General features: G+C 52.0%; 1 protein-coding gene and 10 non-coding genes across 11 annotated transcripts in view; 1 reads left to right on the plus strand and 10 right to left on the minus strand.

The window, feature by feature from the left end:
• The first annotated feature begins 17288 nt into the window (after window positions 1–17288).
• Window positions 17289–18673, plus strand: LOC119104261 (uncharacterized). Its single transcript, XM_037227956.1, has 2 exons — window positions 17289–18006; window positions 18333–18673. Exons 1-2 carry the CDS (start codon window positions 17614–17616, stop codon window positions 18627–18629), a joined length of 690 nt encoding a protein of 229 aa, XP_037083851.1. The 5' UTR covers window positions 17289–17613; the 3' UTR covers window positions 18630–18673.
• Window positions 18674–34742: 16069 nt separating this feature from the next.
• Window positions 34743–34824, minus strand: TRNAS-AGA (transfer RNA serine (anticodon AGA)). The gene has a single exon. It is a non-coding gene; the product is annotated as a tRNA-Ser (tRNA).
• A 2382-nt stretch (window positions 34825–37206) lies between these two features.
• On the minus strand, window positions 37207–37288 carry TRNAS-UGA (transfer RNA serine (anticodon UGA)). The gene has a single exon. It is a non-coding gene; the product is annotated as a tRNA-Ser (tRNA).
• Window positions 37289–38146: 858 nt separating this feature from the next.
• TRNAS-UGA (transfer RNA serine (anticodon UGA)) lies at window positions 38147–38228 on the minus strand. Its single transcript has one exon. It is a non-coding gene; the product is annotated as a tRNA-Ser (tRNA).
• Window positions 38229–39395: 1167 nt separating this feature from the next.
• TRNAS-AGA (transfer RNA serine (anticodon AGA)) lies at window positions 39396–39477 on the minus strand. Its single transcript has one exon. It is a non-coding gene; the product is annotated as a tRNA-Ser (tRNA).
• A 1671-nt stretch (window positions 39478–41148) lies between these two features.
• TRNAS-AGA (transfer RNA serine (anticodon AGA)) lies at window positions 41149–41231 on the minus strand. Its single transcript has one exon. It is a non-coding gene; the product is annotated as a tRNA-Ser (tRNA).
• Window positions 41232–42180: 949 nt separating this feature from the next.
• On the minus strand, window positions 42181–42262 carry TRNAS-AGA (transfer RNA serine (anticodon AGA)). Its single transcript has one exon. It is a non-coding gene; the product is annotated as a tRNA-Ser (tRNA).
• Window positions 42263–64316: 22054 nt separating this feature from the next.
• Window positions 64317–64387, minus strand: TRNAG-GCC (transfer RNA glycine (anticodon GCC)). The gene has a single exon. It is a non-coding gene; the product is annotated as a tRNA-Gly (tRNA).
• Window positions 64388–66357: 1970 nt separating this feature from the next.
• On the minus strand, window positions 66358–66428 carry TRNAG-GCC (transfer RNA glycine (anticodon GCC)). The gene has a single exon. It is a non-coding gene; the product is annotated as a tRNA-Gly (tRNA).
• Window positions 66429–67043: 615 nt separating this feature from the next.
• On the minus strand, window positions 67044–67114 carry TRNAG-GCC (transfer RNA glycine (anticodon GCC)). Its single transcript has one exon. It is a non-coding gene; the product is annotated as a tRNA-Gly (tRNA).
• A 4507-nt stretch (window positions 67115–71621) lies between these two features.
• TRNAG-GCC (transfer RNA glycine (anticodon GCC)) overlaps window positions 71622–71677 on the minus strand; it is a 71-nt gene continuing 15 nt past the window's right edge. The window contains exon 1 of the tRNA in view: window positions 71622–71677. This exon is cut by the window's right edge and continues 15 nt beyond it. This is a non-coding gene — a tRNA (tRNA-Gly).

The following is a 71677-nucleotide window of genomic DNA, read 5'->3' on the forward strand; positions in this document are numbered from 1 at the left end:
GACAGATCGTTCGCCGTAGGCCTTCAGGACGCGTCGTAAGCCTCACGTGCAGCGTGCACGGCGCTCACCTGACCAGGTGGTCATACTCTCTCGCGTAACTGTCCTTTTCCAGCGCCGCAGCGCACAGTGGCGCCATCTCTTGTTCCCGACAGAAGCTCAGCATGCGCTCAAACTCCGCAGCCTGCCGCCGGTCTGTCACGGAAGCGGAAATTGGTCATTGACATACGGTCGCGCTGCCATACGCACGAGCTTACGCACGCATTACTTCCTGACAAAAAGTACCGCGGTAATCAGACATCGCAGTGGGGCGTTCTGAATTGTTTCGATGGTACAAAAACGGAAAAAGCAACGGCGTATAAATACAAGAACACCAGTCAACATGAAATACTGGATTATTTTGATAACTTCGCGTTCGCGATATAACACACGCGCATTCAACGGCAAGTTTGTCTATATTTCGTAACGTCACTGGCCGGCAGGTTTGCTGCCACCAGTGAGGCAGTCGGCGGCGTACAGGCACTAAACATAAGCGGGTCAATGGAACACCAACATCGGCTTAATAAGCTCCCACACAAAGGATGCAGCACGATTGCGTGACTAATCATTAGAGTACTGGCTTCTTTTTCCACGCGAGTCCACTACCCACGCTCCCGATGCCCCCACACAACCCACCGCAGGTAGAGCAACACCAGCGTACGTGACCAAAGGCTGCCGGCTACGGCTGGGGTTCGCCCTATTATTCTGGCGATCCGATCCCAAGTCCCAGTCGCGCCAGCGATAACAACCTGCGTGGGATTGTGTGAGAAGGCAGCCCCAATGATCAGCCAGTGCAAAAGGGCTGCGGCAGCACCACGCCCACGCCATGAGCAGCTTCTGCTAACAGCAGGCCGCTTGTTTGGCGCAGGGTTCTGCGCCCTCCTGAGGCTGCACAGAGGCGTGCATTCTTCGCTCCAGGAGGGGTCGTACCCGCGTGCAGGAGCGTGCAGCCGACTCCAGCACCCCAGGAGTCGAGTGGCGCCGACTCCAGGGCCGACTCCAGATCCTCCCAGCGGCCCAACCTCCACGTGGCCTCCACACTGCCGATGGATAATGACAGCAGCTGAGCAGAGCGGCCCAATCAGCTGAGCAAAGCAGACAAATCAGCTGAGCAGAAAGCCAAATCAGCTGACACAGAATCTACGTCAGGGAACACAAGAGACGCGTCAAAAACCCAGGAGACATGTGACGAAACGCAGGAGACGCGTGACGAACACAGGGGGGACGTCACGTAACACACGATAGGCGGCACGTAACACAGAAGCGTGACGCAGCTCAAGAGAAGCGTCACGCAGTGGAGGAAATGCACAACGTAACACAGGGAAGCGTCACGTAACGTAGGAGATACATCCGTAACACGGGACACGCCAGGTAATTCGAGGGTTACGTAAGTAGCCACTGTCACCCACCTGTGTACCGCCCTAAACGGCAGAGGCTTTGCTCCCGGCACTTGGCAGAGTACCCGTACCAGTACTGGTGTCATGTACGTCATGTACATGACATACATGTACCAGTACTCTACCATCTACCACGCATATGTGCTATGTACACACACTAATGTACCAGTACTCTACTGCCATGTGTCATGGTAGCAGCGTACTAGCGTCATGCGAGTGGCATTACCCTAAAACGTCAGATACTTCGCAAGCTATCAGATACAGACGTAGCTACCAGACGAAACAACAGTCATCAGAAACGGCAGCCGACGAGATACCCCGTGGGGCCTTCTTGTCTATTTCGGTGTCTGTGCGGGCTCCGTGCGTTGGCGGTCCACATCAGCCCTTTTCGCGTAAGCGCCATTAGACAGCAACCTGATTGGTGCCAAATCGGATCTCCTCAATGAATTGCATAAACTGGAGCGGAATAGCGGTCTGCCGTCATACCTTTCAAAATACGGTATGTTTTTGTTAGCTCCGAGGCGGTCTTGTTTCATTATCATGTACATTTTCGTCATTTCACGTTTACGATACTTCGCTTTCTTCCAATGGAGCCTGACGCACGACCGTAACATGACGACTTTACATATGATAAAACAAAAACGTTTCCGGAATAATGTGTATCAGCTACTTCGAAAAACCTGATAAAACAGCACGAAACACACCCGCTGTGTGTCCTATTGCACGCACAATCCAATTAGGTGCCTGTGTAATGCGACGGAACCAAATCATGTATGAACAGAGCTACGCCGGTGGCTTCTCGTATCATTTATCAGGGGATAACATGGTGCTTTGAGGTTGTAGTCCTAACATGGTGCTTTGAGGTTGTAGTCCCGAAAGCCCAATACGTGGACAAGACCACTGGCATCTTACATTAAAACGTTATCAGCAACATATCAAGCCGGAAGCTTACTGCCGGCGCAACTGAAGACGAATAAGGGGACACAAACCCTCGGGTTTGCGGCAAGTTAGCAGGGCTCAACGCTACCCTCCCACGTACAATCATCGAGATCAAACACATCAACGCCCCGCCCTTCACTAGTTGAGTCTTAGCCAGGGTACCAGCAGGCGAGGCCATAAACGGCCGATCTCCCTTCACGCGACCCCGACGGGCACGCCCCAGGCGTCCTGCGCTGCCCGGCCGGCGGGTCGCCGCCCGACGCCACTTCGACCCAACGGCAGTCGATACCCGGCTCACTGCGACGCCCGTTTCCGGCAAACGGCGCCCCGCTTTATGTGGGCGCCGTTGACGCTGCGCAGCGGTCGGACCGTGTCCGACGGTGGCAGCGGCGCCGGACCGTGTCCGCCGGCCGCAGTAACGGACACGGGAGACCGTGTCTGCCGGCCCCAACGACGGACACGAGACCGTATCCGCCGGAGGCAAGGACGGACATGTCGGACTGTGTCGGGCGGCGGCAGCGGCGGACACGTCGGTCCGTGTCCGGCGGCAGCAGCGGCGGATACGTCGGACCGTGTCAGCCAGCCACAGCGGCGGACACGTCAGACCGTGTCCACCGGCCGCAGCGGCGGACATGTCAGACCGCGTCCGCCGGCCGCAGCGGCGGACACGTCGGTCCGTGTCCGGCGGCAGCAGCGGCGAGCACGTCGGACCGTGTCCGCCAGCCACAGCGGCGGGCACGCCGGACCGCGGAATTCTTGCAGGGCTGTGCAATCGAAGGTCTTGGCCAGCGCTCTACTCGACGACGGAGGTCTTCAGTTGACAGGTTGAATCGATCATGGCGATGGCCTGGCTGGCCCTGAGCAGTCGGTCCAAGCGAACGCAAACCTGAATACGCCAGCAAAAACGTTCTTAAGGACTGCTGCGTGACACGATTTCAAGAATGATGCAATATTATGGATTTCGCACAATCCTGACGAACTATGTTTGGGAATTGTGCGGAGTTCTAAGCAACTGTTTCAACCGATGGATATGTCAAGACGTTAAAAATACGTGTCCGGAAACGCTGCGCTGGAAAAGCCTGAAACGCTAAAAACACTCACGATCAATTAAATTGCTGTTTCAAAACGTCATACCACATTTAAAGAAAAACTCCACGCAAGACATGTGAAGACGACTTTAGCCGACGACCCAGTTAGCTCCAAACTAGAACGGCGGGCTTCTGCACCGATAGTCGGCCGCTGTCCGAGCTCTCCGGGACCCAGGGCAGGCACCGGCCGCCACTAGTCCACACACATCGGGACGCGGCGACTGCCTGCGGCGACCATTCCCGCTTCCGGCGGACGTGCTGTCGCGTGGGTATCGCGACAAACGTGACGCAACACGGCAAACAGGACTTATGGCCCTCCAGGTCATTACCGGGCCAGGTCAGTTGGCAAACGCGCCCATACATTCAACGATAATAGGGCGGGATGTTTACCCACTGTATTGATTAGCGCTAATAGTTCTATTTGCACGCCGAAGTCTCATTACGGGGAAGCGTATTATGCATGTACGCCACGGTCCAGACTAAATGACGTAAGACAGCAAGACAGACACGTGAGACAGTCGCATGCAGACTTCCCTATCGATTCCCACAATGACCACTGGCGATCAAGGGGGCGATGAAATGCTCAGAAAATTGCAGCCGTCGTGCTAGGAAAGAATACGATCAAAAAAAGAAAGAAAAAAGATCGCAAAGACACATACGATAAAAAAGACCCATCAGAAACTTGTTAATACCGGAACATGAAGATACTTTCTTAAGCACAAACAACTGTTTTAATACAAAGCGTCGTATGAAAAACTGCCACGTGACGCGACACTATTTTCATCTTTTCGACGACTCAGCTCCGCATGACTGGAGCAAATACCCAAGATGGCGCAACGTGACCGAAACATCAAAAGAGTAACGCCGGTCTGAGTGACGTCATAGGTAGCTTTCCACCTGCGGTGCAGGAACCACCGGCGAGCATCCGTATCGAACAAGATGGCCGACACGAAAAGGTTTTCAGGCCAATCCGGCGCCAGTGACACGTCATGAGTGGACGGATGACGGACATACTGCGGCCAGGCGCCAGCGACACGCTACGGGTGGACGGATGATGGGCATACTGCGGGCCAGGCGCCAGCGACACGCCGCGGGTGGACGGATGACGGGCATACTGCGGCCAGACGCCAGCGACATGCCGCGGGTGGACCGATGACGGGCATACTGCGGCCAGACGCCAGCGACAGGCCACGGGTGGACGGATGGCGGGCATACTGCGGCCAGGCGCCAGCGACACGCCACGGGTGGACGGATGAAGGACATACTGCGGCCAGGCGCCAGCGACACGCCACGGGTGGACGGATGACAGGCATACTGCGGGCCAGGCGCCAGCGACACGGACGCGGCTGGGTCATTCGCCAGCGATCCCTGCATGGAGTCACATCAGATCATATCAGATCCCTGCATCCCAGTCACACAACGAAAGCCTGCGTTCAGGAGGTGCCCGAGAGCGCCGCGACACGAGCCCTGAACCACCGCCCGAGGCCTCGCACCGTCAAAACACTCACACCGTCGCCTGGAGGCGGGTCGTCCCCAGCCGCAGCGCCGTCACAATATTTCCGGCGTCGCCTCGCGGCCGCGTCAGCAGCGACAACCGCTAATGGCTGAGACGTCGACCGTAAAAAACGTTCGCCGGCAAACATCGCCGCGGCGGCGGCAAAACACGGCCTTTGTGACGTCACTGCTGACCACCGCACCGGGAATATCACCACCGGTGAAACAACTGGGGAGGGGGGGGGGGACAGGAACAGGAGCTAGGAGAGTGTCCTCCAATTTTTACAAAATCGTGTTCAGTCCCTTCTAACTTTGCCCGTAGAGTACAAGTTTTTCATGTTTTTTCCCACTCAATGTGTCATTTCAAAGCCAGAGTGTTACGCAAAATCTCAATCTGACCCCCAATCATGAGTTGTCCTCCCAATCACATAGAAGTAATTGCACCCCTGCACCACAACGCAAACGACCCCATCCAAAGGCGATGCTCACTCACTGACGTCACCACAGAGTCACGGCAAAAACACATCAGCCACGGCCACCGCCGGTCCCTAGTGGTCCGTGGGGCCCACAAAAACGGCGGGGGGGGGGGGGGAAGGAGGGAGGGTCGACCGGAGCGGGAGTGGCTGACATGGAATAGTGCCTTGAAAGCTTTTCCTCCGCCAGTACTTGACCTTGAACTTGACCGTGAGACCGGAACTAATGGCGCACGGTCGTAACTGTCGGAAGTTGACGTTACGCGATGGAAACAGCGAACGCCGCAGCCTCAACCGAAGACAATTGGACGTCAAACTCCTATGGCTCTGGATGAGGCCAAAAATTTGATCGGCCAAAAATTGACGGAAGCCGAAGTGTTTTTTGGTCGGTCGCGAAAGTAATTTTGAAAATTTCTGAGACCAGAAATAAAACAGATATATAAGGTTCTTCACAAAGGACCGCGTGGCGCTGATATGAATACAGCAGTGGCTAGCGCTGCACAAAGGACTGCGTGACGCTGATAGGACTACAGCAGTGGCTAGCGCTTCACAAAAGACTGCGTGGCGCTGATAAGACTACAGCACGGGCTAGCGCTTCACAAAGGACTGCGTGACGCTGATAAGACTACAGCAGTGGCTAGCGCTTCACAAAGGACTGCGTGGCGCTGATGAGACTACAGCAGTGGATAGCGCTTCACAAAGGACTGTGTTTTTTGGAGTTTTAGGGCGCGCCGAGTACTGTGGTCATTTTGCGTCCATTTCACAAAGGGCTGCGTGGCGCTGATAAGACTACCGCAATGGCTAGCGCCTCACAAAGGACTGCGTGACGCTGATAGGACTATTGTAGTGCCTAGCGTTTCACAAATGGTTGCGTGGTGCTGATAGGACTACTGCGGTAGCTAGCGCTTCACAAACGGCTGCTTGGCGGTCCTCGCTGCGCAACATTTATGAGAAGGGCAAAGCCGGCAAAAACGAAAACATGTTACAAATACCAACAAAATACCTAAAGCGCACCACTTGTTCATCAACCCACATCACTGAGCATGAGAGGGTGTAGCTCATTCGGATGGGCAACATGGCTACAGGACCGTAAGACCAGAGCCATCCTGCCTTGGAGCACGATCGTCACACGTCTCAGCCACCATCTCCTGGTTCACCCTATTCATCTATCAAATATCATACATCGACGCACGCGACTCCTCTGTAAGGCCTGAACCGAAGCACATCGCATCGCCTCGCCCCCTCCCGCTCTTTGTTAAGTCCCATTGCCCATGTGCCAAAATATCCTTTTCCTCCGCAAGGCGACGGGGCGTTGCTTCCGTAAACCAGCTGCCACCGCATACATCCTCCTGGTGGTTTCTGACAACAAACCCGAGGCGCGTGTACCGGACGAGAGATGTCGGCCCGTGCTCTGCCCTGATCCCTGGTTTATCGACACGCAAACCGAGACAGGAGGAACTGATAACGTCTGATCTTTCCTTACGTTGACGTCCAGTCCTAGTGACAGCAGCCCTTACTTTCCTTCTGACGCATGCATTACGTGCCAGTCGAAGTATGATATTTCACCGTAATCTTTCATGTATCATTCACCTTAAAGGGAGTGTTCCCCATTTATGTGGGGTTTTGGACTGAAAAAGTCACCCTGAAGACATTTCCGTGCTATTCACAATCCTGCCGTTCTTAAGACCCAAGCTCCTCTAGTTGTTGAGCACCATGTCCGCAAAATGGGGAAGCATTTCGGGAGAGCATTTAAATCATCTTGACATTCATGACGTCATGATAACGCCATTCAAATCCAGCCGTTCTATAAGCATATGGCGATCAGCGCCAAGAAAAATACAATTGTCGTGGCGTTCGTACCTGCCGTTTGTGAGCGCAATTTCCAGATATAACAGCGGTCAATTGGCCCTCAGTCAGTGTTATGCAGGATACGATGACGTAATCAAACCATGACGCATTGAGGAACATCTTTACAATACAAAACATTGTGCTGTCTACAGTAGTCTTTTCCACTTAACAAGTATACCAATGCTGTGAGTGAGCTTATTAGTATTAGTCAAGTGAGCCTATTTCTTCATACCTGGTGCTTCTTTCAAAAGTGAAACATCCTCTTTCAGTGTCGGTCAAAACGCAAGCTTCTCACACCAAATCGTTCGTGTTCACTGGTTGCGTGGGTACGAAGCCATACGGTCTTTAATCAACGGAACTAACCGAACGCCATGAACGTCATATGTTTAGCCGGTTTGAACCGGTTTCTATTCGCCGTTCGCTGATTGCCGTTGGTTGCTAACAACGCAAGAACAAGCGCTGTTGATGACATCGCCTACGTTTACGTAAGACTCCCTACCATTTCCAGGGAAGCATACTAGCTCAACGTCTCTAAGTAAATCATGACATGCAATATGCATCAGAGCATCACTGCTCCGAAGTGGCGCCATAGTGACGCACCAGCCCTCTAATCAACTGTAAGCCCACGTGACACAGCGGCGACACTCACCTGGTTTTCGAGCAAAAGCAAGCCACCTGTGCGCAAATAATGACATTTGCCGACTGTAATCTCGGCGTCGATATAGGTCGAAGGCGACACAAGCCACCCCCCGATCAAACGAGATTACATCGATCAAAGTAGGACGAAACCGATTACAAAATTACGTGATTAAATTATTGTAAAAAAGGTTACAAAAGTTGAAGGCTGTAGATTGCGTGGTAGATATGTGGATACTAGTGAAGCACACCAGTTCAGATCACAAACTCGGTCGCCTAATCCATATGGTCGGTCAGATGTGTTTATGATCAGATTGATGGGGATTGCACGCTCACTGCGAAATGACAAATTCAAATAATGAATGTGAAGATGTTCTGCACTTGATGCTTGCCGTCACGCGTAAACTGACATTAGTGTCGGAGGGATCCGGGACCCACAAACTTCTGGGCAGATTGGACTATTTCTGCGTTTTGACGATAAAAATGGCATCAAAACAGAGATGGATCGCAATAGCGTTTTAGTCGTGGCTACCTCCATGCTTACACGTGATTCACCGCCAAATGTTCTGTCGCTCATCTGTTCTTTATTTCATGCTTAGCGTAACAATGTGGACATCTTTCACAAAAGCTTATCGCGTCAGTGGCTTTGATCATCGCAAAAATATTTCCAAATATACTGCAAAGGAGTCAACGTCAAAGGTGTTCATCCGTGTCTACGATGCGTACTTCAAAACAGGGGTGGAGTCTCCTATTCAATTGGACGGGGGGGGGGGGGAGTTTAAGCTCTCCGTCAAACTCGGGCTCCAGCATGCCCCCACTTTGAAAAGAAGGTGGACCAAATCCCGCGAAAAACCCAGTTGTTGACACATTTTGGGGGAAGGTTTTTCTCACTGCTTTGTCCGTCACCGATTTTGCAATACTACGCCTCTGATTCAAAGCATATACCAACAAAAGACAAAACAGCGATGGCAAAAACTAGTCGGCAGGCTTCCAGCAGGCCCCGCCAGTGGCTTTGAATTAGTACAAAACATTCCCACAAATACTACTCTAATACTCATACCGCAATCATCACGGACTATTAACCTAGTTACAAGCAGGGAGCCAAAATGTGCCGGCATATTCTAAAAGCGATGCCGGCGGATATATACTGACGTCGTATGACGACGTCTGATTTCATGAGGTCAACAGACGCCGCGTGAACGTCCACCGATACCGATCAGCTGTCAAACTCCACTCCTGATTCCACCAAACTCCAAACTCCAGCATTAGCAACTGGGGCTTTCGGACGCCTCGACGGCGCAGTCGCATAGCGCCCATAACGCACGTCCTTATCTAAGTTGTTGACAATTTCAAAATGGGTTATTACGTGTCGCGAAGAATCTGAATCGGTGTATATATATATATATATATATATATATATATATATATATATATATATATATATATATATATATATATATATATATATATGTGTGTGATATGAATGAAAGTTAGCATGCGAGAGGCATTTCGAGAGTTGTTCGATTTTAGGTGCATTGGGGTGTATTGGGTAATTGCCGAGTGAATCGAAGAGCGTGAGAGACGGTGCAGTCGGGTCGAAGTACCGCAGCCGTTCAGCACGTGATGCGGGACAAGAGCGGAGCACGTGACGCACAGTAGGCGTTGTGTTACATTGGCGGCAACGAGGTGGTTCATCGCGACATAAAAGGTATCTATGGATAGCGTAAGTATGGCTGATCCGCAAGCAACTTATGACTTCCTCCCGCCTCAAATTCCGATAGGATGATTGCAATTTCTTGACAACCAGATTAGTCGATTTTAGTTTGCTGGTGCCCACTGCATCCCGTATACTCTGCCACTGGCCTCGTAAAAAGGTCGATATGGCTGGGTTTAAGCACGTGCCGGGTAGTGGACACGATCCGTGCATGGACGAAGCTTGGCACGCTTTACGGCGGCGTCAGCAAGCCCTACCACCGGTTACTACAGCCACAGCCGCAGACGTAGCCGAAGCTGCAGCCGCTAATGCATTCGCAGAAGCCGACGAGGCACGCCGCAGGCTATTCTGAGGAGCCCGCGCGGCGGTGGCTTTCAGCATTGACAACACCATCCGGGTTGAATTTCACTCCGAAGAACGAATGATAGCAGCGAGGCAAAAAGCCACGGCGCTGCAGTGATTTTGTACCGCAGATGCCAGGGCACAATCCGGAAGGAGTGCCACCATACCAGAGATGCAGCGGCTTGCAACGATTACGCATTTGCCAACCTGCAAAATTAGGTCCAAACCATGGTATACACGCCACCAACCACGGCAGTCGCGTGGGAGGAAAATAACCCCACAAGTCTCGTATCGAGGTCTCCACCAGCGAACTGCAAATGAATTCAGTAGTATCTCCAGAAACATACCTTCAAGATTTACCCAAATGACCTTGGCCCCAAGCCGATGCGGCCATGCAATAGAAAAGGTCGCAAGTCTGTCCCTCAAACAAAAAGACGCACAATGTTTCAAAGCATCTTAAAGTGAGTTGGAAAACATCTATGCATGTTTATATCATAAACAAATCAAACAGCAATTTTCCCAAGAACAATCTTGTTGAAGATATCATACCTACCTTCACAAGGCGCGGACACTGGCCCCGAAGCCCTAAACATCGGGGTCTAACGAAAAGCAGCACGAATCTTTCCTAACACGCGCGATGAAGCGTCTCTCGAAACTCTTCATCCTAGACAATCTAGGGGTGAAAAGTTGAAGGTGGACAAAAACCGATTGGAAAAGGGGACACGTGCCACTTACACATTCCTACTACGCACTGACACATTTTTCTTGACAGCCGCATATCAGCACTGACGGCTTTATGTTGTGACCGCACTGGACATCTGCTACCGACAGGTAATACCACCAAACAGCAGACCTCGCCGGCTCTGGCGGGCGCCGGTAAGGGCCATCTGCTCGACCGGCCGCCAGACCAGGCTGGAAACTCTGTGGAAATTTGCCGGAAATTTGGAAATGCTGCCCAACTTTGGGAAATGCTGCCGAACATTTGTGTATGGTCTGCCCCTGCCTCTATGCACAAGGAACTTCGTGTACGTGTAATGCATGACGTCTGAACGTGTACGCCTATTGCACGATGCCAGTATGCTTTGTTCCTTCATAAGTAACTCGGGAATCAGCAGGCCTGCAACATTGCATTAAGGCACATCGTGCAGACGTATGAGCAGACATACCAGCTGACATCCCACAGCGTTGCCAAGGCAACGCAACCAATCATTCCGTTTGCGTTTCCGATCACCCACCGCGCCTTACTCAATCAGAGCCGGCTGGCCGGAGCCCCTGCCAGCAAACGCAGCGTTTCGGGGCCGGCAGGACGACAGGGTTGGCGCCCGAGCAGTCAGAACTGGTAAGTCCCGGCCGGCGGGGGCGGGCAAACTCGGTCCATCGAGGCACCGAGCTGCCAGAACTGGTAAGTCCCGGCCGGCGGAGGCCGCGCAAACCAGGTTCATCGAGGCACCCGAGCTGCCAGAACTAGTAAGCCCCGGCCGGCGGGGGCCAGGCCAACTCGGTCCATCAAGGCACCGAGCTGCCAGAACTGGTAAGCCGCGGCCGGACAGACTGAGGCACGTACGCGAGGCCCGCGTGCGTGCTCCCAATGCAAGACGCCATGACTCCGCCATGGCCGGGATCAGGCCGACGGACAACACGGCGCAGACAATGTGCCACGAGCCGCGATGCCTCAGCAACGAAGGCTCGTGAGTGCAGACTTGGACGTGTTTTCGCGACTGGAGGCCTACATAACGGGGGCCCCTGGGACACCAGAGCCCAGAACAGGGCACGTACGGTACCGCACGTGATCCTATCACACCAGAGCAGCGCGCAAGGAAAGGAACTTGTCAATAATGCACAGCTGTGCAAAGACCAATTGCATAACGGTACTAGCGGACCTCATTATCAAACAGTTACTTAATATTTCAAACCTGGGACGACCACTACGGGGCTCCTGATTATTTCCGAATGAATATTACGGCAGGGATCATTTGACGCAATATTTTACGCCAAGTAACCGGGTGCAAAGTTGGACGTAGAACGTCCCGACGACCATTGTGAGCAAATCATTCAAGCCGGCGCCAAGTGCGAATGACCACGGGGCGTTTACCGTCGCACTTCACATCCGCCTGCATCGGTATGCTGTGCCGCAAACCCTCGACGGCGTCCGCCTGCAGCTAGCATGCTGCACCGCAATGCTACACCACCGACGCCTTGACGCGGCCGTGCGGCCCGGCGGCCAAACGCCGAAGAATCGCCATAACGATCAGCAGAACACCTAGCCGTGACGCGGGCCGGCCGTGAACCGGCACACCAATAAAACATAACGTGGGCAATGGCCAGCGTGCACCAAGCATGTTTTATGTCGATGCGCATGCGCGTATCAGTTACCTGAAAGGCCTGATGAAGATGGAATATTTCGGCAAACAACTCGTGGACACGACCGGCTACAACCTGAGCGTTGTGCTGGACACAGGTTTCGAGTTCGCACAGGAAACGGTAGAATCAACCGTATATGTTGGCTGTATTCTAACAGCGAGACTTAAGGTCTCGGCTACATCTGGCCTTACGACAAAGGTTTACCACAAGCGGCCCACTCGCACAATTGTCCAAATGTTGATGTCCCTTTCCGCAAAGTAGCCCTCGTTCTATCCAACGACGTACAACATCTGGATACAACTTGCGGCAGAACACTGTCCAAACACATTTCAGGAAGCTCGGTCACGAATATGCGGAAGCGCGCGTGTCTTGCCTTTCTGCTGAAGCAGAATGTCGGCTATGCCTTACAGAATGTCCGCGCGATACCTTACTAGGCTGTGAGCCCACGCGTGATTGCGCACCAGTGCATCATACTGCGTCTTCTGCGTCCATCATGCATCATGCATCATCCTGCGTCTTCCATATGTCACCAGATTTCATCCATATTCACCACTTGACTTCCAGCATAACAACCGCTAAAGCGATGTGAACAATCCCACGATGGGAAATATCGAATATGGAATATATTATGTCGATTGGCAGGAATGCCATTGGCGAACAGTACTCACAGCTGCTCGCCCAGCTCCTCCTCCCAGGCGCCGTTCCGACCAATCACGTCCCGGGCCAGGCTGAGCGCCGTGTTTGGTTGGTCGAGGTTCAGGTAGCACGTGACCAGGCCCTTGTATCCGGTCAACTCACTTCCTGCCGGCAGCACAGAGGGTCGCAAAGTCACGCAGGGCCGAGCACACACAAATCCAATGCTCCAGCCTGAGGTCACGACCTTGACCTACGTGCGGGACGCCAGCCAGGCAGGTACTCTAGTGCGGACATAAAATTGCAAAAAGTGTCCGTTTTCAGAGGCTTTGTGGCGAGAATTAATTATTATAGAATGTTTCCATACCTTTGTCTCCGGAATATGCGAAGTTAAGGCTACAACGACGCCATAAAACATCATTGTCCCATGTCATTATGCACTGATCACGGCAGGCTAGATCAGACTTCACCACAATCCACTCCAATAACTATGCCATACTGCGTCTTCCAATGTCACACCACGCTTCAAGGCATGCTGCATTTGACATGATATATCACGCCAAGCTGAGACGTGACAGATTGATACAGACTACGCTTGGAAATACTCGTGTGGTTACGGGCTGGAACGGAACGGTTTTGAGCTTGTAAAATAGCGGATTCGTAGTGACTGGTTGCAAATTGGTGGAATAGACACCACTCGACACTGAAAATTTAATCCACAAAAAGCCCCACTCATGGTCATTCCAACACCAAATTCACGAGTACTTAAAGCCGCGTTACATTTGACGAGGAGCCACGAAAGACTAACGACGACTCTACACAGCCGTTCTCACGCATGCGGCGCTGTTTCGACGGGAGTTGGACGCTGTGCGTACTACAACTGCGTCGTCTCGCCCTCTGACCTCACGCGTGCACTCAAATGCTGCTGTAGTCCGCCGCGCCCTCACAGACTCTTATCTAGATGTTAATCGCAGCACCCGTCATAGCCCATGCACAGAGGCTGGCTAAAACCCTTCTCGCCAGTTTTCCTAAAAAAAAATAATTTGAAAATTAATAAAAAAAGCTTTAAAAGCACCACTTACCCAGGACATATGGCACGTTCACTTTCGTTTGAGGGGTTAGAACGACAGCTACTGGCCGCCATCTTTGGCTGACGGCCAGGATATCGGTTAGGATAACGTGCCATTCAGTCACATCAGCCACTAACCCAGCCAAAGTCGTCAAATGCGCTCAGCAAGCTCGCCACCTTGGCCTAAGCACTCTCTGCGGTGCTATCTGACCCGGCGTAAAATATCAGATACAAGATCCAAGATAAGGCACGAACCGCCCAGATGACACCAAAACACTGCAGAGCAGTCAAGTAGGCTGACGGTTTTCCTGGAGCGCCGGCCGCTTGGATGCCGACAATGATTACTTTCCGCACGACACTACACCGCATTAGGGTCAATGAGGAAGCTTTGGCGGTGAATGGGCATCACAGCACGAAGTTTGTCCATTTCTCGAGCCTCTCCCTAACTGCTGCCGAGCAGTGTGGACCTTCAGGACACGCGACTCAACTTGACACAAAGTGACAGCTGAAACGGTTGCCAAGCTATTCGCCAATGCCTGGCGAACAGTTGGAAAAATCAATACAAACTCGAGCCCAGGTTGACACCAAGTCACCGTACTACAGATCTCACAAGCAAACCAACTTTCGGTGACGCACGCAAAGCCAGTGAGTATCGGAGGACGTGCAGGAACACGAACCCCTAATCAGCTCTTGGCAGGGATAGCACTATTGGTCAATCATAACAATTCTTCAGCAACAGAAATGACGGAGAACAGCTTTCTGGCACATATAGTGACGTCAACAGGACCAGCCAGGTGCCATGACCAAAAGCGGGTATGGATTGTCGCCTTAGGCTCACGTTACGACTGATTCTGCTCTTAATCTAATCGCGTTCTTCCGAAACAAGCACGTAAACGAAGCTCACACAACAACGCACGGTTGCACCGCCAGTGGCATTCAATAGAAGTCCAATTGCCTCCTGCCAACCAGTCAACAACTGCCAACCAGTCAACAACCTAAGTAACTTCACGCTTCGCCAGTCGACATAAGACACACACGTTTTTGACGAAGTCGACGACACTCCACGCTCGCCCCGCATAACGCCACGTTCCGTGGAATACGTCGTTCCGTGGAATAGGTCGTTTCGTGGAATAGGTCGTTCCGTGGAATTGGTGACGAACCGGACGTACTCCGCCCGCCTGGCGGGCAGCGGTAAATCCTCTGCTGGCTGACCATTCTCGCGTAAACGCACGCGACAGCAGGGCAACAGAGAACACCGCAGTCAATCAGCCGTGGTCGCCGCGGGCTTGCTAGTCAGCGACGCAGAACAATGTTAGCAGCGCATTGCCATCTCGGCTACAAACGACGGTGAGCTAAATTGCAATGCCACCTCGGCTACAAACGACGGTGAGCTAAATTGGCGGAAACCTTCTGAAAGCTGGGGAAACCTTCTCACCCGGCCCCCGCAGTTGTCAAGACCGGCGTTCCAGGGCTGTTGGTAACATTACATGTATTGATCTCCGGTACTTTAAGGGCTCCGACAAGTCATGATCAAAACCCTTGGAACTATCTTGGAAAAGTGAATTTCAGCAAAGCTTTAAATGCTTCGATGACAGAAAACCTGCAGCCATTAGAGACGCGTTAGTCTGAATAATACATGTCCACCTTGAAGAAGATGCTCCTCTTGTTACAGCACCTGTACAGCTCAAACCTTTTACAGCAAGCTTTGGTGGGTGTTAAGCATCAACAAGCATAGCATCAACAGCACGCGTCGTGAAGAAAATGACACCATATCGGTAACGATACTTTCACTGTGTTTTTAACCGAAGCCTGACAGTCGGCGGCACACGCCTGAGTGACGCTTGAGTGAAATTGCAGAGACAAAGTATGGCTGATAATTGTCTTCCATTGGCGAAGGACCCAGCCGCTGTCTCTAAACCTCAAAGGTCGTCCTCTAGCGTCCCACCGCTTCTGTTTTGTCGAGCTTTTTATGGCGACAAAACGAAGCACCACAACCTCCTGCAACATAACGCAGCCTCCAGCGCCTGAAGCCCCGTCTGCCGTTGCCGGGGGAAGGGAGGAGGGGGTTAAAGGTGAGCCAGCACAGTTGCCCCGGGGCGCGGCGCCCACCATGTCCGGTCGCCAACACCAGGGTCGATACAAGCACGCCTTGCCCTACTGTGTAATCGCCGGGGGAGATCGATGCCATCGTCTGTGTCGCTGGACGATGCGCAGTGGCGCGCACAGGAGCGGCGAGCGGGGGGAGGCGGGGGAGGATGATGCTTCTAAGGCGCAAAAGTGTGATTCATGATGTCAATGGTCCACGCGGAGCCGGTACCAGGCTTTCCGCCACACGCCAATGAAATTATTGGTTGTGAGTTCGATGATCCATCTTATTGTCCATACCATGATGGAGAACCACCGCGCGGTCTCATTAAGTGTTCAGTCCAAGCGGGGGAAGCCTGCTGAGTCGGCCTTTGCCGACTTCTTCGGCCAACTACACCAAACGCATTAGGACAGAGTGATCTAGTCCAAACCAGTCTGATACGAAATCCGCCTGATGCAACGAGATGCGAGTCAAGCATCGACTCCATCGGCGGCACCTCGTGACCTTAATGAGCCGGTGTACACACAGCAAACCGGAGACAGAACCACAGCATTAGGGACGGGAACCCCGGCAATTATTGTGCACTTGGCAAAAGACAGAACGCCACAAAACGCGTGGATCTTTCTGAGTGAAAAAAAGGGATACCACATCACAAGATCCATAAAACCGTCAGGATATTTTTGGCAATATTTTCCCAATGCCTTCCCTCCGGAAATAAAGCACTTCCGAAGGAAGAGAGCCCACCCACTTATCCCTGCAATTTCCCACAGCTCACTACGAGCTTGACTTCCTTTTTCAAGTGAGGCCACCTTCGATCCACTCCCCCCCCCCTCTTGCCACAGCTCTTACCTATTTCTACCGAATTTCTGGCGCCTTTATCCCTGAATACCAGTCGCAGCAGCTAAGGCATGTCCACTACCTTTGCCACAGCCCCGTCAACGGTACCCACGTCGCTGCCGTCTACGAACTCGTGACTCATTCCCATCACTTGTCCCATCTAAGTCCATCCCTAGTCACTCGTCCGAGTCCCATCACTAACCGAACCCAGGTCATCCCGTCAGCCCAGAGGACGTCATCCCCCCAGGTGAGACGACCTGGCGCCGCCCCTGCCGCGGCGCCGCCGACCCTCGCATTGGGCCGCCGCCGCGGTCAGTCGCGTCCCACAGCCGGCGGCGGCAGCGCGCAGCCGGTCCTGGTCCAAGGAGGCTCACTTGGTGCAGGCTTGACAGTGAGCTCCGCGAGGGAACACGTCTGCATCAGGAGCGAGCACTGTCGGCTGCTTGGCCAAGGTTAACAGGTGACAAGCTCCTCGATTGTTTGACTTTGACGAACAAGGAAATCGCGTCAAAGACCGTAGCACCATCCAAGTTCCTTCGAAAAGCCTTCACGAGACTGGGAATTCGGACCGACAATCGTACCCGTGCCACGACGGAGCTGATCACGCACGCTCCCAGCGACGTCATTATCGCCAGCACGTGTGACGTCATCACCACGACGATGGCCGTGGACACGTCGCCGCCCGCAGGCGGCTCACGGACCGAGCCACTACCGCTCGACCCCGCCAAGCTGACGCAGGCCTACCGGCACTCGGCCGCAGTCACAGTTCCCGAGGTGGCCACTGGGCGGCGCTCGCCTCTGGCCGGCCACAACATGCCGCCGATCGAGCGGCTGCCGTCAAAGTTCGCCATGCGTCGCGACGTGCAGCGACTGGTGCGAGACGAGGCGGAGTGCGGCCGGCAGCGCCCGCCCACCCCCGCTCGGCCGAGTCTGCCGCAACTGGACGCCTCGATGGGCGCGTCCGTGTGGTCGACCGGGGCATGTCAGCGAGGCTGCAGGTCAAGGTCGGAGCCGCGCACAACCGGCCGCGAGAACCAGGACGAGATTGACCAGGTGAGCCCCGCATACACAGCGCATGTTAATGGGGGCAAAAATGCCAGATGATTTTCCAAAATGCCGGGATGTACGAAACTTATGTACTGTTGAATTCCTTTGTTTTTTCGGGCATTATTTCATCCAAATGAAAAACAAAAAACAACGTAACTTTGCAATATTTACATCACAGGCCACTCAACGACGGGCACGCCCACCAATAAAAATTACGTGGTCCAAGTGATCAAAGTGCCCAACAAAATCTCTCAACCATTCGACCATTTTTCGGTGAACCAGCGACAGTACAGCAACACGGCTTCCTCTAACCGCGCTCTCCGCTGGCACAGACCGCAGACCTGCTGGACGTGAGCGTGCGCAGCGACGGCGGCGGCTGGCGGTCAGTGCGGGCTCGGGTGTCGCGAGACGACAGCCACGCCGTGGCGTCTGCGGGAACGACACGGCCGGCCGCCGGCGTCACACTGCCACCTATCGGCGTCTCCGGGAAGCACACGCCGGTACAGCGTATGACCCGGCAGGAGACGCAGCGGCTGCTGGCGCAGGCCAAGATCAACCTGCAGGCCATGGAGGCGGCCAAGGCGCTGCCGACGGCCGCCACCTCGGCAGTGACGTCATCGGGACCGTAAAGTGACGTCACGCTACGGGAAACAAGGACAACGGGCGTGGAACGGTGCCGGGGGGGGGGGGGGGGGTTGTGATCCGTCGAGGTCGGGTGTTTCGACAGGGGCGGTATGTCGTGCTGTATGCGGCGTCCTGGAGTACTACGGAGTGCGATCCGCGCTAGCTGGTGAAGGCCAGGAAGGAACAACACACCCGCGGCAAAACAGAGTGGCGACCAAACCGCCCCGATCCGTCCACGCACGCCACGTCCACTTACACCGGTCAAGCCGAAGCCGGCAATCGTTCCTGAAGCTGGTGATCGTTCCTGCTTCACAGATAGCTGTCCTGTGCGCCAAAAGGACAAGCTTGGGTTCACAGCGTTTTACGGCGGCGAGCGACGCCTCCCTGGGCTATCCCTGCCAGTTGGAACACACTTGCAGACTTCGAGCAGGAAGTTTAGCTTCACTGTCGGGTGCCGGAGACATTTTCCGCGTGCATCGGGACATTTGCTGCGTGCTTGTCAGCCGCGCGTGTGCTACCGCAGGAGGACCTGAGAGGGTGGGGGCATGGTGACGTGGGAGGGTGAGAGCACGGGGACGTGGGCGGGTGAGAGCATGGCGACGTGGGAGGGTGAGAGCAGGGCGACGTGGGAGGGTAAGAGCATGTGAACGTGGGAGGGTGAGAGTGTCTATGTCGGCGGGCGCACCAAAAGCGACAGACGGACGAACGCGGCCCGAGATGCGTGCTGGGAAGTGGCAGACGGCACCTCCTCGAGGGCTGAAGTCAAGCGGAATTATATCGAGACAGATGCTATGTGATAGTGAAGCAGCCTGGTGCTAGGACAATCGTTCGCTGCTACGTCAGCGATTCCCAGGCATATCTCTGAGTCGTTCGGTCACTGCAGTTCAGTGACGTTTTCCTTGGCCGAACAGCCACCGCGAGAACTGTCAGACGTCGCCGTGTGTCCTTCTTCAATGGGTATGTCTTGAGTACTTTCGCCTACGTCAGCCCTTAACAACACGGGGCAGCACTACAATATTCTCCCCCGTCGTGTTCTTCGGTGGTAATCATGCTCAGATTGCTCGGTAAGACAATCCTACAGTGCCGGCGGCGGCGCAGCGAGACCGGAAGCGTACTGTTCACGTTGTCTGTTCAAATGTGTATATATATATACGCCTGAGACGGGTCGTCCTAAGGCAATTGTGCTGCATTCAGAAATATAAATTATTCCGAAGTTGCGCTGCGTTCAGGCTAACAGCGGTAGCGGATGGGGTGGAAAGAACTGTCCAACGCCACACTGCCGTAACATCTGCACTTCATGACGTAACAGTGTTGAAAGCCCCTTGCAGGGGTGCTTCTTTTCAGGAGTGCTGGACATGTTGAAGTTCGGCGTTGAAATGCGGCACTTATTCTACGGAGATGTCAGCAAGCACTTTAATTGGAATCTTCCTTCCATTTCACAATCTTATACACGCCAGTCAGCCAGGTGCTCAGCAGAAGTTGTGAGAAAACAAATTTGACGCTATTTGATGTCCTACCGAGTTGCCAATGTCAGTTTTCGAGGGCTTTGGCAAAGACTGACGAAAATGTCATAACAGAATAAGAACAAGATCTAAAATTACCAGCCAATTTCGCTCAAGAAGCAGCAGGCCATAAAGGGGACATGATATACTGGGACATGCTGACATGAAAGTGTGCACCACGTGATTTGTGACCCAACCCAAGCTATGTAGAGCTCTGTGATAGAGCTTCCAAACCGCTGCGCTGCAGAAACAGCTTCAAATTACACCGAGCAGTAAGAAGTACTCGTAATTAGCAGAACTGACAATCGCGAAGAGCCAGATCTGTGATCATATTTAATATAAATCAATTAATGCTTTATGAATCACATAATTTTTGGATAAGTTGCAAGCGAATCGACTTTTTCGTATAAAATCAAATTTGAATCATAAATCCCCTCATGACTCTCCCAAATAGTTTATCTGAATCGAGCAAAGGCAACGTGGAGCCCAAATGAATCGATTCAATAATTTCTTCAAAAATCATTCAACAACAAGCGTCATCAATACAGCACAAAATCACTATACATTAACTGTGAATACATGATTTGCCATTTAAAACACACAACAGTCAGCATAAACACGTTGAATATAGGACCAGTCCATGCTGAATCGATTCACGCGCTAAGATCATTATTTGAATCGGACCTGAAACATTGAGCTGGAATGTGAATCGACGAAGAACCGATTCAGGACAAAAAACCATGGTCTAAATCAAATCTGTATCGTAGATCAAGGGTAATAAATCCCTGGTCAATCAACCTTAAATTCGACCTAAATTTTAATCGAAAACAGGCCTCCAAACAACAAATTCACCAGCGAACATCAGCCCAGAGCAGGCTGCCGCGGTGCACTGCTGTCGCGGTGCACAGCCGCGGTGCACTGCTGCCGCGGTGCACTGCCCCAGTGCACTTCAATACAATGCAGGCATCCACACTTTTCAGTCCTCCACATTGGACGCGTTTGTGAGTGTCATGCATCTATGGCGGGATTATTTCCTTGGAGAATCCATTGGTTTCGACACATCTACGCCCGGCATGTGTATCCCCGATAAAAAAAAAAAACGGTCGCATTCGCACGAAGGAGGAGGCCGTGACAGCCCGGGCTTAGGGCGTGTTTTCACGGTGCCCGTTTTCCAACTCGTTCACACTGCAGTCGATACGCATAAAAACACGGCCGTTCCTGTGACAAACATCGTAACGACTTCTAAGCAGTAACGGAGCAACAGCGCATCTAGGTCGCAGCCAGTTACTCTGTTACATAAGCACCAGCACGTGTTTATCAACCCCAACCACGCGCCAAAAAGCCTCCCGCCCCCAGACCAGGCACACGAAGCAGCTTTATGCCCCTCCCCCTCAGCGGCGACCCTGGCGGCGCCTCTGCGCACGTGTTTGCCGTACTGCCCGGCGTGCGGCCGGCGGTGCCGCCATCACTTATGCACGTGATGGTAAATAACGGAGCACAGGCACACACGCAACCAGATCGGCTTTCAATAAGGCTACACGTTTACACGGGCCCGGCTGGGCACCGACGGTCAGACCCTACCACGCGGGGTACGGGTACCGTACACGGTACATGGGGCAGCATGTGGTGACCAGGACGGTACCGGCAGTGAAGACAAACCAGCACGCCGCGCTAAGCCGTCCACTGACACCTTCAAACGAATGGTCATGAAGATCTCACGGCGAAACTAACTACTGGCGAGGGCCGGCCGGCCGGCTGGCGGAAAGCAAAAAAACAAACAAAACTAAATGCAAGTGGGCAGAAGGATTTATGAGCACGGATGGAACGGAGCGGAAGACGGCTGGTGCTGCAACTAATCTAAACAAATCTAATCAGAATATAATCAATCTGAACACACAATCAATCTAACAAAACATTCTAATCAATCTATCCAACCAAAACATATAATCAAAAGGGCAATCTAAAAACAACATTAACGTTGATCAGTTACAAGGAAACAAACACGTGGCAACTTACGCCGCATAACTATTTTCCGACTCCGAAAAACTGAATGAGGTACAATCAGCGCAAAACGACCCTGCGTGATTCTAAAGTAGGTTAACGGCTTAAATATACCCGGCTGAACAACGAAAAGTAGCGCTCACCCGATGGTGACCGCCGCAATCAGCTGACTTCCAGCCGAGCAGGCCATCGACCTCCTACCGGGTTCGTGACAACACCACGCTGAACCAGAACGTTTGACATACTCAAATATACGGGCTCCTCGGTCCACTTTGTGCCTTCCAAAGCAATCTCAACATCGCCGCACGGCGTCAGACGTTCAGAAACATCTCAGTCCACTTATGTTGAGTGCTATGGCGTGGGTTTAGTAATCCGCGCAAAGTGCGGCAAATGTGGCGCACTGCCACAGCGTGAATGGTGTGGCGGTGACACGGAAAATGTGGCGCAGTGCCGAATGTCGTCAGCATTAAGACCGCATCAATACTGCCGGTCCGCAACATCCGGGTCCCTTGCAGGCCCGAGCGAGGCGGCAACAATGGTTCTGCGAAGTTCAGTTATAGCACGGGAAGCACACGATCGCAAATCTGGCCTGCGGCGAAGACCGCCGCCAGCCTACAGACTGATGTAGGCCGTTTATAAAGTCTCGACCTTCACTATGAAGCCAATTTTTCACTGCAATGACGCACACGGCGGGGGACCACAGGCTTCGCGCACTTAAGCTGCGCCTCCACTGAAGCAATTGCCTGCATACTGACCGACGAAACAGCTGAGCGGCTCCAAGTGAATGTCAGCGATGGCGAATTTACTGGCCTCATTTCTGTAAACGGCTGAGGCGAGCGGCCATTTTAAGAAAGTGGTCGATAATTGGACGGTCCGCAAGCCAAGGACTGAAACTAAGACCAGGGCGAGTGACAACCACCCGAGTCCCGACTGAAGTCTGAAAGACTACTCCAGTTGGCAACTCCATTACCGCACCGTTCAATGGTGGGACAAAAACAACAATTCGAGACCGATTCAAAGCATCGACGTCGAATACCACACGACGTAAAACCACACATTGCCGATCATCTTTCAAGTGGTTTCGGGGAATCGTCCGGATTTCGGGAAATCCCAGCTTTTCCGCCGCGATTTCCCTCCAAATTTTCCGCCTCGTCGGCCAGTGAAGAATAGCTGAAGCTGAACACACCGCGCTCCGTGCCGGTTCCAGTGACGCAACATCGCACGCTTCAAGAAAGAAAGCTAATTACTGATGAAAGTGTGCCTACCTGGCCCCAAAATATAGATCAACACGAACGTTGAAAGGGTCTCATGCAAGTACTTCGACACGGGCCAACATTGAGCGCGACAAAGGTGATGTAGAAACGACGGAACGCGACGTGGAAACGGCGAGCATGCAAGACTCCAACCTGAAACAGTCGGTACACTGCAGGGGAAGGGTAATCCCCCACAACGGCGTGACGTGGCCGCTCCCAACAAACAACACACCGCAAGCCAACTTGGCAACGAGGGTAGCTTTTTGCCATACATGCCTGCTAACAGTGTTTGCAACTCTCTGGGAGGATGCGGCAGCCACATTACCACTCTTTTCCTTGGGCCCCACCACCCTTGCTGAACGAATGCTGGCTGATGCAGCACCCCTTCATTCACCGCCCCTCCATCGACCGGATCATAAACAGTGGACCAATCGCAACACCATACCCACCAACGCACGGGCTCGGCGCAAGCCTCCCCCTGCTTCCGCCCCGACGAGTCAGGGCAGCTCCTGGAGCGTGTAGACGGCCCCCCCCCCCCTCCCCCCGGCCTCGTTCGTGTGCATGGGGTAGGTGGGGGCGGGCGGGGGTCAGCAGGTCCTGAGTATTGACCGCAGGGGCCACCATGGGAGGTCGCTCGGGCCGAGAAGCCAGCAGTCGGGCCGGGCATTCGGCAGTCGGGCCGGGCAGTCGGCAGTCGGACCGGGCCGTCCTGCAGTCGAGCCGTGGCAGTCGGCAGTCGGACCGCACAGTCGGCAGTCGGGCCGGGCAGTCGGCAGTCGGGCCGGAGAGCCAGCAGTCGGGCCGGACAGCCAGCAGTTCGGGCCGGCAGCCATCAGTCGGGCCGGACAGCCAGCAGTCGGGCCGGCAGTCAGTAGTCGGCAGTCGGACCGGACAGTGGGCAGTCGGGCCGGACAGTCGGCAGTGGGGCCGGACAGTCGGCAGTCGAGCCGGACAGTCGGCAGTCGGACCGGACAGGCGGCAGTCGGACCAGACAGCCCGGGGTGTTAGCGGTGTTTCGCGCCCATACTTTCCAAGCCGCACTGTATGCTGTGCGCCTTGATTCCTGCCCATCCCCCATCGTGACCGGGCGAAGCGGCTAGCCTAATGCTGAATTTGAATACTGCAGGGGACACGACCCCGCCTGTGCTCCCCTCTGGTGTCACCCCTGCACACGGGGTCACACGACCCCGCCTGTGCTCCCCTCTGGTGTCGCCCTGCACACGGGGGTCACACACAGCCTCGCCTGTGCTCCCCTCTGGTGTCGCCCTTGCACACGGGGTCACACACGACCCAGCCTGTGCTCTCCACCCCGCAAAGCCAATTAAAATAACCTGCTATCAAAATGTGAAGTTGTGTGCTGAGTTGACAATTATAATGGGCAGCTACCATCTGTCCGCCAACAATAACTGCGATCAACGTCTATGCAGGCGTGCATGACATGGAGTTATGTGATTGGGCAGAGTAGCATTAAAAGCTAGAAATATGTCAAGCTAGTTTTTTGTCACGGTAATAGGTGGTAGTTACAGGGTTAGGGCCCACCATGTGTGATCCTAAATAATTTCCTTGTTATCCATACGATCCCATCACTTTTTTGCACTTACGATGCACCTCTGTTAACAAATGACTCGACACCGCCGAAAGTGAGATTGCTGAGTTTGGGAGAACCGCCAAACCGCTGAAAAACGCAGAAGCCAAGAATGTTTTTGGAGTCATACAATGACAAGGTGTCCCATAGTCGGAGATAACACGGGATCAGGCCCACTAAGGGCGAGCGTTTACACAAACAGTTGCCGCTTATGCCTCAAACTTATTGACAGCCTTTGATAAGACAGTATTGGCCTTATTCCTCGGAAAAGCCAGGAGAATGAAGATATAGTTAGGTAGATATTTCGGCAGCATGGCTTTCTAGAAACAATAGCAGAGGTGAAGTCACTTGAATTCACTCCTTGAATTCGTGAATTCACTTCTGTTACTGTTTCGAGAAACGCATGTTGCCGAAATATCGGCGTAACTATATCTCCATTGTCCTGTTTTTTTTCCGAGGAATAAGGCTAATATGACCATCGTATCTATGTGACTAATGTTCCTCGCTAATATACTGAACAACTTACGTAATTTTTGAACCGAATAGTTATTGACACCTTTCCTGAAGGTAGGGGTGGGCTGGCTACAATAAAATGATCATGCACGGACTTCAATTTAAATATCATATAAAAGGCGCGGAAACAGGGCTTCCAATTACGGCCGAGTTTGAATCCCGACCATTACGACGCTACAGCTGAAGACGACGCGGAAATGACCACATTTCACATACCATGGATTTGTTGGGATTGTCGGGGTTGAACGGCTGCTGCTCGGAGTTCCTAGTGTCTGCCCGTGGCAACAATATGTAATAACATTTCGGAACGGGATAAACCCCATCCATACCAGCCATAGTCAACCCGGTAATGAGGCATGTGCGTGCGTCGTCCAACAAAGACCACGGCGTCACGCCAATACAGGGCACCAACACCGAAAACCCCCAGCAGCCGATGCCGATCACAATAAATTCGCCGTCCTGCCGCCCCAACGGATCATGCCCCTCCCTCCCCCCCTCCCCCCGTCACGCTCCGGCGACTCTGTGAGCGTGACGACGCCCCCTCCCCTCCGCGGCGGAGCCCCCGCGGCTGCCCTGCGGGTCAGAGGCCACGTGACGGCCGGTAATTGGGTATTGACTGCCAGCGGCGCGCCGTGTCGTCAGGGCCCAGCAGAGCGCACGGACCATCACGACAGGCGGCGGTGACCTTGTCAACGCGCGCGGTCCCGCGACCCGTCCTGTCTGTCAGCTGTTTTGTCGTCGCGTCTTTTCTTTGGGAGGGTCGTTACTGAATGAGATGTTTTTTGGATGTCACTGGCTACCGTTTCCGGGCGGATTCAGTTCGCACCATAGTTTTGACGCTTGACAGTTCGGGTCCCAATCTTTTCACCGTCACATTAACCTACGCACAGGCAACGCCCTGCCAATGTTGGTGACACCAAGCCCACAAGACCGTGCCGCGTTGCATGATTTCGTGACATCAAAAGAACATGACGAATTCTCCGCCACGAATTACGGAATATCGGGAATCATAGAGTTCTCCGCCCGCCGGAGGGTCTTGGGGTGACCCCACCAATCAAAAGGGCTGCAGTTCAGGGCGAACTCGAAAGGCACAGTCCTCCTCCTTAGCTATCACGCCCTCAGTACGCTCATGCCTTTCATTGCCTTTTAGTTTCTACGTCCTTGGTTAAAATTGCCGGGCTGGACATACTGCTAACCAGCAACTGTTAGCACCTTCTCCGTAGTTTATGAGTTCCGGAGTTTTGATGGTGAGGCATCGACCTTTTAAGTACCATGGGGGTACTCACTAGACAACGCCACAGAGCAAACATTGGTTAAGCCGCGCGCCCTGGCGCCATCCGTGTGTACGTACGACGACCACACCTTACTTCGCAGGAGTCCTTGCGGATAAGCTGTGGGCAGCGGGCTGAACGTCATTAATCCGTGGTTTCTTGCAATTCAAACCGGTCATTTTTCACAGCTCGGTTTATTTCATTTGCCGGGTTTTCAGCGATGTATAAATCCCAAACAGCTGAGTCAGTGGCAAGGGATTAGGATACCACCGATTACAAATCCTGCATCAGTTCCCATGCAATGCATTCGGGATGCTTTCCTCCTGCTTAAACTCGCCTATCCTCCATCAGTTACCATGCAATGCATTTCAGGATGCTTCCTCCATCTTAAACTCGCCTATCCTCCATCAGTTACCATGCCATGCATTTCGGTATGCTCCCTCCTGCTTAAACACGTCTATCCTCCATCAGTTACCATGCAATGCATTTCGGGATGCTTCCTCCTGCTCGATCTCGACTATCCTGCATCATTACCCATGCGATTATATTTCCGGATGCTTCCTCCTGCTGACCGCTGTCTCTTTACCCATGGCACCAGCGACCGCCTGTCCAAGCTCAGGAACGTCTCAGCTGTAATAGTTTAGCGTCATCTATAGCAATACGCCCCCCACAATCACCAGCCACTTGCTGTGATGTCCTGATGGGAAAGGCGGCGTCATCCACGTTTAATGCTGATGACCGCAGTGACACAATCTTGGGTGTCCCGCTCTCGTGCGGCGTACTCTCCCACTTTTGACGCACTTCTCCACAACAGTCCGGACACCACTGGTAGGCGCTCTCCGGGTTTCCAATCATCCGGATCATCTCAGTTTCAGACTTGCTCCCGCCTGGCTCGTCCAAAGCATGGGTCGCCGTCCCTTTACCTGCTAAGGAGACCAACATCTCGCACCTTAACGACACGTTACTCCGTCACAGCCTCCGCCTTCACATCTACCTCGTCCAATCCTCGCTCAGCGTCGCGCAGCTGGACCCGCCTCCTCTCCGTCAATTGGCGCAGCTGGCGCAGCTGCTCCGGCCACTTCTCGCTGCGTCCGCGCAGCCGGCGCAGCAGCAGCCGCTCCGTAAAGCTAAGCGCCGTCGGGTCCGGTAGCGCCCTGTGCGGTGTGACGTCACTCACGTCGGGAATGACGTCACCGGCGCCGGCCGTCATCGTGGCGCGGTCCTCTGACGTCACCGGGTCCGCTGCCGGCGCAGATGAGCTGCACCGCTCGCCGTCGGCCGCGTCCAATCCGCAGGTCGACTCGGACCAGGCTGTCGTCCCCATCTGTTCCTCCAGTGCCTCTCCCAACGACGTCATCTCATTGCACGGTGACGTCATCACCGCCGAGCTGACCCGGTGACTGGCCGGTGGCGGCGAGCCAGCGTCCCCGCGGTCCCCGGGCGCCGCCGCCGCCGCGCAAAGCGCCTCGATCTCGCGAGGCAGCCGCGCGTACTTTCCGAGCCTCTGCCGCGGCGGCCAGCGCAGCCAACCGGCGGCCCAGCTCCACGGCCGAAGCCCCCGCCGGCCGTTCCGGCTCTGGCCCTGCGGCCGGCGCGGCGGCCACGAGCCGGAGCCGGAGCAGCGGGCGGCGGCTGAGCGTACTTGGCCAGAAGAGCGTCCATGGTTTGACGTCGGGACCGCCGCGCCGCCGCCGGCCGGCCCGCCAGGCTCAGCTGCGACCCGGCGGTCCAGGAGCGCGCTCTCCCGGCGGCGGACGCGCGGGAGCCGGCCAGGGAGCCGCGGAAGCCGCCGGCCGACGCGCAGGAGCCGTCCACGCTGGCGCAAGAGCCGGCGCCCGAGGCCTGAGAGCTGCCGTCGGACGCCCGGGAGGCCGCCGAGCGGCGGGTACCGGCGCCGCAGCCTATCGCGCCGGACACCGAGCTGGGTGGCCGAGGTGGTGGGAGCCCCGCCCGCTCTCGCCCAAGAATCGACCTGGTAGTTAGGCGAGACGCGGACAACGATGGCGGTGGCTGCGGCGGCAGCTGGTCCAGTGAGGCGGTGCGCCTGGCGAGCGCCGTCCGCCGCGGGCCCGCCAGCACCGTCCGGTCCTCGGTCACCCTGCGCACGGGCCGCCGCCCGCCCAGCCACGAGGAGGCGACCTCCGCTGGCGGCGGCGGCGGCGGCGGCGGCGGCGGCGGCGGCGGCTCAGGATCGCTGTGGTGCCAGGGTGGAGCATCGTCGGCCGGCGGCGGCAGCGGGGTGCGTACAGCCAGTCGCGCGCGCGCCCTCTTCAGGCCACGCTCCAGGCGGTGCAGCGACGACTCGAGCTCGCGCTCCTGCCAGCTGGCCGGTAGCGAAGGCGGCGGCGACGGCGGCAGCGGGGGTGGCGGGGCCACCGCCTCCACCTGATGCTTCTGCAGCCGCTCCAGCATGCTGGTCTTCTCTTCATCAGTGAGGCCCAGCCGGAGCACTGGCGCCGCCCGGCCGGGACGCACCGCCAGCGGGCGGGCCGTCACCGCCGGCAGCGCCGCCCTGGCGGCCGGCGGCGGCAGCAGGCGGCCAGGTGGCGCACCCTGTCCCGTCCCGCCCGCCGCCGCCCGACCTTTCATTGCCACTTGTCACGTTTCGGCATGTGATTTCCGTGTGAAAGTACGTACGCAGAAGTCCTTAAAATGCTGCGCCTTGCGAAATGAAAGTAAATGGCTGTAGGGCAAACTAAAGACCACTTAGTACTCTAGCAAACGCCAAAAACATGAGCAGGTTTTTTTTCTTCCATTCATCCCCTATCATTTGAAAATTAATGCAAACTTTCTCCAAATAAGCAGCCCACCGTGCACTAATGTTTTCACATACTGCCGCATAGACCACTCATTCTGCCTGAATTCAGTCGAAAAAAGATTGTCAGACCACGCGATCTCTTCAATAGCACTCACATTTCTAAGAGCACGCTCCTGCTTTGTACCTGGCTTCAGATGTGGCCACAAGTAAAACGTGAGCCCAACCGCAAGTGCCTATTACGCCAACGAAATGGACGAAGTGTATGTGGTACAACGCTTAAATAATGTGGAATATAAGGTATTCTCCAGCCACATCACGCTTCACAAGCAGATAACAGTAAAATGTTGGTGGTGGACAGATCGTTGTAATCATACGAAAATCCCGAGTCAAGCTTCTGTAGCTTCGCATACAATCTGAACGCAAAACACAATGATTATGAGGTGCAATCCACTTTTGCACTAGGCAGAGGAGTACCAATTTTTAAATACCATTATTATTCCTTCAACGAAGACCCTCACGTGGAACAAGCTACTTTCTTCATGTTCCTTACGCTTTCTAAGTTCGAGCAGAACAAAGAGGTCGAACTATGCACCTGGTAATACAGTAAGGAACCGCACACATTTGACGAAGAACGGTGGGAAGCAGGGGGCGGGGCTGTATAGAACTCGTGCGATAAAAAAGAAAAAAAGGAAAGCTCGTGACCCAGACGTGGCACATGTTAAATTAACGCCACTGCATACCGGTATCAACACGAACCTTGAGAGCCACCATGCATCCATGCAAACACGACAAACAACGGAATGCTAACTCCACAAACATCCTGAAAAGGGAAAAACACTTTCAGAGGGAGACGGCCGCAAGTTTACGCCACCTCCACGTTAGCGGGGGGGGGGGGGGGGGCGAACGAGGATATTCACCGGACGCCCGGCCTCTCCCAGGGGCCCCGCGGTCAGGTCAGGGACTGACCTGGCGTGTTGCAGACGTGCTCGTAGCAGGAGAGAGCGTGGTGGAGCTGACCCCGGGAGCGGTACAGCACCAACTGGTCGGCCACAGTGGGCGGCTGCTGGCGGGCGGCTGACACCCCGGCCACGCCATCCGGCTCCAGCAGGCTGACGTACAAGTCCTGAGGGCACAGACAGACATACAGGCTGACGTACAGGTCCTGGTGGCGCACACAGACAGACAGGCTGACGTGCAGGTCCTGGTGGCGCACACAGACATACAGGCTGACGTACAGGTCCTGAGGGCACAGACAGACATACAGGCTGACGTACAGGTCCTGGGCGGCACACAAACATAAAGGCTGACCTACGGGTCCTAAGCGGAACACACCGACATAGACATGCATACAGGCCCAGAGCGACACACGCCGACATGCACGCCACCATACATACAGGTACAGGCTCTAAGCGGCACACATCGACATACAGACAGACGCACAAGTCCAGAGCGGCACACACCGAAACACAGACAGACGTCCAGGCCCAGAGCGGCACACGCACGGGCATACCATCCTTAGCAGCACATGCAGCCATAGTGTGAAGCAGGGGCGTGAACCGGCACACGGTGTATAGGTGCAGACTAGGAGACAAGCAAACAGGCCCTGGCATGCATGCCCTGTAAGGCTTCAGCCAGGCAAGCTCGGCACACGCGGTAGAGTTCGTCTCCAGACCGAGGTCACGATCACAGCTGCAAGTATCAGCCGTTGGCAGCATATAGCTTAGCTGGTTACCGTGAGTTCGCCAACGACCATTGAAATGAGAGAGAAGTGCGGTTTTCTTGTCACTTCAAACTGGGCGGCATCAAAGCCGTTCACAGCTGAAACTTGCATTCATACACCGAACAAGGGTCACATACAAGAACAAGTGTCACCGCCAAGCACCCCGTGCTGTTCATCACTGAAATGACACACGGTAAACTCATGTATTTACAGGCGCACGAGACATTCATGGCCATCTAAACACGGCTGGCTCACCTGCAGTAGCGGCAGGCAGGCGTTCATCTGGTGCGGCTGGCGCTTGATGTGCACCTCTATGGACTGCAGGGCGCGCTTCTGAGCCCCGCACTGGCGGCAGGCCTCAGCCACCACGTCAAACGGCACCTGCCGGCCGAGGGAGCGTCAGGGGGACGTGTTGTCATGATCAGAGGGGCTTCAGAGGCACACTGCCGGCCGCCGGAGCGTCAGAGGGACGTGCTGTGATGGGCAGAGGGGCCTCAGGGGCACACCGCCGGCCGAGGGAGCGTCAGGGGGACGTGCTGTCATGATCAGAGGGGCTTCAGAGGCACACTGCCGGCCGCCGGAGCGTCAGGGGGGCGTGTTGTGATGGGCAGAGGGGCTTCAGAGGCGCACCGCCGGGCAGAGGAGCGTTACAGGAGCACAAACTATCCGCCACGGCAGCAAAGCAAAGCAACGCATGGGGTTGGTGAAAAAGGCTTCGGATGACGTCGTATTGACGCTATTTCCGACATCTGGAGCCTTGGGTTGAACTCATTCCTAAATTCCTTTACACAAAAACACCGCGCAAAAGTGTCGATTTCCTTTCTCGACACTTTTTGTGGCACAATAGTGCACGTTATGTCCACAACTCTACATTGCACCCATGACCGATAAAATCGTCCCCATCACAATACGACAAACCCCCATGGCTACTAAGGAAGCGGTTCTTATATCACAAAGGCGGAAAACAGTGCAGGTATCTTGTGACCCACAATCATAGGAGCACAATGCTACTCCAATAGTCGCTCTTTTTTAAGAACGGATTGCCAGAACACCGAATGAGGGCTGGCTTGCTTGCTGCTTGTGGCGTACGTTCTCGATTACACGTTTCATCAGATTCGCGACGACGTTGTTGGATGGCAAAGCAAACATTATGTATACCTATGTATATGATGCTCCCTTTGTCAATGAGCTGTGCAAACAGGTCAATGCCGCCGCACGCCTGAGCAACCGGCACGGCCCTCAGGCAGCGTGGACTGGTGGTCCTGGATCAAGGTCACTGCTAGTACAGCCAGCGCTAGAGATCCTAATGCGTCTAGCTGGGACTAGGATTTGTCATACATGTGTTAATGGACGGAAAGGATAGTGCACGCGGAAAAAAACTTAGCACCTAATATCTTGCAAAACTTCATGTAGACGAGACCAAGCGTAGCATTCGGGGTGTACTTTCCTATTCAGCTGGAAAGGGGGGGGGGGGGGTGGAGAGGCCCTCAACTCTGAGTCAGCAGTTCCGCGGAGAAAACCATCTGTTAGCGTATTTGGAACTGTTCAGCCACCCCCATCCCCTACCCCAACCCCGCAACACCTTTAGCGAAACTGCGCCACTGTTCGCATTCATGCCCGGTTTAAAGGCAGAGTTACACATGTATATGAGGTTTTGAAATGAAATAGCCATCTTGAAGCCCCTTCGGTGCTGTTCGCAATCCTGTCCTTCTTAAGACCTCAGCCCCTGTAGTTTCTAAGCTACACGCCCGCGAAAATGGGGAAAGGTATATCGGGGGTGCTTCGAGGTTACCTTGGCATTCATGGCACCATAAGAACGTCATTCAAATCCCGCCATTTCACAGGCCAGGAGGCCATGAAGGCCAATAAATGTCCGATTGTCGAAGCGCTCATGTCCTGTGGCTTGCGATTTCTAGATCCACCGGCCGTCCTTTACCAGCACCTCGTATAAGGCGTTGGGACGTGAGAGCCTAAATACCAGCGATATTCTTCAGGCGCAGGTAATGTTCGGCAGCCTGTATCTGGTGTTATGGTGTGTGAGCTTGGGTTATTAGTTAGCTTCTGCCAAAGGTCTTTCTCGCTTATAGATCAGACCGTTTTTATAGCCTTAATCCTCGCGGAACAGCCAGGAGAATGGACAGATAGATATATGGAGATTTCGGTCGCATGCCTTTACCGAAACGAACATCAGTAGTTTTTGGTCGGTCTACCGATGTTCGTTTCGATACGAACGTGCAGCCGAAATATAAATACATCAACCTATCCATTCTCCCGGTTATGCTACGAAAAAAGCGCTATTTGTACTATCTTTCACTATGCAAAATATTCCTCGCAAATGCATTTAACAACTTACAGCTTTCTTGCTTATGAGAACTCAGAAATCAATCTCCCGAGCTCATGAGACTACTACGCCTGATCTATACAGGTTTAACCGCCCGGACGCCCAGGCATCGGTGGTTCAGTGGTAGAATGCTCGCCTGCCACGCGGGCGGCCCGGGTTCGATTCCCGGCCGATGCAGTTTTGCCCTACTGGCAACTAGGTACTATCGCATAGCGTTCCCAGTACTTTTGGTGTGGACCATCGCCTCCAGTGAGCGAACCCATACAAATACACCTCACCGATTAACGCTAGCTAAGAATCGTTCATCAAGATTGGTTGCACTTTTATTCGTATCTAACTTGGCGCACGAACCTGTATCTATATTTGATGGGGGCTCATCAAAGATTGCGACGATTCAAACCTTTCGAATCTATCAGAGAACCTGCAAATCCCAATCTCCGGCTCTAGTAAGCTATCCACTGACACAGAAGAGGGATTAGACCGAAGTCCATAGCTGGCCTTGCGAAACGATTCCCTTCACCCACTCAAGCTGCTTATTGAGACGCATCACCACATGTCATGTGTCTACATGTCTAATGTCTCAAATGTCTGGCTCACACTCTCACACATGGCTCACATGTCTAAGGACTTCCAACTATTCCATAACGACGTGAAGGATAGTGCATTCAAACATCATGTTTAAAGAACGTTGAGCCTGGCAATGATGCTTCTTCAATGATACCAATGGTTTCCTCAAAAGTCCCGTGCTGGTACACTTACGTTAAGCTAAGCTAACGCTAAGCTGTGCTACAGTTGGCTAACTTAAGGTGCACGATTGGAAGGCTTTCGTACCAGTTTCCTGGGACCTTATCAGAAATATGGTGCCGGTCCGAACTTGCACATCCTTTGTCCTTCCCAGATTTGTGTTCTTTAACATGGCAAGCCTACACCTGTCACACAGGATACTGTAGCTTGACTACGAATTGACTTATGACGACTTCTATGACGGTCAACTCGCCGATCTTCATTGGCACTCTCCCTCCTTCCAATATTTTGCAGATAACAAAGCAGTTTTATTCCCATTTTCGCGCGTGCTGAGCCTCAGCAGCAGCCCAAACGCCCGTGTCGGGAACGCCAGCGGCCGTCTTCATTCCACCAAACCCTCCCACTCCCAAGAAAAAGTCCCAAAAGCAGACGCGGTCGGTAGGACTCGAACCTACGCTCCCAGAGGGAATCTGATTTCTAGTCAGACGCCTTAACCACTCGGCCACGACCGCCTGAGCAATACCGTCGACGGCCAGCTTAGCAGCCACTTGGGGATCGTTATGGAATTAAACAAATGCATGTATATGCACGCGTGTGCACATGAATTAAGTGGTGCATCTATCAAACACTGGTCAACGCCTTGTTCTCCTTTTAACCCAGGGTTTTTTGTTTCATTTGAACTTCATCCAAACGTCCACTGGTCATGATATTACAGAGCTAACATATGCAACAACTCATATGCACACAAGCTCAAACATAAAGCATATATGGAAACAATGCAGCGGTTTGCTTACAAAAATATGAATTTCTTTTGATGTTTTACAAAGTGACGGAGGCGTGATGTCTAAGTTTTCTTACAGGGTAGGTGGGCCAACTGTTCTTACGGGACACTTACGGAGAATTTTAAAATTACGTAACTTTAGCAGAATTTCCATACGTGACTCGACTGACCCACGCCACATTCGAAGCGGTGGCCAGCTTCTCAGGGCAGGCAGATACACCAGACTACTCTGAAGGGACAGGCATCCCCTTTGAGGACAACTCCGTGGCGCAACTGGGCTGGCTACCTCACCGACCTGCGACGCGAACAGAGCTGTCACGATGTATTCTGCGTATGAGCACGTCCTAGGCGGTAGGCCTGGAGAGGTCCCACTCCAGGCTGTGCGGGAATATTTTTCAGTCGTCGGCCCTCATTTTTAAAAACTCGTCAACTTGTCTCTCGTGAGTAAAATTTTACCAGAAAGCTGGAGGGCGGCATGTGTTGTACCAATTCCGGAAGTTAGGTGACCGTTCAATACCGTCCAATAAAAAGCCCATATCTCTTCTCAGTGTGCTCTCTAAGATCTAAGAAAAGCTAAAGCACCCAGCTAGAGGAGTATTTAAACACGACAGTGCTGCTGCATCCATCCCAGTATGCCTATACATCTGACAGCATAGGCCGCGCCACTCAAGCGAAGATGCCATGCTCGCCGCAGTCGAACGCCTGGTTGCAAACACCGACGACAGCTTGTATCGTCGGTCGCGACGATCGATTTTTCAGAGGTGTTCGACAGCGACGACCATGATGTCCTCCTCACTAAGCTGTCATGGTATGGCTGTAATGGCTGTAATGGTATGGCTCTAAGTGAAATGGTTTAAGAGCCACGACGTCCTCCTGTCATGCGACGTACCCCAGGGCTCGATCATGGGTGCAATTTTGTTCAGTTTGTTTATCTGTGTGGATACTTGACTCATGGCCGCTTCATCTCCTGCGCCGGCGACACCATGCACGTGGACTGCGTGCCCCCTGACGGACCAGGTCGACCTTAACCAGGTCCAGGTCGCCCCTGCAGACCTCAAAACCAGACTTGAATTTACCATGCGTGAGCTTCAGAACTGTTTCAATGACAGCTCTCTCCAATTGAACGAAACAAAAACTGCTTTTATGCTTGCTGGATCCAAGCACAATCTTCTAGTCACAATCTTCTAGTCAGCTGACGTGCACTTTAAAGTAAATGGTTCCACTGAACACGCCTGCGCATGCGCAAGTAACATCAATTATCGGCGTCACAGTTGACTCCGGTCTGTCATGGGGTGCCCATGTCTCGAGCGTCGTGAAAAAAATGCAATGGCATCCTCGTTTCTCTGCACAAATTCCGTCATTCATTTAACTCAGATCTTTTCAAAATCACCGTCCATGCCTACGTATTCCCTCATATTACGTACTAACTTTGCTGCAAGGGTGATTAACGGCTCCAAAACCATCATCATATATCTCCGGCTCTAAATTCTCTTCGATGACCGAGGAGCGAGGCCACAGTGGAGCACCACTATGTCATCGAAGTGTTTTCGGCGCTGAAGGAGGTAGGTGCGCATCACGACATCCGCGTGCTTTTTGTCCCACGCGCACTGTGTTGACCCGACAAACGCGCGTCTCGTACAGAGGTTGTCCGCACCTACGCGGACGCCTACCGACCGTTACACAGAGGGCGTTTTCCTATCGAGCTCCAGCTGCCTGCGACCGCCTGCCATCGTACCTCCGTCATGCCATAACACTGAGCGCGTTGAAGACCGCTATACACGATGTGACTTTTATCACTGACCACTGATGTGATCCGTTACCATTGATAGCTCCCATCATAGATTTACCAGTTGACCAACTGACCAATTTACCATAGATAGCTCCGTTTTATCTCTTTGACCATTGTTCGTATCATTTTATTGTATACCTTCTGTGCGTGTCTTTTCATGCTTCATCCGTATGGCCTCAAACCGTAAAGCCCACTATGTGGATGGTTCCCAATGTCCTGCAACTGATACTGATACATCAGGTACGTCGGGCAACCACCCAGGAAAGTCCCGAAATGTCTAATTCTACCAATGCCCTACCATCCCCAATAAAGGAAACAATGTGACGCGGTCGGCAGGACTCGAACCTACGCTCCCAGCGGGAATCTGATTTCAAGTCAGACGCCTTAACCACTCGGCCACGACCGCCCCAAGATGACCTTTGCGGACGTTCTTGGAAATCTTCATGCAATACGAAAACAAAACAAAATTATTTGTCGTGATAACTCATGATATTGACAGCACACGTTCGTGCCCATGCAATCAGGGCCAGAAATTTCAGCAGGTTCATCTGCTCCAGGTGTCAGATGTAAGCAAGGGGCGTCACCGGCTTCCCAATGACCGACGAAGCCAAATGCAGCACAAACGAGTTACAGCACGTTGTCAAGTATATAGAGAAGGTTTCTAGGCCTAAAGTAAACCGCCGTGTTCTGACGTATATAGGTGCACTTACAGGTGCACAAGATAAGATGGGTGACATACTTCACAGCCAGGAAAGCATGGGAAGTCACCCCGGTGGTTAAGGCAGCTCAGAAGTAAAAAAAATAAAAAAAAAACGAAAAGAGTAACAACGAATTGCAGATAAAAACTGTCAAATACAGACGGGTTGTCACTACCCGTAAACGGCTTGATACCAAAACCTCGTTGCACATTTTGGCTTGTTTTGGATGCTTAAAATATAATCACTGCCATGCAGTTGATCAAACGTATTATTAATACGATGTCTGCAATCATGTCAAAGATCTTGTGCACATTTCAAAAATGATATTTCTAAATATTGATTAAAACCTTCACATCTACATTGTCCTGAAATATTAACGAAATAACAAAATGGTTGGCGCAGGCCCACACAACTATTTCAACGGGCAGACATCCATATCGGTGACACTGTGTGCATAGTCGGGTTGACAGCCGTCATGCCCGAGCAGGCGTGCTCATTCTCAAAACCTGGCGTGACCCGCATTTCACAAATGCTCTCGCGTCACCCCCGGAGGGCATCAATATGGACGCGGTCGGCAGGACTCGAACCTGCGCTCCCAGAGGGAATCTGATTTCAAGTCAGACGCCTTAACCACTCGGCCACGACCGCCCGTACCATACCATTTGACCGCCGCTTGGGAAGCACCACGCAACACGAGACAAACCTGCATCACGAGCTATGGAGCATATGCTTCTCTTGATGCTGTTCCTTGGCAAGCAGATTTGGCAGCTTAAGCCGGTTCACTTGTTCACGGTGCCCAAAACAGTCGATTGACATCACATGCTTCAGAACGGCCGACAAAATCGCGTGCCAATAACCCTTTAAGGGCCTGCCAAGTAGAAAGTTGAGCGGTGTCCGAGCCCTAACTAACACGCGGTGTTCCAAGCGCTCTGGGTGGTGTCAGAAGTACAAATGGTGACGCGCGGACACCTGTTTCAACACAGCGGAGTTATGTGAATGACCAACGGCAGTGTATATAGTTCGTATGCCGGGGCGATGCAAAAACATAACGGATAAAGAGCATCTATCAGCCGGCGGTCAGCGCGCTAGCCTCGTGCTCGGTTTAACCTCGGAATTCTTGTCATTTGCGCAAGACGAACGTCAAGCTAGGTCATGGCAATACCGAGTCAACAAACACTACCAAATACGCCTCGAACTACATAGCGCATCGCGCAATAGGGTCCAAAGATGTCCAAAAGGGCCTAAAAGTGTCCAAAATGGCCCAAAAGTGTCCAAAGGGGCCCAAAAGTGTCCAAAACGGCGCAAAAAGGTCAGCAACGACGCTGCGGGCGGAAGGAATGCTGCCATTTGCGGCAGTGGCACATGCTAATGCTTCGCACAGCACTAGAAAGAAGACCACAAAACGTCACGATACAGGGCTTCGGGTTTTCTGCCACGAGGAAAGTGAGCCGGTGGATTGATTCACGCCGGCGCATGCGCGCATATATCAGTAGCCCCCATCCTAGCATGCGTGCATAAACGAACGCAAACATGGAAAGGTTCGACGGTTTTTACCAAAAGCCTGTGTATATTCCTGATATTTTACAAAATTACGAAACCGCTATATGTCTAAGTTTTCCCATGCGATGGGCGGGTCAGAAATCGTCTCGGTGAAATGGGTGTATATTTATGGACGTTTCCATAGCAACGATACAACTTGACTGACCGCCGTTACATCCAGGACCGCGGGGGGGGGGGGGGCAACTACGTAGGACAAAACCCGAGCGAATTGACTCTACTAATGCCCTCCCATCCCAACAAATGCAGCAATATGAACGCGGTCGGTAGGACTCGAACCTACGCTCCCAGAGGGAATCTGATTTCTAGTCAGACGCCTTAACCACTCGGCCACGACCGCTCCTGCCGCACCACCCAGGTGCATACGGCGTGCCACTCCATCCACGAGACCGTTCTCAATTCACGTGCAGGCGCCGGCAGCGTTGCCCGAACTTCGCCATAACCCCATGCTAGAGTCATTGCCCAGCCTTATCGTGATAAGCCACGATCGCCGCGGCCGCGCTCTCCAGCCAGCGTCATTACAGTCCATAACACCCGCTGACGACCTGCCGCCACGAACTCACGACGTCGGTTGCCAGTCGTCGCCCCAGATTTCGCTCGTCGCTTAGCACGACATTGCACCATGCTCACGCCAACATTGAGCACCGCTGCATATGCGCTGGCCACTACACCACGACGGCTCGTTATTCGCACGGCCGGGATCGCCCCGCCTTGCCAGGCGGCCCCGCGGCGCTGCGCCTGTGCGGTGTGCGGGCGGCCTGCGGGCGTCAGGCGCCGCCTACCTGGTCCACGAAGGCGGTGACGGCGCCGAAGGCCCGGTCGTCGGTGCGCAGCGTCTCCAGCAGCCGCAGACTGGAGCCGCACTCGCTCAGGCGAGCCGTCCGCCAGCCAACGGCCGCGTCCAGCACGGCGAACACGGCGCGGCAGCACAGCCGGTGCACCTCTGTCCCGGGCCTGCGGTGACGGGAGGCGGGTCAGGGGGGTCAGGGGAGGGGTCATGAAGAGGGGTCAAGGGAGGGGTCGTAGGGAGGGATGAGGGGAAGGGTCATAGGGAGGGGTCAGGAGGAGGAGTCAGGGAAGGGTAAGTGGAGTGGTCAGGGGGAGGGGTCAGGGGAGGGGTCATGGGGAGGCGGCCCAGGGGAGGGGTCAGGGGAGGGGTCAGGTGGGGAGGGGTCAGGAGAGGGATCATAGGGAGGGTTGAGGGGAAGGGCCATAGGGAGGGATCAGGAGGAGGGGTCAGGGAAGGGTAAGTGGAGTGGTCAGGGGAAGGGGTCAGGGGAGGGGTCAGGGTGAGGGGTCAGAGGGAGGGCTGTCTCGAAGGCGCCGGTCGTGACTTGGTTGTCGAGAGCTCCCCCATTGCGTGGCAGTCGCAGGGACAGGGGTCGTATTGTCGTTTACCGAGAGCTACCAAGTAAAGTGAAGGCCCATTGCTTTAAGCATAATAATCTGCAGTAGTGCACTGATGTCGCATGAAACAGCTGAGTGACAACGTGTCACCATCCAGGATTCAAGGTGGCAAAGTTCAGCTATTCACGTGCCGAGGACACCGACATTTTCCACGTCAATGCACATACCTTGGGCTGTTGATCGAGCGGAATCGACCAACCTACCAGAATCGACCCTCGCTCAGAATGGACCAATCAGCATCGAGCCGGATGGCGGTCAACCTAGCATGTCTGCGCCTCCGGCAAAACGGATCGGGTGGGCAGGGCAGGACGTGACGGATCAGTGCCAAGGGGCAGCGCACGGGCAACGATGAAAGCATAACGGATGTGGAGACGACGAATGAGACACGCTTGGGCGTGTCTCATTCGTCGGTGGTGGGCGTGGCATAAAAAATTCTGAAGCATCAATTCATCTCATCCTTCCTGCCCTCCCTGACCGCAATGGGAATATTTTCCACATCCCGCCTGCGTCGGCCAGGTTTGGTGGTGGCCATGGTACCATATCGATGCAACACCAGCTACAGCGTGATGGACACCAACACAACGCCAAATTTCACCAATATGAACGCGGGTCGGTAGGACTCGAACCTACGCTCCCAGAGGGAATCTGATTTCTAGTCAGACGCCTTAACCACTCGGCCACGACCGCTTCTGCATCTCCCCGCGGAAGGCGCCATGGCGCATGCGCGTGGAATGCCACGCCCACCACCGCTGTGGTGGGCGTGGCATAAAGAAGCAAGAGTGCTGTTCCATTGCGGACATGACTGCCACAATCCTCGTCCTACCGCGGAGAATATATTTATCCTTGTTGGACACGTGCAATCCACTGATGCATGCAGGAAACACTTTGGAAACACACAGCCCTACTTCTTTGGTAAGATCTGAAGTTCCTTTGTCTGAAAGGACCGCTGCACAGTCAGTGGATGACACGCGAAGGCTACTGAACCGCAGCTGCGTACGGCCTCGAGCTCCCTGCGCACAGCCCAGGCCATAGGCCCCTAACAATACAACACAGCCCTACTTTACACTGACTCAGGTGTTCCCAACTGGAGAGGGGGGGGGGGGGGGGGGGAGGCAAGGAGAATACGAGTGCCAGGTGTGTGTGTAAGGGAATTGTGATGCGGAAAAATCATGCCTTCGTCTAGCTCGATAACCGGCTATAAAACGCCCACAGATTGGTACGGACTGGACGGTGATGTTGACACGCGTACTGTCTGTATACACATGCCCTGAGCCAAGAATATTTGCCTACTAGCTTAAAACGGGGGCAATGTTTCGGCTGCCAATTTTAAAATTGAGTAGTCCAGCACGCACGCGGTACCGAGGGTTTGATTCTACGCAGTTTGATTAGTGCCATCCGAATACAATCGCTTTGTAGATTCTCCGAACGATCAGGGGTCCAGTATGATTCCGTCCACAATGAGGTAAGAAAAACGCGCGCTTATGTTAGGTGAGTTTTGTTCCATTTTTGTTTTTCGGGGGTGATCATCATGCGATTCCAACTCAAGGAGAAGTAAAGATAAAGTGCACTGCGGCACTGCACACAAAAAAAACACCACAAAACTGCACCGCGCCGTCGACGAAAGTCACCAAACGAACGCGGTCGGTAGGACTCGAACCTACGCTCCCAGAGGGAATCTGATTTCTAGTCAGACGCCTTAACCACTCGGCCACGACCGCTCCCGCCTGCCGGGCAACACCGAATGGCGCATGCGCGTAGAACGCCGCGACAGGCCCAGCTCGGCGGGAGTGAATTCATACTTCGATGGTCGTACGGCAGAGTGAAAGGGTCCACGAAGCGCGGCCTGAGGTCCACATTTTCTTTATTTTACCATAGGCGGCCCCTGACAGAAAGTTAAAAAACCAGCGTGATGCGTTCTGTTATCGCCGAGCTCCGTGCCGCCGCCAAAAAAAATACGGATGCCTCCAAGTCCCTGGATGGTTGGCTGTCATACTGATGTTCGCAAATTCGTGGGAAGTGAGGGCTGAAAAGAAAAATGGTAACACCTTGTCCCAAAATACTTAAAACGGGTTCTCCCGGGATTTGACCAACTTTAAACTCAAAGTTGGAGGGAGGGGAGATCCCCGAACTGGATAGGAAGCTACACGCCTGCACCGAGGGCACGCCATCACATGGGATATTTCTAGGATCGCATTCCAGCTGACAAGGCGCCACAGCCCCATTAGCTGGGCTCTGTCAGCACTCTCCGCAAGAAGACCATTACAGGTAAATGCAATCAAGAGCATACATAGTAAGTGCGCCATCACTCCAGCCATCTTGGGTTATCTTTGGCGACGACAGTGTGACCCAGAACCCCGCCGGCCGGTGTGACCGACAACCCCGGCGGCCGGTGTGACCGACAACCACGGCGGCCGGTGTGACCGACAACCCCGGCGGCCGGTGTGACCCGCAACCACGGCGGCCGGTGTGACTGACAACCACGGTGGCCGGTGTGACCCGCAACCACGGCGGCCGGTGTGACCCACAACCACGGTGGCCGGTGTGACCCACAACCACGGTGGCCGGTGTGACCCACAACCCCGGCGGCCAGTGTGACCGACAACCACGGCGGCCGGTGTGACCGACAACCACGGCGGCCGGTGTGACCGACAACCCCGGCGGCCGGTGTAACCCACAACCACGGCGGCCGGTGTGACCGACAACCACGGCGGCCGGTGTGACCCACAACCACGGCGGCCGGTCGGCCAGTGTGACCGACAGCTCCGGCGGCCGGCGGAGCGGCTCGCACGGCTGCTGGCCGCGACATGCTCCTGAAATGGTGAGGGCGTTGCGGAGAGAAAACATACAGCCAGCTACGTCGACAAGAGGCCGGACGGACGTCACGGGCTATGAAAAAGAAAGGCTAAGGCCTAAGAAAAACTTACAGCTTGCACTAACTTGGCAGGCGTCGGTTGAAGCAACCGGCCAAATCAGTAACTATTCAGCTTGATGGCTTACAAGCCTCATCAGCTAACATTACTCACCCCTCCCCGGGCGTTGACCTGTTGTCCTTGAGCACGGCCTCGATCTCGGTCAGGGCCGCGCGCAGCGCCGCACCGCCACCATCTATGATCGCGTTTATAAACACGTATGGCAGCAGGAACGTGGCCAGCGAGAGGTCGCGACAGGCAATAGGCTTGATGGCGGCGAACACTGGCGCCGCCTGTGGCTGCGTGACGAAGCTCGCCAGCTGCGCCAGCCACAGGCCTGCCGGCCGGAAGACTGTGTCAAGCTCTTGCGAGTCGGGAAGAACGGTTGCTAGGCGACGACCGCAACAGTATAACTCCACAGAGACAACAATCCAAGTAACTTTGGCGTGACCTACGCAAATGTCAAAAATTAAAACACAGGAACATACATCAGTTGGTAAGGCCAATGCGGTCGCAGAATAGCTTCGAGCAAAGTTCGGTCAACAAGGTTGCATACGGACAAAGTACGACGCTTGATAGCCTCAATACATCACGAATGAGGAACAAATAGACCGTTGTCGCTAATTAACGGAACCCAGAGCCGACAACAACCAACACAGCGTGCATCAACAGCGCAGTCGTCCACAGCCCCCCCCCCCCCCCCCGCAACATTACTCCTACACCCAACCCAACCCTGGAATCAATCATCCACACCATCATCCAACCTCAGATTCCCAATCTCCACCCATCGGCCCACCCACGCTAGCCCCCGCCGCCCGTGCCGAGCACGAACGGTCCCTCACCGATCCACTCGGCGTGTGATGGCCAGGCCGACCCGCTGCCGTACACGGGCGACGGCGGCTCCCGGCCCTGGGACGTGGACAGCTGGTACTTGGAGGTGCGCATCGGCGCCAGCAGATGGCGCAGCTCGCCCGGCAGCGAATCCCAGAGGGGGGCGCCACCGCCGCGGTTACCGCTGACGCCGTACACCTGGGGGACGAACCAGACTCAGAGTGAGGCGCTGCCGCCGCCGCCGCTGACGCCGTACACCTGGGGGACGAACCAGACTCAGAGGGAGGCGCCGCCGCCGCCGCTGACGCCGTACACCTGGGGGGCGCGCCAGGTCAGGGGCGAGACAGAGACTCCCAGGGGGAGGCGCCGCTGCCGCCGCTGCCGCCGTACGCCTGGGGGACGCACCAGGTCAGGGGGGAGACAGAGACTCCCAGAGGGAGGCGCCGTCGCCGCCGCTGCCGCCGTACACCTGGGGGGCGCGCCAGGTCAAGGGCCAGGTCAGGGGCGAGAGCCGGCCTAGTCGGGTCAAGCCCGGGGGCAGGCCATGACTGTCAGGGTCAGGTCTGACCTGGTGATTATTAGGTTAGGTCAAATCAGGTCAGGTCAGATCAGGTTCTGATCTGGACGGGTATGGTCAGAGCTAGGCCCAGTCCACGTCTGGTTAGGGTCATGTTTGCCCAGGGGAAGCTGCAGCCGATGTCAGGGTCAAGGTCAGACCAGTAGCGTCCGGTCAAGATCAGTTTGAACCACGCTCAGGCCCGCTTCAGATGAGGCCTGGCCAGGGCCAAATCAGGTCTGGCTAAGATCAGGCCTGGCCAGGGTCAGATCAGATCTGGCTAAGACCACGTCTGGCCAGGGCCAGATCAGGTCTGGTCCGGGTCAGGCCTGGACAGGGCCAGATCTGGTCTGGGCGAGATCAGGCTTGGCCAGGGGCACATCAGATCTGGCCCGGGTCAGGTCCGGTCCGGTCCCGGGCTACGTTAGGTCATCGCTGTCCGGCCTAGGTCAGGTCAGGCCGCCGCTGAGCTCTCGCCAGGGCAGCAGACCAGGTCACGTGTTAGTCACATGACACCTGGTTAGCTGTGTAACCATGCCCGGTATGGATCACAAATGACCACGGCAAGTCCAACGTCAGCGTCACGTGTCAGTCGGGGAGGCAGGCACAGTCCCATTAAGGCTGTGGCCGGGGGCAGGCTGTGGCTCTGGATCAGTGAGCTTCACCAGTGCCGAACACCACGGCAAGGCCCTGTGACCTTGACCTGATGCTCGGGACAGGTCACAATCCACATCAAAGGACCGTGACCTGATCGGTTCCAAAGAGACCAGCGATGTGTTACGAAGGAGAGCACCACCCCTACCGTGACCTGAAGGGCGGCAGCGCTTCGCTTTTGCAGACATGAAGAACGAACCACACAGAAACACAGGCCTTGTGGTGGTCGCAGAGAGTGACCAGGACGAAGCTCAGCTACCTCCCGCAAGACGGACGGAAATGGCCCGGTGAGACGGGTGTGCCACGTGTACCGAAAGGTGCGTGTTTGTCCCTGCACGAGCAGCCTTCACAGCCTCGGTTCCCTCCCCCGGTGGCGGCGCTCATGACCACGGCGGCTTGTCTTTCCTCAGTGACTGCCCAAACCTGACACAACCCGCTCGAGGGGGGCGGAGCGGCAGGAGGCCTCTCGGCGGTCGAGGGTGACACGTGGTGCCGTCCAATCTAGAGCACAGCCTGCAGACGGACAAAACCGCTGGCGCCCAGCATCACCACATCTGCAGCTGACCAGTGACCTTGGCTTTCGCGACACATGCCCGTCAACGACCTAGAGGACAACGGACGGACCAGAAAAACCGTCTGGACATGGCGCCACCGCACTCGCGGCCTGGCCAGTGACCTTGGGCAATGCGACACGTGACCCTGACCGTCCCGACTAAATGAACTCGACCATCGCGTGACGCGTGACCTTGACCGACCTTGAGCACCTCCTGCATGGCGAATGAGGCGCAGGCCTGCGCCGTGCCGTCGGGCGCCGCCGTGAAGGCCCGGCCCAGCTGGGCCAGCAGCTGGGCGGCGAACCGGTCCGAGTTGACGGCCGGCAGCGGCGGCGGCGGCGCCCAGTCCGCCTGCTCCGGCGAGCTCAGCCGGGACGGGTCCACTGCGCCCAGCTGGGGGAATCACGAGACCGGATGGTGATGCTGTTTGGGTGAAGGGGCGCTTCAACTACGGTGTTCATTTACGCTCGTCAAGTTAGACCGATATTACACATTCACATTCGCGTGTCACAATCGATCTACTCACCAATTACGATGAAATTTAGCTAACAGATAGAGCTAATTATGCCATTGACGAATATACAAGTCACTAAGTGTGACATCCAAAAACAAAGGAGTTATTAAAGATCAACATTCAAGGTCGATCAAGGTCATTGCTTAGTGCACCTTCCTGGACTCGACCGATTTCGACCCACTTTGGCTTGCTGATAGAACAAAACTTTCCAATAAATAAAATCACATTTTCCAAATGTGACATTTAAAACCACGCGCGCCAGGAACCGTAGAAGTTCAAGGTCACTCAAAATAAAACTCCTTTAACTGCTTTGAAATTTGGCAGAAACATTCACATCGCATTGCTCCACCTAGCGTACAAAGATTAGATCGTGACATTCAAACGTTCGTCTTCCAGAAGCATTCAAATCTTGGAATTGACGGCCTCACACATGTTAACATATATACATTTCATGCCGGTAAAAACGCGGAGAAGCTCCTTGGACTACCTTGAAATTTGACACAAATGTGTCCCACGTACATATATAGTTTTTCACCAAGTGGCAACTTGTGACATTATAATTTACGCATTCCAGAGGCTCTCAAACAATGGGATATATGAACAGCGTCGTGATATGCCACCAAGACCAATAAATGCTGAACAATGCACCTCCTATGATGCAATTGGCCGTTGCCTCTCATATCATGTGCCATATGACGGTACAGCATGTAAAATGTGACGCATAAATCAAAAATGCCACATTAGATGTCGTTTTTCACACATCCGCTGACTCCTCTGATTACTCTGAAATTCGCCCGCCACGAATTCGTCACTAAACTTCAAAGTTGGCGCCACCCAATTGGGGCCTTATCACGCATCGTAATATGACTTAAAAGCCACCACTTACTGTCGCGGTAAAACTGGGAAAGTGAGACGTAAAGGTGAGAAATATGACTTGCACGCGTCCACATTCCACGCTGAATCACAAATTTTTGGGGCATGCATAACGTACTTATAAAAAACTACGCTCACAGGAGATGCCGCAGCCCCGAAGCCGAACGAACATAGGCAAACCGCATCGTAAATATGCTATCCAACGACATACAGGCAGCCAATAGCTGCACATAACCCACCGAGCCCAGACATTCGGCGATCAGCCGCTGCGTGTCGCTGTCGGCGTCCCGGCAGGCCTGGACCAGCGTGTCGATAAGCTGACTCACGATTACGTCACAGCTCTCCGTCGACTGCACCATTTTACTAATCTGTGGGCACAGATGCAGTGGCGGCTCACAAACACACCCGAGAGGAAAACAAAACACAGCACTCGCGGAGCCGCCCACCACATACAGCAGCCCCGCCGGCGTGTCACACAAGTGCCTTCCACAGGACGCCTAACTGGCAGACTTCCCCCGGGGGAGACCCCCAGCGAGCACCATTACCTGCACGCGGCGCTCCATCGACCGCGCCATCATCACACTCATCATCTTCAGCTGAGCCCGATGTTCAGCCAGCAGCTTCACCTAGGAGCGTTGCTCACCCAGCAGTCCTACAAAGCCGACAAGGCGCGCTCACCCGAATGACCACGCGGCCAGCAGCGTTACCTGCGCGCGATGTTGAGCCAGCAGTTCCCTGAGGCCCAGCAGCACGTGCTGTCGCACCAGCAGGCTGTGGTGGCGCAGGCCGCGGACGGCGCGCGACAGCCGGTCCGGCAGAGGCGCTTGGGAGGCGCGCAGGCTGGCGGCGCCGCCGTGCCGGCCGGCTGACGCCACCTCCGGCAGCTCGTCCAGGATCGGTCTGAGGTCACGGCGGAGGACGGTCTCAGGTCACAACGGAGGACGGCCGGAGGTCACGGCGGAGGAAGGTCAGAGGTTGCGTAACGTGGAGCTCTCGCGGCCCCCTCCCCCACCCCAACCGTCTGTCCGTCCACGCGCTCCACAAGCATCCATTCGTGCATGCCTCAGACTTCCTTCCTGTTGACGTCGTTCATTCATGCCCGTGACGTGCATCCACGTCTATCTCATTCATGAGCGTTACACGTCACTCCTTGTTCAAGGTCACGCCCCCGATGCCGTTCGCACCAACACACGACTTCACGGTGGACTGATGTACATTCGAACAAAGGCATTCATCACATGCTGTACATGCCAAGTCCTCCCCACCAAGTCTCAACCGTTGCACAACGGAGCGCAACAACGCGCTGACTCCCACCCCCTCCAACCCCTCCCCACGTGCGGCCGCACCCACCTGATGTCCTCCTCCCTGTCGTCCAGCAGGCAGCGCAGCAGCGGCTCGCGCTCCGGGGCCGGCAGCGGGGCCAGCGTGACCAGCAGCTCGGCGGCCAGCGCGCGCAGCGCCGCGCCGTCCAGGCTGCGCAGCAGGCTCAGCCAGGCCGTGGCCCGCTCCGGGCCGGGCACGGCCAGACCCGCCTTCAGCGTGGCCAGCAGCTTGCGGCTGACGGCCGAGACGTAGACGCGGCCTGCAGGCAGGGCGGACGGCATGGCTTCAGATCACAGTTCACACGCACAGCCATCTAGTTATGGAACACATCGTTGCAGGTTGCTGCAGGAGAGGACCGTGGAGGGGAGCACACGGGCGAGACGGAAAGAGGAACACACGGGACGAGACGGAAGGGGGACACACGGGGCAGGACGGGAGGGGAACGCACTGAGCGAGGCGGGAGGGGAACACATGGGGTAAAACGGGAGGGGAACACATGGGGTAAAACGGAGGGTGCCTTGGCAACAGGGGCGCCGCCATCACGCTGGGAAGTGCTCTCAGTAGTCCAAAACTGTCACAGTGCGCCCACGCGCCGCGATGAAAGGGCGGACTAAGATCCCTCCCACCTTCCCTCTCTCTTCCCACCAATCACAAGTTGGTGGCGCCTAACTAAGATAAGAAGCCACAAATGTGATCCGACGCAAAGGTTGGCGAGTAAGTATCAGCAACGAAAATAAAACCATGGTTGCGGACAAGCAAGCGAGAAACACCGATGGGAGACCGTCAATGGTTAGAGGTCGGGGCGCCGGTTCGTAAGGAGCGGGGCCAAGTTATGAGACACGTAAAGCGACCGGCGGCCAGAGAAGTCGGTGAACGGCAGTCAAGGTCATGAGCCGGGCGGCCAAGGTCACGAACGGGGTGGCTAAGGTCATGAGACAGGCAAATAAAGGCAACGTACAAGGGACGTCTTAATTGCCTATAGGACGATGGGAGCCACACCCGCGCTAAAAGTACGACCAGATACAGTGCGCTGATGTATGCAGGGACATGGACCAGGTTTTGACGCCAGGGAGGCTAGGTGCAGTTCAAGTGGTCAAACTCCTGCTCCGGGAGGGGAGGACCACTGATTTGGGAGGCCAAACAATTGAAACAAGAAGATTGTCACCAGCGCCAAATCAGGCTACGCAAGGTTCCGGGGTGGGGGTGGATGGTTGGGCGGGGGAGGTATTAGCTCCTTGCTATCCCCACCGGCCACGCCTTGCACGTTCCGCGACCCAGATTCCACCCTGAACTAACGGACATGCAAGAACACTACGAGAAAGGGCGAAAACACGAGCACACGATATTTAACTCAGCGAACACTTGCAGACCGTACTCCAACTTCTCAACGAGTTTGAAGTACTACAAGTAGATGGCAACTTCGCACGGATAGTTTGGCAGTACCTCAATGTGATACAAACGTTCCATGACGTAACCAATGACAAATTGGGGGCATATCTACCAAAGGGAGAAAAATGTGTCATCTAGAGTAGTCTTTTCCAGCAAGTATACCAGTACGTAAAAGCGAGCTTATTTCACCATATCTGGTGCTTGCTTTAACATCTTGAAATGTGAAACCTTTCCGTCAAAGAAATGTTATCTGAACCAATTGTTTATATTGACGTAGACCACGTACGACCATTGTCTTATTGTGGACTCTGATCTTAACTTATAATATCACTTCATTGTCAGGGATCCGCGACCAGCGCAAGAGCCTCTAACATTCGGAGTCCAGTCTCTGTCCTTGTTTAGCTAATGTTACCCTAGCCCACTCTGAACCCATTGCCGGCACAGGACCCCCTGTTAGGCACCGTGAGCGTCTGAGCGACACAGGGGCCTCATTGTTTCAGGGGTCCCGACCAATGCAAATCATAGGTTCCGGCCACGTTCTTGCTTGGGAAATGGGCTGTTAGGGCTCATACCGACACGGAGCCGGCTGTTCGTTGTTGGTGGTGTCTGGCCGAAATAGAGCCCCACAATGTCCTACGGTGTCCCCAATCGGTGCAAGTGGCTCTCTGACGTCTGTCGAATTGAAGGTCAGCACATTTAAAGGGTTTTCTCGAGCGTTGTCGGCCAACGTTTTGTTGGAATCTTTGAATGCCAACATTTGACTGGTTTGATTTCGTTTTCCGATCAGCCAACGTATGGTATGCAGGCAAAATTACGCAACTTGCTACAGTCTGTGGCACTTAAAACATCACAGAAGAGAGCTAATTCATCCAGACAATAGCAAAACTATGTTAGAATGAACAAGACATATTCATCGCGTAATTAAAAGCCTGTATCATGAAAGAAAAACAAAAAATACCCAAGCAACTATGATAAAAACGCGGAGCTTTTACAACGTGACAAGCTCAGGCAGCTGCGTTCAACTGAACATCACATCGCAGATTTCATTCCCTTCATTCCTTTTACCTGTAAAATGATTAGCAGAAAACTTTTTTAATTCATACTATTTTATCTCCGACTTTACATTCCCAGGTTGCACTTTGACTAAAAAAAAGTTGAATGGGGGGCAAACTCATCGTTGTGGAGGGGGGGGGGGCAAAACGGACATGGAGGAGCAGGGCAGTGGCCCACCCAAAAGCATACAAATCGGCACTCTTGGCCTGTTGGATCTACATCTTATTCTACCCAAAGAGTAAATCAGACTTAAGGCCACTGTATAATGTGCGAGTACAGGCAGCCGAACACAACCGGTCGCATGCAGGTGCTTTCTTCACACCGGAGGGGGGGGGGGGGGGGCTGGCCGATCCCTGCAATGTCAAAATGATGCTCGAGAAGGAGGAGGAGCGAGCAGTCGCTAATTTGGGAGGTCAAACAATTGATACAACAGCACCATCCCTGACGTCATTCGGGCATCGCGAGGCTCCCGGAGAGGGAAATTAACCCCCCACCTGCCTGACCCTTCACTGGCGACGCCCCCGCACGCTCCGTGACTCGAAATTACACCCAGCGGGCATCGGTGGTTCAGTGGTAGAATGCTCGCCTGCCACGCGGGCGGCCCGGGTTCGATTCCCGGCCGATGCATTTTGGCTAAGTTTAAACATGTTGTCCCGCAGCAAAATATTCAGCATAAGCGAAGACGCACGCCTTCCACCCACAGTGCCACCCGTGTTACACGTGCCTGGTCCACGTTACAGCCGCAGATGCTACTGCAGAACACGCACCATCGTACACGATACGGTAAGCTATGTTGCTTCCGCCAGCTGTTTGAGCAGCTGTCAGAGCAGCAGCGCAGTGATGGGCCGTAATATAAAGAAACATTAAAGGGAATGGTTCACATTTGAATATATCGAAGTCGGCATCAGATATTATGAAACAGACTCACTTAAGACCACTCAAAACTATTGGTATACTTTTTGAACGAAATGTTTCACATTTAAGCAAGTTGTTCAGTGCATTTGAGAGAAACATTATTCACATAGATAAGACAGTAGTAATAGCCCTATTCCTCAGAGAAAAAATCTCTCCATACTCCTAGTTGTTCTCCAAGGAATAAGGCTGTTACTGCTGTCTTATCTATGGGAATGTTTCGCATTTGTGGATATTGAAGCAAGCATCAGATATGAGTGATGCTTGCTTCATATACAACGCATGTTCACTTAGAACTGTTGGCACGCTTTTTAAGTGGAAAAGACTGTCTAGCAAGCACAATCCACTGTTTAGTAAATATGTCCCTCAATGTATCATGGGTTCATTACGTCATGGTACCTTACACAACATTGATTGAGAGCCAATTGACGGCAGTTATATCTGGAAATCACGCTCACAAACGCTAGATACAAACACGCTGACCTTTTTGACATTGATCACCGCATGCCTCATGGAATGGCAAGAGTTGGATGACGTTATTATGGCATCATGAATGCAAAGGTGACTTTGAAATATTATCCCCATTCGCGGGCGTATATCTCAGAAACTAGAGGGGTCTAGGTCTTAAGAAGGGCAGGGCTGTGAGAGGCACCGAAGTCTTCAAGATGGCTATTTCAGTTCAAAACCCCACATGAATGTGGAACACTTCCTTTAATCCATTGCATGCCAGTGTAGGTCTGATATCCAACAGAGGGAAATACTGCACGGCATTGCTTCATATACAAGACAATTCATGGGGGCCGTAACAAGACCACCCGTAAAAATGGCTGGCTTTAAGGCCTATGGGAACTGCACTAAACGCACAATTAATTCAGCTGAGACCATTGCATCCTATGCGGGTAGATACTACGGAACACAAATGGTCACATGCAGGTGCCGTCTCGGGACCGCGCAAAACTCTTTTGCAAAAGATACTAACTCACGTTTACCGTTTTTGCAAACGTATTTTTCATGCAACTTAACAGGCACGTATCTCGCACCACCAGAGTGAATGTGCCCGTCTTGCGATAGCAAAATTGCGTTGCTGGTGAGATAGAACGGGCCATGTGAACTGGGTGAGGAGCAAGCTTTTAGTGGGGGAGGTGGTGGGTGGACTTGTTAGAAATGTGCAGGGTAAATCGCAATTACAACGTGCTAACAATTATAAAAACTGAAATGTGCCAAAGTTGCCGGATGTATTCGGCATACAGTGTCAGGTACTGTGGTACTGAAAACGTCCGCAGGGGCCTTAACGTATTGCTGACGTCCCCGGAAGCGCTAATGTACTTCTGATGTCCGCAGACACGTTAACACGCGCCCGGGTGGCCGGCTGGATACCCTTCGCTCGGGTGGGGGGTCGATTTGCCCCCCCCCCCCCCACCGACTGAGATCTTGGGAACTAAGAGAGCTGGATACACCACATTTACAGTGTGTTGACCTGTACGTGAACTCACTTAGGTCAAAGTTTCAGGTTCCTAGATCACGACTTTCGGGTCAAATGAGGTCAAACAAGGTTAAATTTAAGGACGGTCTCCAAAGTGCCCCCCGAACCTAGATACCCGTTTCTAAGCAAAAGTCACACGCTCATTTAAGTTCAATGACCTTATTTGACCTTTTGAAGGTCATGGTGACCAGGACCATACAAGCTGCTTTAAGTTTTGCATTTAAATAAGCGACAAAAATTACGCGAGGCAGTATGCTCCCCCAAAAAATATTGGCCTGCGTCATTTTAGGTCAATGAGCTATTATGACCTCTAAGAAGTCCATGGAAGGTGTACAATGCAGTTTCCGCTATCAACAAATTCGAAATGAGCACCAGAAACTACCCCACACACCAAGCCTTAGAGTAATAAAACAGGTTGGTTTTGACCTTGATCTGACCTTCATACCTGACCTTAGGTCAACATAATTCGCTCATTCAACTGTTGTGTTGCCTAAAAAAGCATCTCAGACACGTATGGCTTCGTCTAACACTCCGTTGTTGCATCGGATTGAACGATTCCCTAGAAACTGACCGCTGAAACCATGGCATAACTTTGACCTGCCACAGGTCAGCGACCTTACAAGGTGCATGAAAGTTTTTCTTGCCAAACGACCCGCTATTAAATTTTCTATAGCTGTGCAAAATATGGCGCGGCTACGCAGCGCCGTTCGGGAACCGTTCCCGAAAAACCTTCGGGGGGTGGTCAATTTGATCCCACTCCGACCCCCACCCGAGCGCGTGTTAATGCACTGCTGACGTCCACAGGGGCGTTAATGTGTTGCTGAAGTCCGCAGTGGCGTTAATGTACTGCTGACGTCCGCAGGGGCGTCGCCATGATTTCATGACCAAGGGGGCTTCCCAATCTTCCGTGAGGGGAGGGAGGGGTCAAAGCACTTTACACTTTGCGCCTGGCACCTAGCACTTTGGGTGCCAGGAGGAAGGGGAGTGAAGGAGAGACCGTTGACTTGGGAGACGGAACCAGTAACACGATATAATGGCCAATGGCGCCATTGAGTGACGAGGGAGAACACGGTGAATGGAAGAAAGCAACAGACAATGCCTCCCCCCTCCTCCCCCCCCCCCCGCTGGACGTTCGGCAACCAACTTCAGGGTATCAGTGGGCATCGGTGGTTCAGTGGTAGAATGCTCGCCTGCCACGCGGGCGGCCCGGGTTCGATTCCCGGCCGATGCAATTTTGGAATTTAAACACTGCTTCCAACACTTGAAGCAGACCAATCAACAACAGCGGGGTGACGTGTGTCATGGCTCACATTCCCAACCAGGCTCCATCAGTCTACGACTACTGATAATATCTAGTGTTTTTCGGTTCCACACTTCATCATCACTTCGCCCGTTCGATACGTTTTAGTAGTTGAGCTTTAGCTGAACGCAACTTTCCAAATAATATCGACCCAGTGTTAACATCACATGTGTTAGCAAAATGTAATGCATTAGATGACAATGTCATCCCATTTTATGCACCATGTAAAGCTTAGATCCGAAATTGAGGTGAGAGGACAAAAGGCATCATGCAATAACTGAACACCGCGGGCTTTGGTTGCCTGAATCACTAACTAGGGGGGACGGGCTAGGCTGCGGGCCGATATTCTCTTTTTGGAAAGTTGCGTCTATAGTGTGGATGCTCCGGGTGCTGCGTATGGAGAGTTGTTTTAGGACGGTCGGTTCACAGCCCATGCGGTGGTCAAGTAACCAACATGGCGGTTGCTTTCTTGTGAGTGTTCCGGTGTGATGCAGTCTTCCAGGTGCGCTTGAAATCAGCCCGCTACGGTTACAGGAACGAAAAAGTTCCTGACGAGATTGCAGCGCTGAGTATATAATTCAAACCTATAATCTGTCTAGCACAGGGCTGCTCAGTTTCCCACCTCATGCACTTCATGTCACATTTGTCGGTGTGGGCAATTAGACAATCGCTGTGTGCCATTCTCGGCGGCAGTTTCGCTGTGCACAGCACGTGACACAGCATTCGGTTCAAGAGAACCCAGCTTGAAGTTAACAAACTGCATCGGCCGGGAATCGAACCCGGGCCGCCCGCGTGGCAGGCGAACATTCTACCACCGAACCACCGATGCCAGGTAAATGGGCCTAAACCTGATTACCGTAGGTCGGTGAGTCACAATTGAGTTGAGGAGAAGGCAGGCCTTCAAGTCTTTTCTCTCCGGATAGCCGAGACTCATGTCGAATTTCTGTAAGCTGTGCGCTTGTCCCCTCTCACCCCTTCCGTGGCACAACCCACGTAGGTATGTTGTTTTGGCATCAATGAAATTAAAGGGGCCATCGACAAGTAGTTACGTGTTCTGAACAGCTATTCGACTATCACTAAGTCTAATGAACATTACATTTATAAAAGTATTTGAACACTGGCTTTGCCTTTCTGGACAGGCAACGACTTAGAAGACTAACTTCACCTCAATCAAGTCAATGATGTGTAAATAAACAACAACCTAGCGACCTCCGGTAATCAGGTTTAAACCCCTTCACTTAGCATCGCTGGTCCAGTAGTAGAATGCTCGCTTGCCGCGCGGGCGGCCCGGGTTCGATTCCCAGCCGATGCATTTCGGGTTTTATGTGGCATTTTGGATTTCATCAGGCTATCAAAATAATCACCGAGATGTACAACCAAACAGAGGAAACACCAGCGCGTATTAATGTCCGATGCGCCAGTGCCAAGTGTTCCATGGTATAACCTGTGGATCTCAAGATTCTGGCTTTTTGGCATCAGTTGGTACTTCTGGCGTTCAAACAGCATTCCCGATTCATTTTAGAATTAATGCGGCTCCACTCAAACTAAGAAAATAGAAGGCCGCGCTGTGTGCACTGAACCCTGGCCAGGCTGTAATTCATTATTGCAATATAGCGACGTTACCATTTGGCGGCGTGTAGCACGTCAAGGCCGGCAAATGTACATGATGATGATAAACGAGGAGAACAATTCGAAATCACTGTGGGAGATACATCATGTGCGACATAAGCTCCCCGTAAATCTTCCATGCCAACCAATGCCGATGTTGTGATTCACCAACTTGCTGGACATCAACATCGTCAATTATACATCGACAATATAGTTTTCTTTCATGTTTCTTAATTTTGTTATTATAGGTTTATTTATATATATATATATATATATATATATATATATATATATATATATATATATATGTATATGTGTACATAACTTTCAATTGGCACTTGCATTATTATGTACTGGAGACACAAAGCCCTAAAAAAGAACCAAACCTGGAACAAAGAAGGTCGTACACGCGGAAGTCACTGCGACGTGCAACCAACATATATATGTATACATATATATATATATATATATATATATATATATATATATAATATATATACATGTGTAAGTGCGTGCGTGGTGTGCGCGTGTGCGTGTGTGCGTGCGTGCGTGCGTGCGTGAGTGCGCGCGTGCGTGTTTACGTCATGTGTATACAAATTATCAATTCCGATTTTCTTATTTCTCTCGCACCTTTTTTGGACTACATTACATATCCTGTATCATAATAACTGAACTCACCAGGACTACAACCTATGGATCTGACTTCACAGGAGACGACCTCAGCACCCGACTTCAACTGCTTACGTTTAAAAAAAATCAATAAACGGAAATCTCAATCTCTTCGGCATTCATGTCTTGTCTGCAATGTCCATTTGCTTAAATAGAACTCCAATACTTATTGAGAACCCAAACTATTTGGCGCGGCTCCCTTAGTTTCATTAAGAACGTGACAGCACGCCTAAATGGGTTGTCCTACGGAGGGCGCGGGAGGGAAAAAGGTTCACAGCTTAGAGCAGCTCAAAATGAGCTTTGCTTATCCAGGGCAGACATGGCTTAAAAGCCTCACTGCTCAATCAATTTCATTATGACCAACGATCTCCGGTTATCAGGTTTAAACCCCTTCATTCAGCATCGGTGGTTCAGTGGTAGAATGCTCGCCTGCCACGCGGGCGGCCCGGGTTCGATTCCCGGCCGATGCAGTTTTGATTCAAGATAGATTCTCAAGAATCGAAAGCTGTGTTACGGGCCGTGCACGGTGAACTTTCACCAAGCACGACATACACCAACTGTGTGATCGACGTCCACGCCGAAAACGTGACATAAAATGCACAAGGCGGAAAACCCAGCACCCTTGGGCTGAAGAGATTGTCGGTTTAGATTACATACCCAGCGCTGCAATCCCGTCAGGGACATTCTCGCTTATGTAACCGCAGCAAGCTGAATTCAGGTGCACGTAGGGAGACTGCATCACACCTTAGCACTCATAAGAAAGTGACCTCCACGGGGGTTACTTTCTTGGCCACCGCACAGGGCTGTGAACCGACCGTCCGAAAGCGACTATCCATGCACGGCACCCTGAGCATCCATACCAGAGACGCAACTATCCAAAAAAACATCAGCTCGCAGCCCAGCCCGTTCCGCTTAGTGGGCGATATAGCCGGCACAAGCCCGCTACGTTATAATGCTGATCCATCAAAAGCCTGAAAGTATTCGTTAACTGCAATATACATTTTTAGATATCCCCTTAATTTCTGACCTACGCAACACATAGTGCACAAAATAGCATGCTATTATCATTTAATACATGGCATTGTTTTGCTAACACGAGTGATATCACTCAGAGAGCAGCAAAGTATCTGCACAGTGGAATTTATTATGCACCAAAGTAGATGTTAAGCACTGTGATAACAGCTTTCAACCGCAAATGAGGAGGAAGACGGTGGAAACGAAATTCGTCTTTCACCAAAACACTAAATATTTCATCCTTCTACGTCATCTTAATAAACCACGGGCCATTTCCTGTAAAACTGAATGCATCCACCGATTACTTCGCACTGACAGGGTAAACAGTGCTGGATGCTTTAAGTCATGGAAAGTGTGAGTTCATTACAAAGTACATAAGCTCAATCAGGATTTGACCGCGTCACAATTGCCGCAATGTCAAATTTATCATTGAAGAACAACAGCCAGCCGTCCTTTTTTAAGTTAATATTATTTAATTACTCATAACTTCCTCGTATGGTGTTTGCTGTCCTTAAGTGGGCATATCATGCAACCGCACCACATAAAAACCGCATGGTAGCTTTGAAATGATGCGCACTTCACTCTTGCCACTATCCACGTTCCAACTAATAACCCTTGCCGCGCGGTTTGCGTTGTGCCGCGTGTAAGCCACATGAAGGCAGGGAAGGCAATAGTATTTTGCGCGCGAATATTTGTCCCTCCAGTGCCTGCACTGACATTTAACATCATGAAAAACTGGCGCATTGTTGCATGCGGCAGCAATAATTACTTTCAAACAACAAGACGTTGCTCAAATAATTTTCAGGAACCGTTTCTACGTTTTTAAAGCGTACAGACTGTAGCTTTCCATCTTTATGGAATGCCTCAATGGTGCCATAAGAGGCGATTTTTTCACACAGAACTGCATGGAGACAATATTCGAAGAGTAAACAATTCACATGGAACATAAGCCCTCGTGCAAAAAAGGCGAAAAATATTGACAATCGCAGTGGAGGAAACCCGTATTGTGTAGGAGCCCTGTAGTGGTGGTCGCAAATTGCGCCTTCTGCATGCATAGATAAACAAACTCTATGCCACGACTTTTCCAGTTTCGACAGCTGTCGCGTACTTGGTACAACAGTAACTGCTGGCTGTATCGACAAGCGAGGGAAGCTTGAGCAAATTGGCCCATAGTTTCCCACGCTTTTCATTAATCATACGGGCTGATCGTGATTTTTGATGCATGATTTTTTTGTAACCTAAGAAAGGCTGAGTGTTCCACACGTTCACAACAGCGGCCAAGTGCAGCGTATAATTGCATTTGTAGCCAAGTGCAGTGTATTGTTGCATTTGTAGTGAAGTGCAGTGTATAGCTGCATTTGCAGCCAAGTGCAGTGTATAGTTGCATTTGCAGCCAAGTGCAGTGTATGGTTGCATTTGTAGCGAAGTGCAGTATATTGTTGCAAGGACTAATTGCTGTCCAATGAAATCAGGCCATAGCTTTGAAAATGTAGGCTGTTATTCTTTTATAATACGATGTTCACTTAAAGCTGTGCATTTTGAGCAACTCGCCCCCCCCCCCCCCCTTCCACTCGACCGCGTGTTCACATCTCTGATACACCGATGCTACCGTTTAACAACATGTTTAGCACCCCCGTCAAGAAACTGTAACACCAAAGTTACGACGAGAAGACTCGAGTACCCATTCAAGCTGGCAAGCCGCGTTACGCTTCATCAAAAGGCTTCCAAACAACACACTGCTCCCGGACAATCCACAATACCACCCAGTGCACTGGTGATGGCCCCTACTAAAGGCCGTAACCGGGGAGACTGCAGCCATAGGATTCACGCACAAGATGATAACTTCACGACTATGTTTCCCGGGCGCGTTGCACACGCGGATGAGGTTGTGGCAGCAGTGGTTTGTACTGGCAGTCTTCCAGTGACCGACACAGGCTTGCACTACCGACCACCTCCCAAAGCATCTGAATGTACAATGAGGTGTGTACATGTGCGTGCACACACCTCACTTTACATATACACGCCAATGTACATGCAAAGCTTTATCGCGGTCAACGCCGATTTTCTGAGACCTCTGAGCTATCCTGTTCCTATTTCTCCTGGGCCACAACTCTGCCTCCCTCTGACTGCTCCCCTCCCTTCCAACTCTCATCTAAGGATCTGATTCCAAAGAAGACGATCCACAACTGCCTATGTCGAGCAAAATATATCTTTTTGAGGTGAATCTCAATCTCTTCAGCATTCATGTCTTATCTGCAATGTCTATTAGTTTAACTGTTTGACCAACACCCGCTGAGAACCCAAACACCCTGGCGACGGCTCCAGTACCACGGAGAGGGTGGGGGGACAAGTTCACAGCTTAGAGCAGCTGAATATAAGCCTCATCTATCCGGAAAGAAAAAGTCTTGGAAGATCATCAATCAATGCACTTTGTTTAAATAAACATTAACCCACCGGCCTCTGGGAATCAGGTTGAAACCCCTTCGCTCAGCATCGGTGGTTCAGTGGTAGAATGCTCGCCTGCCACGCGGGCGGCCCGGGTTCGATTCCCGGCCGATGCAGTTTTGGAACCTGTACACTGCCTATACTACACGCAGCGGAACAATCAACACAAGACTGGCATGCGTCATACCTTACATTTCCAGCCGGGTTTTTCAATTATTTTGACACTGCTGATAATAACTGGCCCTTATCTGTGCCTCATATCTCCACCAGTTCCTACAGTTCCCATCAACGCAGCTCACGAAGGTGGATGCAGACGATAGTTGGCATTGCTTCGTCGCTTTTTGTAAACCTTCATCATGACGTTGCTTTTTAATCGTGTAGAATTCCCGACACATAAGAACTGCACTTTACAATGAATATCTCAATCTCTTCAGCACTCATGTCTTATCTCTAATGTCTCTTAGTTTAAATAGTAGTCCAAGTGCCTAATGAGAACATTAACTACTTGGCAACGGCTCCTTAGTTCATTCAAATCATGACAACTTACCTACATGGGCTGTGCCACGGAGGGCGCGCGAGGGGGACAAGATCACAGCTTAGAGCAGTTGAACATGAGCTTTGCCTATCAGGAGAAGAAACTAACTTAGAAGTATAACTTCTCAACCAAGTGAATTATGTTGAAATAGGTTATGTTTAAATATGAAAATTATGTTTAAAATTATGTTTAAACCACAAAATTATGTTTAAATAAACCACAATCCATTGACCTCCGATTATCAGGTTTAAACCCCTTCACTTAGCATCGGTGGTTCAGTGGTAGAATGCTCGCCTGCCACGCGGGCGGCCCGGGTTCGATTCCCGGCCGATGCATTTTCGCCATTTGAACACTGCTTCCAGCCCTCGAAGCGGACCAATCAACAAAAGCACGATGATATGTATCATGGCTCACCTCGCCACCCGGGCTTAATTTGCTTGCGACTGCTGATAATACCCGATGTATTTCTGTTCCCTTCTTCATGGAAAGACATACTGGCAAGCAACATCCTCTCCTCAACATTCAAGTCTTACCTGCAATGCCTGTTAGAATGGCTGATAGTCGAACAGCCATTTAGAACACATAGATAGTTGGCGACGGCTCCTTTTAGTTTCATTCAGACCATGACATCGTACCTACATGGTTGTGCCTCGGTTGGGATACAGGGGAGGGGGACAAGCACACAGTTTCGAGCAGTCGAAGATTTCCTTTGACTATCCGCAGAGAAACGGAGTTAAAAGCCCCCACTTCTTCTCAGTCAACACGATTATGACACGATTATGACGATTTGTACAAGCTTATCTTGAACCAAAGTGCATCGGCCGGGAATCGAACCCGGGCCGCCCGCGTGGCAGGCGAGCATTCTATCCACTGAACCACCGATGCTAAGTGAAGGGTATTTAAACCTGATTACCGGAGGCCGGTGGGTCATAATTGAGCGGGAATATCAGCGGGAACATAGCCACGCCCTTGTCCCCCTCACGCCCACTCCGTCGCACAACCCGTGTAGTCGCGCTGTTTTGGTCTGAATGAAAATGAAGGAGCCGTCGCCAAGTAGCTACGTGTTCTGAATAACTATTTGACCACCAGTCAGTCTAATGGATATTGCAGTGAAGACTTGAATGTCGAAAAGATGTACCTTGCCAATATACGTTGCATTACGTATTGAGTTGTACGGTTGAAAAGCAGTTATATGCCCAAGATTGACGGAATGTGACGAAAAACTGCAGCTGTATTCAGCCTCCACCTAATCTAATAAAAGAAATACAACCTATTAACCTCCTTAGGTGCCGATGAAAAACGGAACGGAAATACACTTATCATGATCAGCAGTCCCAACAAATGAAACTGTTCCGCGATGCGAGGCATTAGACATGTCCTTCCGCTTGTGTCTGCTTGGTTTGTTTACCCAAGGCTTTGTGTCTCCAATATATGATAGCATAAATGGCAAATGAAAGTTTTATATATATATATATATATATAACTTATACATGATACAATCTATATATGATACAAAAATATATATGATACAACAATCAAGAAACGTAAAAGCAAACGCTAAAATGTTAAGAGAGAAACTTCTGAACGGTGTATTTTGTTCTGATAAGTTCATGTTGAATTGTATTCATTCGTAAGGTGGATGATTACTGATCTTTCAGAATCAAGGAAATTTGGATACGGATTTTCTGTTGCCGCGCCTGACATGGCAGCCGGAGTTAGTTTCCTGTTCGGGCTGACATGTGCTGCAATCTCTCCAGTCGGGTGTGTCGGGGCCGCCACTGTTACGTAATGCGGCACCGTTTGCTTCATGGGACTGGCGTGGTTGATAAAGAAGCACATGCTGATAGCCTTGTCGTGCACAGGGACGCTTGACTTTAAGTCGCATGCACTGAAGCACACCTTTGTCGACGTTGATGTTCAGCGAGATGGTGAATCATAACATCGGCCGTTGGTTGATGTCGAATGTTTAATGGGAGCTTATGTCGCACATGATATCTGATCCTCCACTGGCATCTCGACTTTTTCTCTTCGATCATGATGGCTTACCTTTGCCGGCCTTGATGTGCTACACGCTGTCAAATGGCAACGTCGCTGTATTATAAAAATGAATGGCCAGATTGCAGCGCAGTGTCCACGGAATGTAACGGAAAATTGTAGCTGTATTCTTCCCCCACATAATCTAATAGAACTTATAAAACCAACTGAGCTAAAGCTAAGACTTAAGCTAAGACTAGCCACCATCAACAGTCTCAAACGAATGGTGCCCGGGTAGCGACGTGAAGCATGACACATGTGTTCCGGCTTTATTTCCCGGTGTATTTCCATTCATTTATTATATAAGAAAGTGAGCCGTGGAGGCTACTTTCTTGTGAGTGCTAACTTGTGAATGACGCCCTTCCCATGTGATCCTGAAGTCAGCACGCTACCGCTACATTCAGCGAGAATGTCCCTGACAGGGATTGCAGTGCTGGTGTATAAAACACGACAATCTGTCTAGCACAGGGGTGGTTGTGTCTTCCACCTTGTGCATTTTATATCACGTTTGTCGAGTGGACGTTGGATCAGCCAGCCGCTGTATCACATTCTGGGTGGTAGATTCACTGTGCACGACACCATCGAACCTGGCACCACGACACGTGCAGCATTTGTGAGAACCCACACTTGGGTCAAAACTGCATCGGCCCGGGAATCGAACCCGGGCACTCTACCACTGAACCACCGATGCTAAGTAAAGGCGTTTTAAACAGGATTATCGAAGGCCGGTGAGTCATAACTTGAGCTGATAATTGATCTTCAATTGTTCTAAACTGTGTGCTTATCCCCCTCCCATCCCAACCGAAGGCACAACCATGTACCTACGTCATGGTCTGAATGAAACTAAAACGAGCCGTCGCCAAACTAGTTACGTGTTCTGAATAGCTATTCGGCTACCAGCCAGTCTAATGGGCATTGCAGAGAAGGATTCAATGTTGAGAAGATGTTGCTTGTCAAGATACCTTTTCATGAAGAACGGAACAGTAATGCACTAGGTATTATCAGCAGTAGTAGGCAAATGGAAGCCGTGATGGCAATGTGAGTCATGACACATGTCATCCCGCTTGTCTTGATTGGTCCGCTTCGGTCCGCGAAGCAGTGTTCAAATTGCGAAAGTGCATCGGCCGGGAATCGAACCCGGGCCGCCCGCGTGGCAGGCGAGCATTCTACCACTGAACCACCGATGCTAGGTGGAAGAGTTTTAAAGCTGATAACCGGAGGTCGATGGGTCATAATTGAGCGGGAAGCATAAGCGGGAACACAGCCACGCACCTGTCCCACTCCCGCCCCTCCCCCCCCTCCCGCCCCCTCCGTGGCACAACGCATGTAGTTGCGCTTGTATTTTGGTCCGAATGAAAATGAAGGAGCCGTCGCCAAGTAGTTATGTGTTCTGAATAGCTATTTGACCACCAGTCAGTCTAATGGATGTGGCAGGTGAAGACTTGAATGTTGATAAGATGTACCTTGTCGATATATGTTGTTTTACGTATTGAGTTGTACGGCTGAAAGGCAGTTGTATGCCCAAGATTAACGGAATGTGACGAAAAACTGCAGCTGTATTCAGCCTCCACCTAATCTAATAAAAGAAATAAAACCTATTGAGCCCATTAAGTGCCGATGAAAAACGGAACGGAAATACACTAATCACGATCAGCAGTCTCCAAACAAATGAAACCGGTCGGCGATGCGAGGCATTAGACATGTCCTTCTGCTTGTGTTTATTGGTGCGCTTTGGGTGCTCAAATCGCAAAAATGCATCGGCCGGGAATCGAACTCGGGCCGACCGCGTAAATGGCTTTAAACCTGATCACTAGAAGTCGGTACGTTATTGTAGTTTGTTTTAACATAACTAAGACCACGGCAAATTCCGCCTTAACGACATAGGCGGTTCAGGATTGGTTGCTTTACTCAGGCTTTGTGTCTTCAGTATATGATAGCATAAATGACAGTTGAGTTATACATATGCAACTTTATCAATAAACATATATATATATATATATATATATATATATATATATGATACCAAAAATATATATGATACAAAAATTAAGAAACGTTAAAGCAAACGCTACAATGTTAAGAGAGAAACTTCTGAACGTTTTTTCTGGTAAGTTCATGTTCACTTGTATTCATTCGTAACGTGGACTGTTACTGATCTTTTCAGAATAAGGGTGATTTGGATTTGGATTTTCTGTTGCCGCGCCTGACACGGCAGCTGGAGTTAGTTTCCTGTTCGGGCTGACGTGTGATGCAGTCTCTCCAGTCGTGTGTGTTCGGGACCGCCGCAGTTACGTAATGCGGCGCTGTTGCGTTATGGGATTGCCGTGGTTGATGTAGAACACATGCTGATAGCTGATCGTGCACAGCGACTCTTGACTGAACTCCTTTAAAGCACACCTTCGTCGACGTTGATGTCCAGCGAGATGGTAAATCATAACATCGGCGTTGGTTGATATGACATTTTTAATGGGAGCTTATGTCGCACATGGTATCTGATCTTCCACTGGCATCTCGACTTTTTTTCTTCGATCATCATGTGTTACATTTGCCCGCCTTGACGTGCTACACGCTGTCAAATGGTAACACCGCTGTATTATAAAAATGAATGGCCAGATTGCAGCGCAGTGTCCAATAAATGTAATGGAAAATTGTAGCCGTATCCTGCATCCACATAATCTAACAGAACTACTAAAACCTATTGCGCTAAAGCTAAGACTTAAAGCTAAGACTAGTTATCATCAGCAGTCTCAAACGAATGGAGCCCGGGTGGCTGACGTGAGGCATGGCACATGTGTTCCGGCTTTATTTCCCAGCGTATTTCCATTATTTATTATGCAAGAAAGTAAACCGTGGAGGCTACTTTCTTGTGACTGCCAACGTGTGATGCCGCCTCCTCATGTGCACCTGAAGTGAGCATACTGCGGGCGCATCAGCGAGAATGTCCCTGACGGGACTTGCAGTGCTGGGTATATAATCCTAAACCGACAATCTTTCTAGAACAAGGATGTTGGGTTTTTCCACCTTGTGTATTTCATATCACGTTTATCGGTGTGGACGACGATCAGACAGCCGCTGTATAACATTCTGGGTGGCAGCTTCACTGTGCACGATACGCATAACGGCATTCGATTTGTGAGAATCCACCTTGGGTCAAAACTGCATCGGCCGGGAATCGAACCCGGGCCGCCCGCGTGGCAGGCGAGCATTCTACCACTGAACCACCGATGCTAAGCTACAGGGTTTAAACCTGATACCGGAGGTCGGTGGGTCATAATTGAGTTGATTGAGGAGTGAAGTGAAGTAAGGCTTTCAAAGTCCTTTTCTCCTCGGAAAGCCAAGAGCAAATCTTCAATTGCTCTAAGCTGTGCGCTTGTCCCCTCCCACCCTAATCGAGGCACAACCCATGTAGGCACGTTGGCATGATCTGAATGAAATCTAAAGGAGCCGTCGCCAAGTAGTTACGTGTTCTGAGTAGCTATTCGACTATCAGTTAGTCATAATGAACATTGCAGGTAAGCCTTGGATGTTGAGAAGATGTTGCTGGTCAAGATATGTTTTTATGCATCAGGATTTATCCGGTTAAAAAGTAGTTATCATGCCCCAGATTCATGGAAGGTGACGAAAAATTGCAGCTATATTAGTCCTCCACCTATTCAGTTGAACTATTAAAACCTATCGAACTGATGAAGTGATGATGAAGAACACAACAGAAATACACTGGGTATTATCAGCAGTCGCAGACAAATGGAGTCCAGGTGGCAATGTGATCCACGACGCATGGCATCCAGCTTGTGTTCATTGGTCCGCTTTTGAGTGTGAGGAGCAGCGTTCGAGTCGCGAAAATGCATCGGCCGGGAATCGAACCCGGGCCGCCCGCGTGGCAGGCGAGCATTCTACCACTGAACCACCGATGCTGAGTGAAGGGGTTTAAACCTGATTATCGGAGGTGGGTGGGTCATAATTGAGTTGGTCGATGAGAAGTGAGACTTTTAAGTCCCTTTCTCTCTGGTTAGCCACAGCTAATGTCCAATTGCTCTAAGCTGTGCGCTTGTCTCCCTCCCGCCCCCTCTGTGGCAGAGTACATGTGGGTACGTTGTTTTGGTTTGAATGAGACTAAAAGAGCCGTCGCCAAGTAGCTACGTCTTCTAAATAGTTATTCGACTACCAGTTAGTCCAGTGGGCATTGCTCTTAGCACTTGAATATTGAGAAGACGTTGTTGTTTGCCTGAGCATAGTTGACATGATTGAGAAAAGTTATTCTTCTAAGTTGTTTCCTCTCCAGATAGGCAAAACTGATGTTCAAATACTCTAATGTGTGAAGTCGTCTCCCTTCGCGCCCTCTCCGGCACAGCCCATATAGGTTTGTTGTCATCGTCTGAGTGAAGATAAAAATTCGTTGCCAAATAGTTCGGGTTCTCAATACATATTGGAATACCCTTTAAAATAATGGACACTCCAGGTAAAACATGAATGCTGAAGAGATGGAAATGTACTTTGTAAAATATAGTTTATGTGCCGGGATTCTACGATTAAATAGCACTTCACCACTTTTCGGGTTTTTGCGGCCTATCGAAGCCTTGTTGAAGCGTGACCACTTGCATTTTACTAGTGCGGCGCTAACTGCGTCGTGTTTTGCTGTCACTAAAGCATTTATGACTATACGCAGGGCCACTGTCAAGTTCCGTGTCGTTCGAAACTCATGGGTTGTCTGGATCGACGCCAAATGATGTGCATTCTTAGGCCCCGCTACTCCTTTGCCCCATGACCGGGTAAGGCAAAAAATGGGAATATGGTTTTTACACTGTTTTTTATCTTTAACGTAAAACTTACAATCCTAGCCTTTTAAGACGACACAGAGCAATGTAGCCCATGCGTGACCAGCAATAAGTGCTGGGTCACCACAACATCACCGCTGTCATTTTCGTTCCTAAGCATCACGCTCGCTCGCTTGCCGATCGCCTTTTTGCGGACCTCGGCTTATATGCTATTTAAGATCACAATAGGGTTGTAGGACAGTCATTTTCATTCCAATCTGCCCAAGGGTGAAGCAAGCAACGCACTGCTATGACCACAAACAGTAACCAACCGGAATGCCAACATCACACCCAAAGACGACCCTCCGAAAGGCAGGGAACGATCCAAAGGCAGACAGATCAAAGACGGATCACAATGCTACGCCAACTGGCGAGGTACGAACCGAATACCATGGCGTTAGGCTCAGTTACCCTGCGTTAGCATGTGCAGTTATCACGAAAAGACCGGGGAATTCCCCGTTGCAAAGGACTTGATGTGACACTAGAGGAGTCATTCTTGTGTCGGATGACCTTGTGACGACCCTGTTGAGATCGGCTCCTGTCCAAAGGCACAACAGGCAGTATCTGCCTCTGCTTCATTTCAGACTGGCGTTTGTAATGTAATTCGACATGAGTGTTCTGAATGGCTTTGGACAATCAGTCAGCCTAATGGACATTGCAGATCAGACTTGAATGTTGAGGAGAAGATGTCATTTGTTAATATACCCGTTTTAAGAAGAATGGGACAGAAACACACAGGGTATTATCAGCAGTAGCAGATAAATGGAGCCCGGGTGGCAATGTGAGCCATGACACATGTCATCCAGCTTGTGTTGATTGGTCCGCTTCGAGGGATGGAAGCAGTGTTCAAATGACGAAAATGCATCGGCCGGGAATCGAACCCTGGTCCGCCCGCGTGGCAGGCGAGCATTCTACCACTGAACCACCGATGCTAAGTGAATGGGTTTAAACTTGATTACCGAAGGCCGGTGGGTCATAACTGAGAGGGAATATAAGCGGGAACGTAGCCACGTGCCTGTCCCACTCCCGCCTCCCCCCCCCCCTTCCGTAGCACAATCCATGTAGTTACGTTGTTTTGGTCTGAATGAAAATGAGGAGCCGTCGCCAAGTAGCTATGTGTTTTGAATAGCTATAAACCCACCAGTGAGTATAATGGATATTGCAGTGAAGACTTCAATGTTGAAAAGACGTACCTTGTCAATATACGTTGTTTTACGTATTGAGTTCTACGGTTGAAAAGCATTTATATGCCCAAGATACACGAAATGTGACGAAAAATTGCAGCTGTATTCAGCCTCCACCTAATCTAGTAAAAGTAATAAAACCTATTAAGCTCATTAAGCGCCGATGAAAAACAAAACGGAAATACACTAATCATGATCAGCAGTTTCAAACAAGTGAAACCGGTCGGCGATGCGAGGCATTAGACATGTTCTTCTGCTTGTTTTATGGTCCGTTTCGGGTGTTCAAATCGCGAAAATGCATCGGCCGGGAATCGAACTCGGGCCGACCGCGTAAATGGGTTTAAACCCGATTACCAGGAGGTCGGTGCGTTATCGTAGTTTATTTTAGCATAATTAAGACCACGGCAAATTCCGCCTTAACGACATAGGCGGCTTAGGATTGGGTCGTTTACTCAAGGCTTTGTGCCTTCAATATATGATAGCGTCAATGACGATTGAAAGTTGTATACATATATAACTTATATATGCGATACAATATATATATATATATATATATATATATATATATATATACATGATACAAAATTAAGAAACGTAAAAGCAAACGCTACAATGTTAAGAGAGAAACTTCTAAACTTTTTTTTTGGTTCTGGTAAGTTCATGTTCAATTGTATTCATTCGTAAGGTGGACTGTTACTGAGCTTTTCAGAATAAGGGTGAGTTGGATTTTGATTTTCTGTTGCCGCGCCTGACACGGCAGCCGGAGTTAGTTTTCTGTTCGGGCTGACGTATGATGCAGTCTCTCCAGTCGTGTGTGTGTGTGTGTGTGGTGTGTGTGTGTGTGTGTGTGTGTGTGTGTGTGTGTGTGTGTGTGTGTGTGTGTGTGTGTGTGTGTGTGTGTGTGTGTGTGTGTGTGTGTGTGTGTGGTGTGTGGTGTGTGTGTGTGTGTGTGTGTTGTGTGGTGTGTGTGTGTGTGGTGTGTGTGGGTGTGTGTGTGTGTGTGTGTGTTGTGTGTTGTGTGTGTGTTGTGTGTGTGTGTGTGTGTGTGTGTGTGTGTGTGTGTGTGTGTGTGTGTGTGTGTGGTGTGTGGTGTGTTGTGTGTGTTCGGGGCCCGCCACGGTTACGTAATGCGGCGCAGTTGCTTCATGGGGACTGACGTGGTCGATAAAGAACACATGCGTGATAGCTGTCGTGCACAGGGACTCTTGACTTAAACTCCTTTCAAGCACACCTTCGTCGACGTTGATGTCCAGCAAGATGGTAAATCATAACATCGGCGTTGGTTGATATGACATTTTTAAGGGAGCTTGTGTCGCACATGGTATCTGATCTTGCCCTGGCATCTGTCCACTTTTTTCTTCGATCATCATGTCTTACATTTGCCCGCCTTGACGTGCTACACGCTGTCAAATGGTCACACATCGCTGTATAATACAATTGAATTGCCAGAATGCAGCGCAGTGACCACTCAGGCATAAGCCACGTGGGCATGACACATGTGTTCCGGCTTTATTGCCCGGGTCTGTTCCCTTTATTTATGTAAGAAAGTAAGCCGTGAAGGCCAACCGTTGTGCTAAACCGTGCTAGCTCTTGTGAGTGCTAACGTGTGATGCCGCCTTTCCGATGTGCACCTGAAGTCAGCACGCTACGGCTTCATCGGCGAGAAGTCCCTGACGGGATTGCAGTGTTGGGTATATATATAATCTAAAGCGACAATATGTCTAGCACGTGGGTGTTGGGGTTTTCACCTTGTGCATTCATATCACGTTTGTCCGTGTGGACAACGATCAGACACCCGCTGTATCACATGCTGGGTGGGAAAATTCACTGTGCACAATACGTATAAACGGCTCTCGGTTTGTGAGGAACCCACCTTGGGTCAAAACTGCATAGGCCAGGAATCGAACCCCGTGCCGCCCGCGTGGGCAGGCGATCATTCTACCACTGAACCACCGATGCTAAATGAACGGCCCTAAACCTGATAACCGCAGGTCGGTGAGTCATAATTGAGTTGATTGAGAAGTGGGGCTTTTAAGTCCTTTTCTCTCCGCCAAGTCAAAGGAAATCTTCCATTGCTCCAAGCTGTGTGTTTATCCCCCTCCCATATCAACCGGGGCACAACCATGTAGCTACGACGTCATGGTCTGAAAGAAACTAAAAGACCCGTCGCTAACTAGTTACGTGTTCTGAATAGCTATTCGACTATCAGTCAGTCCAATGAGCATTGTAGAGAAGGCTTCAATGTGGAGAATGTGTCGCTTTACAAGATACCTTTTTATGAAGAACGGAACAGAAATACACTAAATTGTATCAGCAGTCTAGACAAATGGACCCGTGATGGCAATGCGAGCCATGACACATATCATCCCGCTTGTCTTGATTGGTCCGCTTCGGTCCGCGAAGCAGTGTTCAAATTGCGAAAATGCATCGGCCGGGAATCGAACCCGGGCCGCCCGCGTGGCAGGCGAGCATTCTACCA

The sequence above is a fragment of the Pollicipes pollicipes genome, unplaced genomic scaffold, assembly GCF_011947565.3.
Source record: "Pollicipes pollicipes isolate AB1234 unplaced genomic scaffold, Ppol_2.1 Scaffold_6052;HRSCAF=7182_pilon_pilon_pilon, whole genome shotgun sequence".
NCBI classification, from domain to species: Eukaryota; Metazoa; Arthropoda; class Thecostraca; order Pollicipedomorpha; family Pollicipedidae; genus Pollicipes; species Pollicipes pollicipes.

Excerpts from the sequence above, each read along its gene's own strand:
- LOC119104261 (XM_037227956.1), top strand. The coding sequence starts at position 17,614 with ATGGCCGTGGACACGTCGCCGCCCGCAGGCGGCTCACGGACCGAGCCA. Across the intron at positions 18,007-18,332 it reads ACCAGGACGAGATTGACCAG|ACCGCAGACCTGCTGGACGT; the intron begins GTGAGCCCCGCA and ends CCGCTGGCACAG.